The following is a 72089-nucleotide window of genomic DNA, read 5'->3' as shown; positions in this document are numbered from 1 at the left end:
TTTCTCTATAGGCGCATCTATGTTCATTTTTTTTATAGTAAATAAAATAAATAAAAATAAATAAACCTTAATAAAATAAAATAAATAAATAAACCTTAATAAAATAAAATAAACTAAACTATAGTAAATAAAATAAATAAACCTTAATAAAATAAATAAGAATAGCAGCAGTAAAATAAATAAAAATAGCAGCAGTAAAATAAAATAAATAAAGTAAAATACATAAGTAATTAGAAACAAAATGGAATAAAATAAATAAGTTTTTTGTTGTAAGTAGAAACAAAACAAAATAAATAAAGCAAAAGAGAAAACAAAAAACAGGGAAAAATTATGCCACCTACTGGGCCACCACGGCCTGAATACGACTTGAAACCCATCCATGGGCCAGGATTCAGGCCCGCAGAAGGCCCAGTAGGCCCCACAGGCAAAGAGAACGGTTAGTCCCGAAAGCCTGCAGTTGAGAGGAGCTCGAGAGGGTGGGCGCAGCAGCGCTTATAAACCACTCTCGAGCTCTCTCAACTAGCAAGGTGGGACTAAACTTTTGACGCGGGGCAGCACAAGGCCTTTTGTCCCGGTTGGTGCCACCAACCGGGACTAAAGGGGGGCATGCGTACCGGTTCGTGGCACCAACCGGGACCAACATGTCCTTTGGTTTTAGTACAATTGTGGGAGAAGACCACAACATGCATGATTGACAAATCAATATCTTCATCTCACATTCGCAGTTAGTCCCATAAATAGCTTTGCATCCTTCTATGATGAGTGTCTAGCTTGTAATAATATATTCGATACTTCAGAAGAAAAAAAATAGTTATGTCGTGATGATGGGTATTTAGCATTCTACACCAACATATAAATGCTATCTTGTTGAACTATATGTATCATATTTGACCACAATGTAACTCTTAATTGTCCATCCAAAAAGGAAAAGGTATGCACTGCCACACTTCTATGGGGAGAAAGGTCTGATTGCACCCCGGGTGCCCCTACACCCTCATGAACAGTAAATTAAAAAAAAACTAAAACTTTGGGACATCAAACATGATCAAACATTTGATATTCTTGCAAAGCTTCAGCCACAAATAACATTCGAGGAGCCCTCACCAAAAAAAATCACCGCTCAAAGGTTATGTGCACTTTTCAGTAGTCCTTGATGGATTCAACCACTAAGGCGAGATGATGGGTTTTCACACCGAAGAGCAAGTCCAAGCAATACTTGCAACAAAAGAACCTAATACTTTGGACAAAGTTATGTCTGTGTGCATCACAATGATGCAGAGGCCCGGGGTCAAGCCTCCTTTTCGGAAGAAAACAAAAACTTTGAGCACACTTCCTTAGTTTTTCCTGGAATATGGATTTTAAGTCATGGTTTGCTTAGGTGAACGAGACAACGCGAGCATACTCAATAGGTAGAAAAACTTATCAATAGGTGAGGTTCCTGGCCGACCCACCATGTGAAAGGTACGCCGTACAGTGAGTGTGCCCTTGATGTTCGCATTGTATCACGACACGAGGATCGACAAAATCCGCCCCAGGGTCGAAAAGGAAGGCTGTCTCGGCCTTCCGAGTCCGAGTAGTCCAGGTCCAAACCCGGCCAGCGGCCCAGATGCCTCCATATACAAAAGCCCACTTCCGCTTCGTACGTCTTACCCGAAACAACCCCAACCCCAATCCCCGTGAGCGAGAGCGAGAGCGAGACACGGGCAGCGCGCGGCGATGGGAAGCACAAACACCCCGGCCACGCGCCACGCCGCGAACACGGTGGGGGTGCAGCAAGGCCAAGGCTCTCACGTGTTCGAGATCGCAGGGTACAGCCTGCACCGGTCGCTACTACACGGCGGCTGCGCAATGTCCGCCGCGTTCTCCGTCGGAGGCTACGACTGGCAATTTCGGGTCTACCCCTGGGGTGTGTGCGACCTCGATTATTACAGAGACTACGTGGGGGTGTTCCTCGATTTATGCAGCGACCACAAGGACGCCAGGGTGAGGGCGTCCTTCAGGTTCAGTCTGGTGGACGTCACCGGATCTTCGCCGCCGCACACAATGACAAAGACTCGCGAATTTGGTTCCGGCGGCACCAGCTGCTCCGGCGACTGGGTGTTCAAGAAAAGGAGCGAGCTGGAGGGGTCGCCTTACCTCCGCGACGATCGCCTCACCGTTGAGTGCGTCGTCACAATTGTCGAGGATGAGAACTCGTTTGTCGAGGAGGTCCCGCCGTCGGACATCACGGATCATCTTGGGAAGCTGCTGCAGGGGAAAGAGGGGACCGACGTGATTTTCGAGGTCCAAGGAGAAGCCTTTCCCGCCCACAAGCTGGTGCTCGCGATGCGATCGCCGGTGTTCAAAGCGGAGCTGTATGGCGCGATGAGAGAGAAGGACATGAGTCGTATTACCATCAACGACATGCAGCCCGCTGTGTTCGAGGCCCTGCTTCACTTTATATACACCGATTCACTGCCTGCCATGGATGATATTGGACGTGATGACTATAAAGATATTGTCAGCCATTTGCTTGTCGCGGCGGATCGGTATGCCATGGAGAGGTTGAAGCTTATATGTGAAAGCATCCTCTATAAGAACATCGATGTGAAGACGGTGGTGAGTATGCTGGCTTTCGCTGACTGGCATCATTGCAGCAGGTTGAACGATGCATGCATTCGGTTTATTGCCACTTTGGATACACGGGGAATGGATGACATGATGACAAGCCAAGGGTATGTTAAGCTCAAAGAAACATGTCCTTTGGCCTTAGTTGAACTGTTGGAGAAGACAAGTAGGCTCGCCAAATCGAAGTCATCTATTCATATTGGTAGTTTAGTGTATGCATAGTAACTTGCCAGTGAGTGTCTAGCTCACAAAAATATACGAGGGTGTCAATTAGATTTACTAGTAGCTAGGCTCAGCAAATCAAAGTATTTGATTTCATATTGATAGTTTAGTCTCACTAGCAAAACAGGCCGCGTGTTGTAACGCGGGAAAAAAAATCTTCAATTGCCATGATCACATTTTGTTCTATCACCGATATACACTATCACTCATTTTCATGAAATCGTGAAATATTTTTAAAAATCCTGAACATTTTAAAACTCATGAACCTCTCTGAAATCGTGAACATTTTTATGGATTTTCGAACATTCTCTAAAATCATAAATACTTTTGCATTCATGAACATTTTATACTATTTGCAAACATTTTTTAATTGTGAAAAAAAATTAAATATTTTTCTTGAATATGTGAACATTTCTAGAATCAACGAACATATTTTTTGGATATTGTTTGGTGGAACATTTTTTGAAATTCATGAATATATTTTTGATTTAACTAACATTTTCTAAATGCATGATCATTTTTTGAATCAGTGAACATTTTATGCCCTGTTCAAGAATTCATCCGATTAACCAGTTAACTTGCCGATTAATCCCTACTCGTAGGGTCACCGAGTAGCCGATTAACTGATTAATCACCCGAGTAATTGATTAAATGGCCGATTAACTTGCCGATTAGCCTATTAATCCCCTACTCGCCAGCCAACCGAGCAGCTATCAGTTAACGATTTCCTCAACAATGATTTTATGAATCAATAAACCATTTTGTAAGTCATGAATAGTTTTTAATTTTTTGGATATTCTTTTATTCATAAAAAATTGAGTTGCTGAAATTTTGTTCAATTTCATTAACATTTTTAATACACGAAATTTTAAATAATCATGAACATGTTTTGATTTCCCGAACATTTCTTTTCAAAATTGTGAATATTTTTTGAATATGCAAACATTTTTAAAAATCACAAACATTTTATAAATCCACAAATATTTATGAATTATTAAACATTTTATATAAAATTCTCATTTTCTGTTTTCGAATTTTTTAAGTCCCAAATTATTTAAAGTAGATAAAAATAAAAGATGGAAAAGGAAAACAAAATTTAAAAACAGACCGCCAGGACATGGGCCAGCCCAAACAGGCGCGCTGTGTCTTCTCCCAGCGCACAGAGTGCAGTATAAAAGGTTCCTACTGTATGGGTCGGCCTAGGCAGGGAATCCTCTATGTGAAACGTTTTTTATCGCTTATAGGTGGCCTGGGGGAGCTCCTAAGTGGCGCCCTAAGCGCCACTGAGAGCAACTGGCGCCCAAGCGCGCCCCCTTAATCGGTCGGCCCATCGTGGCTTCGCTCCCTCGCCCCGGCTTCCCTTCGTTCGTTCGCTCGCTCGATCAACTAGGGTTGCTTGCTTTTTTTTGGCTAAGCTTCTGTTTCCGGGCTCATAAATATGAAAAAAATATGACACACAAAAATCGCAAATTATGAAAAAAGTTCATCGATTTCGAAAAATGTTCATTGAATTTGATAAAATGTTCATTGAATTTGAAAAAAGCTCATTGAATTTTAAAAAAAGATCATCAAATTGAAAAAAAAAAGTTCATAGTTTTTGAAAACAATTCATCGAATTTGAAAAAGTTCATCGATTTTGAAAAAATCATCGAATTTGGAAAATCTATTTTGAAAAAAGTTCATCGAATTTGAACAAAATTTCATTGAATTTGGTGAAAGTTCATGATATTTGAAAAAAGTTCATGAATTAAAACCACGAATTTGAACCAAGTTCGTGCATTTAAAAAACAAAAAAAGGAAAAGGGAACAAGAGAAAAAACGAATAAGAACCGCGACCTGGAGAAAGAATGAAAGAAAATAAGATGTATTTACGCACACGTGAGGCCCGAGCACACCTTTTTTGCTTCAGTTTGAACAGAAAATAAAGGGAAAATGGGCCGGCCCAGCACAACGGGGGGTTGTGCGCCCGTTTGAAAAAATTGAAGAAACAGGCGCATAAGGCGTCGTTTAGGATTTGTCGTAGCATGGGGGCTAATATTTTTCAACTTTGGGGGCAATTTCGATGACGTACCGCGAGAAGCAATAGCCCCTTTATTATTAGGTTTAAATAAAAGTAACGCGCTATACCTTTGTAACGAGTGTCTTACTCAAAAAAATATGTCTACTGCGTCGGGAAGAGAAGTAGTTTTGTTGTGTGAACGATTTCCTTTTGTCAAGTTGCCGGTCAGCATTTTGAATGACACGCTGCCTTGTATCTTATTATAAGCCGAGTGTCAAAACACAGGTTCTCAGCTTATGTCCACCTAAGCCGACTAGTGACTGGAAAATACATGACAAAAAAAGGTACTTGGCTTCTATACAAGCCAAGTGAGTTTCACAAAAAGCTCCCGGCGTATGACCGATACTTGGCATACAGGCGGAAAGGCACTCGACTTACAGACAGTGCTCGGCAAAGGCTGACCACAACTATAATATTTGTAATTTTCATTCCAAAATAAATAGTAATTGTGCTTGTTATTTGATGTAATGCCGAAATGCCTTATAGTTTCAGTGAATCAGCAACAGACCAGTAACACAGCAAGGGTAGACCATCAGTGTGATTATATAATTCGAAGTGAAGCTTTTGACCTAGCATGCAACCAAATATTATGGTAGTTGTGAATGCAATGGCACATTTTCTTACAATTTTTGTTTGAGATGACATTTTCTTATAGTTGTTGTGTAGTTTCATTATGTCCTTTTGTGATTCACATTGTGATGGTTTTATATGTTCCAAATAGAGATTTAATATTTCTAATGTAAGGAAAACTTAGCACGACCAGGAATGTAAATTTGGAGCAGGAGAATGCATCACATATATTTTTCGACATTGTGTATTTGAGAAGAGAGGGTGCAACCAAACAGAAAATGTTAGGAGAGTGCTCAACTGTTATATCTTTTCGGCAAAAGGTAATGTATTAATTGCAAATTGATACTTAGTACAACCGGATTAAGCAACAATTCAATGTCAAAAGCTAGGGGAGACATCAAGAATGCACACAAATAAATTATTAAAATAAAACAAAAAGAGAAGATGATGACAGCATACCCAACTGAAGCCCTAGAAGTCATGCCCAACTGATCAATGAGATGCACCATGAAAACATCAACATCAACCAATATGGTTGGCAACACCCAGAAGAAAGTTCTCCTCAAGCGAAGCATCTACAAAGGGAACGAAGCACAAGCACAACCATTGTTTGATCCAACCACTAAAGTCAGATCATGGTTTTAGCTCCAGACAGCAAGTCTAAGCAATATCCAAGTGATGGTTTTTAAACAAGGAACGACACATAAAAATTGCCATTGCCAGGTAGAATCAATAAAGATCAAAACTAGAGGTGTCATCCTCTGAGCTTGAGATCTACTACTCATAGAGCACCACCATATCGACACTAAAACATAGTCCTCCGGCTCCAGTTTGTACCGACGAAGGTTGGTCATCATCGACCTCGTTGGAAGTGTGTGAGAGTTGTGTTCCCGTCTTGGACTGGCCTAGGGCGTTATGCAGCCCTCTCTGGTGTTTTGTTCTCGGCATCTTCTAATCTACATCGAAAGTTTATCAGTCGCTGCTTATACATGCTCCCCAGTTTAAACCAGTTTTCTCTGTTGAAACGGTGGTGGCTCAGAGGCAGGAGGAACACAACTTTGGCACCCTCAAGGATTTATATGTCTATCTGATTTTTGTAAGGGTTTGTCGTACTTTAAAAAGACACGAAACTAACCGAACATCAAAAGCCTTCTTATTCACCTTACCTTACTCGGAAAACGAGAAGGCCACTGACCACATGCGGAAATTCCCAATAGGTCTCGGGTCCCATTGCACCTGATTTGAAAATAATAATTTATAAATTGCACAAAAAAAGTGAAACCTTTTGAAAATAGGAATTGTATTTTTTTGCGGGGGTAAAGGGAGTTTTATTGCAAATTCATAGAGTTACAGTTGAGAGGCCACAAGTCGTCGATACATGGTGGAGCCGCGCGAAGCCAAACAGCGGTGGCACGCTCTGTACGGCTATACTTCGCCAAACAATCGACAACTCTATTCTGAGAACGACAAAGTTTCTGAGGTAAAAACTCCCTAGTACCAGCTAAGTGTAGAATCTCCAAGACTAAATGGCCATATGCAGATCGCCGCAATGCACCCGAGGTCAAGCACGACAACGCTTGAGAGGAGTCAGACTGTACCACCACAGGGCAGTTCGAATGTTGGATGGAAAGGCCCATACCTTGCATCATTGCATGAAGTTCAGCCTCCAGCGGATCGTTACACTGAAAGATATAGCGATAAGCCGCAAACAAGATCACCCCTTCGCTGTTCCTTAAGACCATTCCAACCGCCGCTGTCCCATCCTCCGGGTGGTACGAGCCGTCAATAGACAAGGCCACCGTGCCATGCGCCGGAGCCGGCCAAGGCAGCATAGGAACTGGATCCTTAAGACATGATGCTTCAATGGAGATCGTTGGCATTTTCCCCTTGATAATATCATCAGTTGAAAACTTGCCAGCAAGGTTGATTGATTTGTAGTAACTGTCCAAAAACTCCACCGGGGCCAGCATGGGTGGTGCCTCCTTGCCATGGTAAACTTCATTACGAATGTGACAAATGCGCCAAATCAGCATGATTACCATATCTCAGACTGCATCCGAGCACGAGCTAAGCAGGAGCATTAGCCACTCCATGCCGTTGTCGACTAGAAGATCATCGCTTGGGAGCGGCCAGCGTCTACGCATGTTCACCCACAGGGTTCTCGCATGAGTGCAAGCTATCAATGCATGAAAGGTACTCTCCACCTCCACCCCACAGAGCGGACACTGGGAACGCGTGGCCAAGTGTCGAAAGTTCTTGCATTGTTGCGTAGCTAGTGTTCCGGTCACCACCCTCCAGGCGGTAATCTTCATTTTCTGAGGCACTTTAGCCGACCAGACCAGGTTCCACAATGATCGAGTCCCTTCTGGGTTGGCGCTAGAAGAACCACTGGAGAAATTCACATTGTGATCGCATGTAGCCAGCTTATAAGCACTCTTTACCGAGAAAACACCGCTCTTCTCCGGGAACCAAGACAGAAAGTCACCACGTTGTCGGGGCAAGGTTCTGATTTTTAGAATGTAGTCCACATCCATAGGCCAAAAAAACTCTCTTAGACGATCAGCTCACCATGCACCATTGTCATCAATAAAATCAACAACACGGTTTAGTCTGCAGTTACCTTTTGGTGTGATAGGACGGAATGACGAAGGTCTGGGGATCCAAGGATCCCTCCAAGTGCGGATGTCAGTCCCGTTCCCCACCCTTCAAATCACTCCTTTCTTGAGCAGAACAAGGCCATGCAAAATTCCTTTCCACACTGAAGATCCATTGCCAGAAAATACCGTATCCAACAAGTGGCCAGAGGGATAGCATTTGGCCTTTAACAGCCAAGCACACAAACTCTCTAGCGTATCCAACAGCCGCCAAGCTTGTTTTGCAAGCAATGCTTGGTTAAAGGATAGCATATCCCTAAACCCCATGCCGCCCATAGATTTAGGCAGTCTCAATTTGTCCCAACTCATCCAGGCCATCTTTTTGTTCCCGTTCTCCATGCCCCACCAGTACTGGCGTATCATATGTGTCAACTCGTCACATACCGAGGCTGGTAGTTTGAAGACACTCATAACATAGGCTGGGATGGCTTGGGCTACGGCTTTTATTAGAATCTCCTTATTACCTGATGATACATACTACTCACTCCAATCTATGAGCTTCTTCCACAGCCTCTCCTGGATAGTTTCAAAATTTCCTTTATGAATTCGTCCCTCTGGGACCGGAATCCCCAAATACTTGGCCTCGAAGACTTCTTGTGTAATCTCCAACACATTTTTTACCTCCTGAGACACACTTGGTTCGCAGTTCTCCGAGAAAAGGATGGAACATTTCGACGGGTTGATCAATTGTCTAGTCGCCGTCGAATACGTGTTCAACACACCTTTAACCAACAGAGCCTGCTGCTCCGAAGCATGGCAAAATAGGAGGGAATCGTCCGTGAACAGAAGATGTGAGATGACAGGAGCACCTCTACAGATCTTGACCCCTTGCAGTCCATCTTCCCCCATAGCCTTATTGATGAGAGCAGAGAGAGCATCAACTACAAAAAGGAAGAGGAAGGGGGATAACGGGTCACCTTGGCGGAGGCCTCTTGAGGGCGAGAAGGCCTCCAACAGCTTGCCATTAAATTTGACGGCGTACTTCACTGAGGTTACGCACGCCATGACTCGTGAGATCCATTGTTCGGAAAATCCCCACTTGGACAGTGCCTTCTCCAAGAAAACCCAATCCACACGGTCATAGGCCTTTGATAAATTGAGTTTATAAGCACATAGAGCATTTAACGGATCCCTGACAGACTGAATGTGATGGATACACTCGAATGCAATAATAGAATTGTCAGATATGAGCCTACCAGGGATGAACGCACTCTGATTTTCAGATATAAGCTCCGTGAGAAGAGGGCGGAGCCTATTCACCATGCACTTCGACACGATCTTATAAACCACGTTACACAAGCTGATGGGCCGAAAGTCCTTTAGTTCCTTAGGATGAGGAACTTTAGGGATCAACACAATCATTGTGTCGTTAACCCCCTCAGGCATAATCTCGGAGATGAAAAAATCCTGAACTGCAGCCACGATTTCCTTCTTAAGAACAGCCCAGTTTTGTTGATAAAACCTGGCCGGGAATCCATCACTACCCAGCACCTTCAACGGCCCGATCTGGAATAATGCATAGGATATTTCCTCCTCCGTATATGTTTTACATAGTGCTTCATTCATCTCTTCGGTAACCTTTGGTGCAATACTATCCAACACCACATTCGGGTCCAGGGTAGGATCCCTAGTGAATATCTCCTTAAAATAGGAGTTTGCCATCCTCTCCATATCGGACGGCGCGTTGCACCATGAACCGTCGGCCTTCAACAGTCTCTGGATATGGTTGCGTCGAGCGCGCCAAATTGCACGGCGGTGAAGGTATTTGGTATTGCGCTCCCCTTCTTTCAGCCATTCAATCCGAGACCGTTGGAGCCAAAGCATCTCCTCTTTGTAGAGAAGCTCATCAAGTTGGTTTAGCTTAGCCTGAACCAGTGTATGATCCGCACACGTGAGTTGCAGCTCCTCTAGCTGACTACGCAATGTTTCAATCTCCTTTAGAACATTACCAAAATTTGCCAAACTCCACTGCCGCAGCTCCTTCATTACCTCTTTCAAAGAGAGCGTGACAGAGCCCAGATTACCTGCTGGCCGGTGCTTAGCCCAGGCATCGTTGATAACAGTGGGGAATTTGATGTCCCGCTCCCACATGATCTCATATCTAGGGATTGACGCTCGGCTCCTCGGTTCCTGCACCCCTTCCAAGTTAATCAGCAGGGGGGAATGATCCGAGCAGGAGGTGACAAGATGGCACACCCGAGCCGAAAAGATATCACGTAGGGCTTCGTCCACGACAGCACGATCAAGGCGAACTTGAATGTTGCGATACCCAGCATGGCCGTTATTGTATGTAAAAGGTAACCCAGAGAACCCGAGGTCCCCCAACTCGCAAGTCTGTAAACAATCTCTTAATGCAGTCATTTGTGCCTCTACGTGCGTGGTTCTTGAGAGGTGCTCGTGCTGCCAGAGTGCTTCATTGAAGTCCCCACAGACAACCCATGCTCTCGCGAAACTGAACGCAGCCGGCATAGATGTTCCCACATACTTTGTCGATTTTCTACCCGAGGCTCCCCATATACAAATGTGCCTCTTCAAAGAACACCAGAGCCACCATCCTGCACACGAACATCGATGAACCTGTTACAGGATTCGAGCACCGTAACCGAAAGAGACTCATCCCAAAACAGAGCCAGACCACCACTCCGTCCATCACTGTTAACACCATGGTATCCTTTTAAACCGAGCTGCCACTATAACTTCTCCACTTTAGCTGACTCCTGCCTAGTCTCACATAGAAAGACTAGCTTGGGGTTATTGGCTTTTGAGAGGGCCAAAACCTCACGAACTGTCCGGCGGTCCCCCTCCCCCCCCCCCCCCCCGGCAGTTCCAAGACAAGATATTCATTGCGTCCAGCGGTCCTCCTCCAGGGAGGCCGCCGATATCTCATTATTGTCATTTTCTTTCAAAATTTTCAGTCGTTTGTTGCTTGAATCACTGCTCGCTGGCGAGTTGTTTTCATGAGCATCCCCTCCACTTCCGTCCGTAAGAGCTAGCAGAGCTTTAGGAGCTCCCCGGGCACTATTGAACCCCGCCTCAACAGCGTCCATATTCAGCCGTTTTCTTGCATCCTTGTCCACCTCCATTCTGGTAACAACCTATTTCAGAGGGCTTGTCGCCGTGTCTAGGGTTTCCGGGTCGGTCCTCACTTCCCTTGGGGCAGAAGCAGACGGACTCCCAGCCTTACCAGGGGAACGGGGGCCGGACCGCCTGTTCACGGCAGCGCCTTGTCCTGGCCTAGACGGCCCCTCCGCGTACAGCCAATCCCCGAACTTCATATCCTTCTTATCATGTATGCCCATACCACACTCCTTATGATCATGGCCAATCAGCCCACACACCTTGCAAAAACGAGCAAGTTTTTCATATCTAACCAGTTACACTTGGCGTTCTTTTGCTCGCACAATACTGACGAACTTAGTAAGGGGGTGTTTAATGTTGTGATTCACCCTAATCCTCACATAATCACCTCTCGTGTTCCCATTGAGCCGCATCTCCAAGATCTCCCCTGCACCCTTCAACAGCTTCTCAACAATGTGTTCCTTGCAATACGGGTCCGGGAGTTTGTGAATCTGAAGCCATATTGGCATGTGATCAAACACCACGTCTTCAGCCCGGCTGAATCCATCATACACGCATAGTAGCACCGCCATGTTGCATGATCCGCTCCCGGTCCCCCAAGCATGATGCCTGGACAATGAATCTGTTAGGCCCGACCGGCCGGAATCTAACACCTTGCGCAGGGTTCCAAGTCGCCCTCATCTCCCTGTAGAAGGCCGACGGGGAGAAGGTTTTGTCGGTATGAACCCTAGCAAGGGCTAACCAACGGACGCTTTCCTTGATCTCCGGGTCCTCTTCATCGATCTCCACGTCATCAAATTCTTCCTCGTTGAGATCCAGTTGGTCGAAGAAATTTTCCAGATCAGGATCTGCAGTTGCTCCGCCGCCGCCGCCGAAACCGCTTCCACCCCGCCGCCGTTGGTCGCTGAGTTTGCATCCGAGGAGGACGCCATCGCGAGCGAGCCGCAGGAACCCAGGGAGCACCCCTGCGATGCTTGCCGCGATCGGGTATAGGAATCTGAGAGGACGAGTTGCCTCAGAAGAGAGAAACCCTAGCCGCGGGAGCTAGGGGAAAAAAACTTTTTTAGAGGCTTCTAGTAAACGCCAGGAATTGTATATTGTTATGCTCATATAAAAGTTCGGCAAAGGAGTGACTTGAGTGGACTCTAGGATAAATGCGAGTACAAAAAGTGTGAATAGTAATATTTATATTGTGTCGATTTTTTCATATATTTTTTGGCCTAGAATACCAAGGAAGTCATTCCTTCGCGGAACTTTTAACATGAGTATAACACTATATCATTTTCGTTTTCGGAAGTTTCAGGATTTCTTTACTAAGTTTGTGAAAGAAAATAAAAATCCAATTCGGATGCATTGGTACTGAGACCCAAAGATCCGCGGCCCACATGCGACATGCCGGCTATTTGTTTTCTGTTGGGCTAGCTAGCCTGGACAGCTGATGCCTGATAGCGCTTTTGTTCATCCCGCCCGAGAGCATGCAACCTATTTCTATCAAAGATGATGACGGCATGCTGATTCAGAGTTTGGACTATGGAGGCTGGAATCACCCGGAAGCAATGGCGGGAAAGTACACCATGTCTGCGGCCAGCACATTTGTGTAGTTGGAGGTCAGCAGCGAAATGCAGCTTTAGTGCCCGGAGAAGAGGAAGATGTGTTGTAGTATATAAATAGGGGGCATCTATCCATCAGGTACCTGAAAATACATTTTGCTCATCGATGTTGTTGTCAGTCCTTTGATAGAAATAGGATGTCAACGGGATAGAGGCAAGAGCACTAGAGACCCACAAACTTGCGTTGGATGTGATGGTTTAGTACACAAACTTGCAAAAGGTGACCAACTCATTCACAAACTTGCAAAGCATAGTGTGAGTTAGTCCACAGCCAATTAGAGGCGGACAATTGGCGCCTTGCTGGCAGCTTCGTGGCAGAACGGCTTGGGCTGGTGTTTTTTTGAAAACCCCCTCAACGTTTATGGAAATCACGCCCGCAGTCCTTGTCTGGGCCGGCCTTGGTTATTTGTCCCAAGATTCTCATCCCATGTCATCTTTTCCCACATTTGATCACCGGTACCATATTCTATATACTGCTAAAATATCCTATGCAAGAACATGGAAGATCAACTATAGTAGAGGAAATTCAGTAATATGTGTCTAAAAATAAGCGGCAGGAACATTTAAGTTTGTTTCCTTGATGCGGTGAAATCTTCCGTCGGCATACATATAACAACTTCTGATTTGTAGTCATATAATAAATACATATTTGAAGTTTATTTGTAGGTTTCTAGTTATATGTGAGTGGGTTGCAACGGTCAACAATGCTGATAAATAAATTGAATAGATGATAGAAATACAACCTTCAAAACATATATCTATTGTTTGATAATCATGTTTAAGCAATTCCATTGACCAGGTGGTGAATAACTATTTGACATCATAATTTTGTCGATCAATCAGTGATTCAAAAACGAACTTTACACACAAAAAGCATATTGTATAACAATCGCATTTAAGCAATTTCATCGACTATTTAATACATAACTATTTGATATCACAATTGGTTCAATTTCTTTCTGTAACATACAATTACCAAGCAGTAAGCTAAACACACACATGACTCCCCACAGTGAAGGTGGCCTGCACAAAATAAATCTCTGGTAATTTGAACCGAAGTACGTAATTTTTTAACTAGTTCAATTCAAAACTAACTAAAGTCTAAAGTTTATCTAGTATGCATGCCATGTCAGTAAATAAAGCAAGCGACTGCACCCGGGCGGTTGATCCATGCATCCATGCTCGTAATTTCCTAGTAGTTACCTAGAAAGAGATATTATGCATATCAGATTAGGATCAACCTGGCCGGGTAGCATGCATGGATGCATGATGCTTGTCTTGTCTCTTCTTTCTTTGCTTAGCATGGCAAATTGGTAATTGGCGACGAGGATGGTGGCATCATTACATAAGTGCAATACGTGAAACTCAAAACATGGTAGACTCACCTCCCCATCGACAGTTTTACCTCCTCACCGTCGTCTGTGGCCGACATGCAGCGGCGGCGACCTGCGAGGTGCTGCGCATTCTGAAGGTTCCCCTCCTCACTGTCGTGTGCGGACGATCTGCAGCAGCGGCGACCAGCGAGGTCATCCTCTACGTTTTGTACGTGATTAGTTATACTTTTTGGAATAGTTTATGACTCCGATCATATGTATTTGCTATAGATGTAGATATGATTAAAGTGTGTTAGAAATCTGAAGAAAGTTACGACTACAACCTGAGCTCAGCCAACAAGTTAATCCCCTCCATATTGAAACTGCTTCCTGTATTATGGAACACCACACAGAGTAAATTCTAATCCAAGAAAAGCTATCAGCAAGCGACGGCATCATGGATTTTCGCAAAATAACAAAGGCCGGCCCAGACAAGGACTGCGAGCGTGATTTCCATAAACGTTGAGGGGGTTTTCACAAGAATGCTGGTCTGCCACGAAGCTGCCGGCAAGGTGCCAATTGTCCGCCTCTGATTGGCTGTGGACTAAATCATCCCATGCATTTCAAGTTTGTGGGTGAGTTGATCACCTTTTGCAAGTTTGTGAACTAAACCATCACATCGAACGCAAGTTTGTGGGTCTCTAGTGCTCTTACCTCAAAAGGATAAGTTAGATGAGCTTCGTCTTCCTCCTGAGGGTCACTGTTTATCTTCTTTTTTCCGCACGCGATTTGTTTCTCCTCGCGCCGCCCACCTACCCCGCCCCAACCTCCTGCCTTTCCCCACGCACTGTCATTGCGTGTCGTCATCACGGCCATCCCTCTATATATTTGGATGGAGGAAGTAGACTTGCCTTGTTTGTTTCAGCTTCAACTTCTGCAAATTCAGCTGTGGATTTGCTTCACACGCAAAGCTGGTTCGTGGGACGTGCTTTAGGAAAATACACTGAAAACGACCTGAATCAGATTCTGGATTATTAAACTCATTTGAAATAGTTGTTCGTTTCAGATTGAGATAAATACACCACTGGTGCTAGAACTTGCCACAAATGTTCAGTGTAGTGCCTGAACTTGAAAAATACACCGAACTGGTTCTAAAACTTGGCACGGATGTGCAAATACGGTGCTAATCTCATTCATATACGTAAATTGCGCCAATGTGGCACCATATATACCTCACGTGGCATGGGGCCCACTAAAACTGGATTACTAGAATAATATATATCTATGACTATGGCTTGCAATCAGTGCGGCCCATTTAGCACCTGTTATTTTCCCTCCAAAAAATAAATAAAGTCTGTAAATCATAATGACAGTAATACAAATAAAGTTCAACAATTCATGTGTTACACATGCTCTGCATAAAACTAAAATAACCAACTTAAAAAATGTTCATGTACTTTTAAAAATATTCACGTATTATTTTTAAAACAGTCATATAATTGGAATAATATATATTGATTATAACCATGTTTGCATAATATAAAATAATAAACATATTTTAAAATTAAAGTTATAAATATTATTTTAATTATTCAAACATTTGAATAATTATACGCATATTTTTATAATTCATAATTTTATTTTTATAGGAAATGTTTGTATAATTAAATAATATTTGTAATTTAAAATGTTTATATGGATATAAGCCACGAGGGAAATTATACACCAATGAATATTCATAATATTTAGTAAAATAGTATTTTATAAATAGGAGGTGAATATTAAAAAAATACAGGAACATTTTTAGTAAGATATTTTATTGCAAACTTCTATATATTTATTTTGTGTGCAGACGAATATTCGCGTACCATGAGGTCATTATTTATGTACCACAAGTTTTCATAACCGACAACGTGGAATGGAGCCTTGCTTATGTTTCTTTTCAATAATATGTGCACACGGATATTTGTTGACCACGAGGTAATTATTAATAACATGTGAATATTCGAATCTAGCTTTTAATATTATGATTATTAGTGACATATTTTTTTTCCTTTTGAAGATAAATAATGTGTGCTAAATGGGCCGCACTGAGTGCCCGGGCAGCCCATTTAAGTACCACAACCATTTTCAATACACTATATTAAGCCTCGGGCGCAAGGCCAAGCAATGGCTCTTCACACTCATCGAGTCCTTATCTCATGAACAATTCGTGCTACTAGCTGTCACACTTTGGGCCATTTGGACAGCTCGACGCAAAGCTATTCACGAGCAGATCTTCCAAACCCCGCAAGCAACTCATTTATTTGTAAGAAACTTCATACAAGAGCTTAACGTGTTGACAGATAGCCGAGCTAGAAGAATTTCAGAACGAGCTGCTGGTGACCAGGACGCCCGGCAGCCCTTCTGCCAGAAGGCCCCGCCAGAAGGCTGCGCGAAGATCCATGTGGATGCTGGGGTCAGAGCAAGAAGAGGCGGCTCAGCGGCGGCGGTTTGCCGTGATCAAAATGGTAACTACCTTGGAAGTTTAGCCTTGGTTATTGCCGGACTAAAGGATCCTTTAATCTTGGAAACTATTGCATGTAGAGAGACACTTGCTCTAGCAGAGGATCTCAACTTACACAATGTGGCAATTGCTTCTGATTCCAAACAGGCAATATCAGACATTAACAAAACCAGTTTGGGAAAGAATGGCTTAGTAGTGAAGGAGATTGTATCTCGATCGGCTCATTTTCTTTGTAGTTTTTCTTTTGAAGGATGTGCGTCCAATATGGAAGCACATAAGTTAGCTATGTTTTCTCTTAGTAGAGGGCCAGAGCGCCACATTTGGCTAGGCCAACCCCATGATTCTAGATGTATCCCACTTTTTGTGGAATTTGATGAATAAAGTTGTTTTACCCCCTCAAAAAAAATTAAGCCTTGGGAGCTACACTTTACAAAAAGGATCATGTCCGTGTGGTGATCTGCACACTCTGCCAGTTAGCTTTAGTTCTTGGCTCAGATCAAGTCTTCACCATTTTTTATTTTAATTCCCCTGACAGGTGGGGCCCACTAGTCATAGGGACATATAGTATCCAAATAATCTTCTTTCCTTGCTACAAGTGGGCCCATGCCATGTCAGTGCCACATCAGCAATATACGGTGCCACGTCGAAGCACTTTACGTATACGAAAGGGATTAGCAACGTGTTTACACGTTCATGCCAAGTTTTAGAACTAGTGAACATCCATGGCAAGTTCAAACACTACTGATGTATTTACCTCTTTTAGATTCAACAAACAAGGTCAAAATCTGGGCAAAAGGAATCACGACAAGAGGATTGACGTCCCGCTTACCTTCTTCTCTCCTACAACAAAGGGAAGAGCCCGTCCTGGTCCAAACCGAGGCAGAGGCCCCGTTTACCTTTTTCTCTCCTACAAAAGGGCATCGATCGCGCGCTCTTCCGCCCGCTTGTACGTCTTCCCCGTGCTCTCCTAAAGCCCGCCCAACCCCCTAAGCGCGGCGATGGGATGCACAGCGTCCACCACGCGCCACGCCAAGAAAGCGGGGCAGGCCTCCCACCTCTCGACCAAGACGGCGCAGGGCTCGCCCGTGGCCGCGAACACGGTGCAGCTGCGGCGGGGCTGGGGCTCTCACGTGTTCGAGATCTCAGGGTACAGCCAGCACCGCGACCGAGTCGGAGACCTTAACGCCGTAGCGTCGGCCGTGTTCGCCGTCGGAGGATACGACTGGCAGATTGTGTTCTGCCCCGTAGGGATCCTGGATCGTGTGAAAGACTATGTGCAGGTGTTCCTACTTCTACGCAGCAAGGACAAGGACGCCAGGGTGAGGGCGTCCTTTCAGCTCAGCCTGGTGGACGTGGCCGGATGCTCGCCGCCGCATACCATGACCGGGACACAGGGTTACGATTCCGGCAGTAAGTTCTTCTCCGGCTTCCTCGAGTTCATGGAGAGGAGCGAGCTGGAGGCGTCGCTTTACCTCCGCGACGACCGCCTCACCATTGAGTGCGTCATCACCATTGCCGAGGACGCCAAGCCGTTTAAGGTGCCGCCGTCCGACATCACGGAGCATCTCGGGAAGCTGTTGCGCGGGAAAGAGGGCGCCGACGTGGTTTTCGAGGTCCAAGGGGAAGCTTTTCCTGCCCACAAGGTGGTGCTTGCGATGCGGTCGCCGGTCTTCAAAGCGGAGCTGTATGGCGCGAGGAGAGAAAAGAACACGAGCCATATTACCATTGCTGACATGCAGCCCGCTGTCTTCGAGGGCCTGCTCCATTTTATATACACTGATTCACTGCCCGCCATGGATGATCTTAGCCAAGATGACTACCAGGAGACTATCAGGCATTTGCTTGTCGCGGCGGATCGGTATGCCATGGAGAGGCTCAAGATTATATGTGAAAGCATCCTCTGTGAAAACATTGATGCCAAGACCGTGGTGACTACATTCGCTTGGGCTTATCAGCATCACTGTGACAGGTTGAATGATGCCTGCATTCAGTTTATTGCCTCTTTCAGTACAATGGAAACCATTGACATGATGGCAAGCCAAGGGTATGCTGAGCTCAAAGCAAAATGTCCTTTGGCTTTAGTTGAACTGTTGCAGAAGACATCTAGGCTCGTCGAATCAAAGTCTTCAGCTCATTTTGGTGGTCTAGTCACATAAATAGTACACCTGCGCTTGTTACTAGGAGTACTTCTCTACTGTGTTTTTTGTTCGTCACAAAATTCTATCATCAGGATGTAAACAAACTACTGCGCCAACGATTTCCTTTTGTCGAGATGCTTTATAATTAGCCTTTTGACACAAGCGTATAAGGCCATGTACCAATAGTGTATGGTAGGTGCGTCTTTTGGTCAGCCGACGGGGGTTGCTGGCAAACAGAGGATACATTGTCCAAAGGAATCTGTTAACATCTCACTACTGCACTAGAACAATCAAACGCAGAAAGCGTTAGAAGATCGTTTCCAGGTTTAAGACTGCAGCTAAATCATCTCAGCCAAATCATAATGTTTAGGCCGCCAGAAATACCTCCTGTGTGAACAAAAAGGAATATGCAACGCACTCCCCATCCTCCATATCCCAAAATGAACAGAAAGCGCCTGGATTCAAAACGGCACCAAATGATAAAACTAGCAGCTAAGAGCATCTTCTGTCAGCTTGTGTCGGACGACCTTTGTACACCAAGCTATACTCACTGGTCTTTCACTTGATTAATCGGAATGAGAATGGTCCCAGGATTGGCCTCATCTTCGGTCCACTCGACTGATTTCTTCTCCAGAAACTTCTCAACCTGGAGTCATTCAAGTTTATTAATAAATTATATAAGACATACACATGCAAAATCAGCTATTCAAATGTAACCTGCTATTTGCAAATTGTTTGACATGACCCACCAGAATGAATTATCTTCAGATTTTACAAATCTCATTCATAACAAAAACAAATAACGTATTCACAAGCATTGGCCAAACAAACGTTCCAATAAAGCAGGCATGGAAAGTGAATCATGGAGAGTGCACACACAAACTTCAGGCACACTTCCATTCAATCTCGTTGAAGGCACCACAAAGGATAAGACAGAATATCGCAACCCAGGGGGAAAAAGAAACAAGGATAAGAATTAAGCAGGGTTCCTTAAATCACAAGCATACACCAGCATGGTTCTGAGAATTTTCTACTATTCAATAATAACTAATGTACAACATCTGCACATTAACTGAATACAAATAATATTTCAAGTTCCCCCGTGTTAAACTCGGATTATCTTTATAACTTTATATGACATAATTTTGCAAAATCTGGTCATTGGCTTGATTAATGAGCTTGCAACGAAACACAACTGGAGAAATTTGGAAAAACAATATGGCCCCAAAATGAAATTAAGCAATCATCTGAAGCATTGTACATTAGAGTAAAACACCTAGATGTTAGTATTTTTTACTATCAGTACTTTGGATAAAACAGAAGTAGTTCATTGCAGGGATTTATTTCTGGATCATACATGCAGCTAGTGCAAATTCAGAATTAAAACTCAGTTAGCCGGTTATTTTGAACATCACACCTTCCTTCTTCTTTGTCCCATCTTGAAAGTGCCATCGTCAACACCAATAATAACTCTCAAATTATCAAAAGCTGCAAAATTGGGTAAATCAAATTATTCCTATCAAAAGAATTCAGAAACTCGAAGGGTCATGTACCGATTTCATTACATGGGATGTTAGCCAACTGCCTAAGATGAAGTCTCAGAAGATTTGCTACGTTTGCTGCATCCTGTGAGCGCAGATCAAGACATAACTCATTTTTGGACTCTTGTCTGCAGCAAGACCAAAAGGTTGATTCTGTCAATTCGGACTCGCATATTTCATCATCACAAATTCATATTACACAAATATAATCCAATAACTTTCAGCCCATATGAGAAAAGAAGTGCACTTACTTGGACTTGGTGATCTCAGCAGCCGATTTTTCATCAGATAATCGAGCCATCCTATAATAGTTCTTTCCCTAGAAAGCCCACAGAAAAGTGATTTAGTACTAAAAGCTTGAAACACTTTCATCAAATTTTGTTAATCCCTCCAGTAGCTCAGCAATAATTATCCCTTGCCCAAAAAGACAGGTAACACTTACTTCTGTCATAAGATACTCGGCTTCTTTCTTGTTACCCTCCCTAAAAGCATCAACAGCCTGTAATTTTCAGAATAATATCTTCAGTATAGATGAAAAACCAACAACAACTATATGCACAAAATAAATAAAAAATAAGTAAATCATCATCATGGAGACACCCCTGACCTTCCCATAGTACTGCTTCATCATATCCCAGTGCTGCTTTGCAGCCTTACGATAGTTCTGGTAATCATCCTCATCACGCACAACTGGTTCTACATGTATCCAAAATACATAAATGATAGTGATGAACATCATAATGGTTCATAGCATGAAACAAGAATCAGAGACCAGCTGACTTAGAGAGGCTTCATGTTCACAGTTTTTAACAATTACTCCCTCTGTAAAGAAATATAAGAGCGTTTAGATCACTACTTTAGTGATCTAAACACTCTTATATTTGTTTACTGAAGGAGTACTTTCAAAATGTGTTCATGAAGCATACAGCACAAACAAAACCATTTGCTGATTATGTATGTCTGACCATATTTCAGCCCGAAAAAGCCATATGACATCAGTATAGAATAAGTATGTTAACTGGTTATGTACTTTAATTATGTCAAATCGAATACATCTGGTAACATCAGTATCAAGCTGCAAAGGTTTTGTAACATAACAGTAACTGGTTCCTTGGAATCATTGTAATATGTTACTGAAGTATAGAATAAGCAAAAAAATTCATATGCACATGTCATTCCGAAGTCCAAGAATATATCAACTATTTCAAGAACAGGTAGCAAGGAGTAATTGTAGCTTTCCCATCATGCACTGCCGAAGGAGTACGTGTGACCAAAATCCTAATACATGTGAATGAAAGATGTGAATGAAAGTAGCATTTTCTTATTCGGGATCTTGCTTTTCATGGTTCTCATCTCTGCAACTCGGGATTTTCGCGAGAGAACCAAATCCAAGTTGGTGAAGATCATGATTTGGGCTGGCATTATGGCCAAGAGCTCAGCATTACTGATGGCTTTAATTTATGCATAGGATAGAGAGAAAATAATATTTTATTACTTTTACATTGCTGAACAGAGCTCTTTACCATAGTGAGCTGAACTTTTAATGCATGATAGTTGGTTTATCTGTCAGCTTGGGAGATCTAGAGCTTTGCGTCAACAGTAAATATTCTTACATGATTAACTAACAATGTTGATGCAACTTTCTGCCAAGTCTTTTCCTCAAAAAGTACATAGTTTAACAAAAAAGTTCAAAAAAAAGGAAGGCCAAGCATAAACAATATACCTTTGCTGCCTAGGATAATTTTCACCGGAAGATCCGTAGAGGGTGGTGAAATGTCCTCAAGAGGTTTTACGACTGGTTTCTGATCTGGAACTCTCCTTCGATTTGCGCCCAATTCATACCGCCTTACTTTTGGTTCCTCCTCAGATCTTTCAGGTGCAGTGAATATTGATTCTAGTAACTCTCCAGGGGTAATCTGTGGTCTTGGGTTAAGTCACCATCCACGCAAAGAGAAATGACGGATGAAGCAAAAAGTCACATTCATGATGGAACAAAAAGGAATAAACCAGTAACAAAGAGAGGAAAGGACAAACCTAGATGTGGATTGTGATCCTAGGCAGCTCCCCGTGGAAAAAGAGGATTCTACCGCCGTGTCCTGCAAAAGAAATATATTTGGGCTAAATATCAATCAAATCCTTATAACATGTTTAACAAATGAAAGTGCATCCTTGTTCCTAAATATAAGCCTTTTTAGAGATTCCAATACAAACTACATACGTAGCAAAATGAGTGAATCTACACTCTAAAGTACGTCTATATACATCCGTGTGTAGTCCGTATTGAAATCTCCTAAAGGCTTATATTTACGAACGGAGGGAGTGCAACATAATTATTTGTCAAAATATCCAGCCTACAGAAGGAACCTTCGCATGCACTAGCATTGGAATGGACCACAAAGTGATAGTATCCAGGGTACTCAACTCGACTACGAACTTCAATCTTACAACTCAACAAAAATGCATCAACACAAGAAAATGATCAAATGATACTGTAAAAGGGAACAACTAAAGCCAGTTTTCAAAATTTCAGTAGGTAATGGCGCAGCAATTCATAACAAACAAGCAGTCCGTCAGAAGATTTCAGCTTAACAGCACAGAGAATTAACAAGCACTATAGAAAGAAAGCTCAATACAAAAACTATGAAGTTCAAACAAAACCATATGGGAGATGCCAAATCAGTAAGAAGGGGAAGGGGGCGAACAAGCTTACTTGTACTGCAATATGCTCATTCTCTGGCCTTTTGCCCAGATCTTTTGTAGAAAATGACATTAATTCCTCCATGCTCTGCATAAAATAGCACAGTCAATACCATGCCAAAAAACATACGGTATATGAAGCTGCCTACCATAAAGCCAGAAATCTAAACCCTTCTGCCGCATTAATGACAATCAGGACCAAACAGAAATTGCATAATCTTGACAGCAACGATCTATCATTACCTTCTTCATGTCGTACCCACAGCTGCCTGCAAAAACAATTCAGCAGTTAGCACATTAAAAATGTGGCTTCAAATAACACTTTAACACTTTTTGGATAAAATGACTTTGCATTGCACGAAAAGTTTACCTAGAACATCACGGATCACTTCCATGTTGAGCTTAAATCCTTCTCCAAGCATAGAAAATAGGAATTCCTCAACATCTCTGTTATTCAAAGTCTCTCTCTTTGGTGCAGAATCAGATTCATCTGTTTTCAAATCATCTCGCATGTACTCTGGCAGTTCAACCTTTATAGGTTTTCCTTTTCCTGGTGCTGTATTGGCAGGAGCTGTAGTAGCTCGGGCAGATCCTTTTCCTAACATGCTGGATACAGTGCCAAATGAAGCACTAGACTTCTGTGACTTCTCACGTGTTCTTGTTTGGCTTGAATTCTCCACAGAGCTTTCTTCAGCTGCTTTCCCGACACAGGAAAGATTCCTTGTTTGGTTTGAGTTGTCCAGAGAATTTTCCTCAACTGCCTTACCAAACTGGGGAAGATTGGTCTCAACGCTCGAGTCAACTTCATCACTCTGGGGCATCGAAAGTTGAAGGTCAGTCAAGAAATCCCCAGCTTTGTTGACATCGCCATTTGCTCTGCAGTATGCATTGGCTATATCTTCAAGTGAAAAGGCACAACTGAAAGCATCAAGCAATGCATTAAGTGCCCTTGTCTCTTCATCACTGGTTGAAGCCAGTGAACTGGAAAGATCCATGGCAAGGACCCTCCTGAAAGAAGAACCAAGTAAAATATATTTGAGCCTGCTCAACAGAAGAATATGAAGAGTGTATTTCAAATGAACAGGAGAAACACGAACTCCAGTGCACATATCTATCGATACACAAAACTGTAGAAGTTCAAAAAAATGGTAAAACTTCAAAAGTACATTACACAGTGCCAATTCAAATGCACTGCGTGATTCATCTTAGATACTACTTACAAACCATGCAACAGAACATAACAATGGTCAGTTGAGTCTGAGACGCTGTGTTATTTTCGTACTTGGTTATCTCTGTAACCAATGAAGTAATGATCGTCCTTATGGCAGGTAATAGCAAAGTTAATTATATCAAATAGAATGAACCACTAACTGTAACATGTTTGGTGCATAATCATGATTTTGGTACAAAACGTGTGCAACATACTGAAATAGAATAAACTTTATGGTCCTTGAAGAATCTCAGTCTCGGCATTTGAGGTTACAATGTTTTTTCAGAAACCGAATATTCTTCGCGCGCTTATAATGGAAATCATAATCCACAGGGATATATCCTACCCAAAAGGGTAACAGAGAGAAGCATTACCACCTGGACTCCTGTAGCCAGCAACAGAAACAACCGGCAGAAATCAAAACAAATCCAAGCAACAAACTAAAACCACCATTGTTACTGAGCGATGCCACTCCTTACAACTATAGACGACAGATCAAAGCCAGAACAACAACAACAACAACAACAACAACAACAACAACAAAGCCTTTAGTCCCAAACAAGTTGGGGTAGGCTAGAGGTGAAATCCGGATAAAACAACAAACAGCTTGCAAGCACAAACCACAAACCCGTTGCAGATTATATACAGAAACGGGGCGAACAAACTTACTAGCATCTCAACAAAAGAATATCAAGAGTGCATTTCAAATGAACAGGAGAAATATGAACTGTAGTGCGCATATTTATCAATACAAGAAACATTAGAAGTTTCAAAACAAATGGTAAAACTTCAAAAATACATTACATAGTGCCAATTCAAATGCACTGTGTGATTCATCTTAGATGCTACTTACAAAAACATGCAATAGAACATAACAATGGTCAGTTGAGTCTGAGATGCTGTGTTGTTTTCTTGCTAGGTTATCTCTGTAAATAATGAAGTACAGATCGTCCTTACGGCAGGTAATACTAATAGTAAAGTTAATGATATCAAATAGAATGAACCACTAACCGTAATATGTTTGGTGCATAATCATGATATCGGTACAAACTGTGTGTGATAGACTGAAAGAGAATGAACTGTATGGTCCTATAAGAATCTCATAATCTCAGCACAGAAACAACATGAAGGGTCACAACAATAACATGATGACACGCATTTGATGTTACAATATTATTCAGAAACCGAACATTCTTCAGGCGCTTAACGGAAATCATAATCCACATGGATATATCCTACCGGAAGGGAACAGGGAGAAGCGTTGCCACCCGTACTCCTGGAGGTAGCAACAGAAACAACCAGCACAAATCAAAACGAATCCAAGCAACAAACTAAAGCCACCATTGCTACCGCGCGATGCCAGTCCTCATAACCATAGACGACGGGTCAAAACCACAATAAAACCCACGAAAACAAATGGAGAATCAGGGTTGCCTGGACAAACCAACAAACAGCTTGCAAGCGCAAAACACAACCCTGTCGCAGATTTGCAGAAATGGGCAGAACAAACTTCCACAGATTGTGAATGACAGTTGTGGAATCGACAATCAGGCGCACACGAGGGCAAGAGAACATCCCGCACGAGAGAGCCGAACTAATCAATCGTCTCGAAACGAGGCGGAGAGATCGAATCGGACAACCTATTCCCCACAATTCCCCCCCCCCCACACCCCCCCCCCACCCCCCCCCCCCCCCCCCCCCCCAAAAAAAGAAACGAAGCAAACGAGAGCCAGGAGGACCAAATCGAAGCAGAAACCAACGGCATTGCGGAAAATCGGCCTAGGTCTCGAGGAACATGCTCCGAGAATCTCGCAGAGACGGAAATTTCTACAAGGACACCTGCCCCGCATCCATTCGTCGAGAAAAAAACCACACCAAACACCCGAAATGACGGACCTAACCGCCGCGGGCGAGCACAGGAAAGGGAACCGAGCGCACAATCGAACTGAAATCGAAGATCGCACGACGCGGCGCGCACCGTCGCGAGCAACTAAACGAACCCTAACTCGATCGGGAACGGAAGCACCAACCCTACCGAACAGGCGAACGGCCCCCGAGGGGAAGGCGAAGCACCGGATGCAGGGACGAGCGCGGAAGCAAGGGCGCGTCAGGGCGGGCGCACGTTCTAGAAGGTTCTGGAGGGAGGGAGGGGGGCGCTTACGGGTTTGGGAAGACGGCCGCGCCGCTCTCCGTCTGCCTGCCGGCCCGCTGCCCCTCTCTCGCCAGTCGCCTCCCCCTTTGGTTTGGTTGGCGTCCGCTGTACGCCGTCCCCTGGGGTTTAAAGGAGGGAGAGAGAGAGAGGGTGGGCGTCGCTCCGGTTGGGTATGACGAGTGGGCCCACTCCCGATGCTTCCATTGAAGAGGGGACTCCCCGTGTTACTGGTCCCACGTGCTGTACCTGCCCACCCCATCCCGAGCGCAAGATTTTTTATGCTTTGATTTGAATCGGGCCGTGTGAATTTTCTGCTGTGGTTGAATGTTCGGTATGTAAAGAGTAAACTATTCTAACATTTGGGACGTGTTTAGTTGACGTATTAAGTTGTCGCACATTGTCAGTTTGTCACAAGTCAGAGAGTTTGATTGAGATTATCTTCTTGCCACACTTGTGGCGATATTTCTTTTATGTCACATCACAAGTTAGACCACACATGTCAATGATCGAGAAAAATGTGGCAAAATCATCTCAAGTGCGACAAAGTATAACATCAATTTTGAACGTCTAACCTTAGAGCATCTCCGCCCGTCCCAGGAAGGCCCCGGGAGCACTTTTTCACCGCTGGCGGACAAAAAAAGTCCCACCCGTCCCATGCCTGCGCCCCAGATGATGTCGGGGCGGACACCATTGCTGCTCCGGCGGTAGGGACTGAGCTCAAAGAGGTCGCCGACGAGGCCCGAGCAGCCCGGGCCGCCCTACAGCCAGAGGAGCAGCGACGTGTTGGCCGGCGTCACCTCCTTCCCCGTTGGCTCAGGGGACCGGGCACGGGGCGAGGGAGCGGGTCACGGGGCGGCTCGACGTAGGCCTCCGGCTGCTGGACTCATCGCCTCCTTCCCCGTCGACGCTCGCGCTCCTCCGCTGGGCGCGGGCCGAGGAGGTCGTTGACGCCGCCGCGGGCAAGATGCTCGACAAAATGCCGCTGCCTCCGTGGGGCCCCACACTACTCGTGGGGGCGCAACGAGTGGAAATTTTTGGCCCCCCAGGCCAAATTTTTCGCCGGCAGGCCCCCAAGCGGCGAAAAAAATGCCTCCTGAGGGGCAAACGAGTGGAGATGCTCTTAGGCATATGCGGCAAAAAAATGTCTGGTGAATGATGACAACCATAGAGCATCTACAGTCGGACTTACCAAATTTGGTCCCCTAAACGCCCACGAACGCCCCCGGCCAGTGACCATGCGTGTCTGTTTTGAGACCCTATTTGTCCGTATATCCAGCCACACTCCTCATTTTCTTGCTCATATGTCCGCTCACTTACATGTGATTGGTGGAGATAGAGATGGAAAAGAAAGAAAACAGGTGGTCCAGAGTGGGGCGCATCCTACGTGGCGGATTGACCAGGCGCGTCCGCTAGCGCTCATATCCTCCCTACATTTGTCCTCGATATGAGGGTTTGCGGACAGCTCGGACGTAGATGGATGACATGAGAGATCCGGTTGGGTCAATTTTTTCCTTCTCTTTCCTGTCTGGTCACTGACCGGCCGCGTTCACAGACGTTTGAGGAGGATTTGAGAATGTCAATTGTAGATGCTCTTAGTATATACAATATGAACCAAACAAGTCTTTCATCTTGCTACGTTGATTGTTGTACCTCGGGGCAGTAGCGGAGCTTGGCCCATAAAGCTGGGCGGGCCGAATGTAGGAAACAGTTATTGGGACTGTGTTTCATGGCTCATAACGAAGTATACACCATAGAAAATCGCATGGGTTGGGCGGGCCACGACCAATTCGGCCTTGCCGTAGCTTCGCCACTGCCTCGGGGCAACGACGTTCACCTCCTTGGTGGCGGTGGGGAAGAGATCCGACACATCAAGCCCTCCCTTTCCTTTTCAAGGGTGTTTTTTTGTTCTATGGAGATGTGACGTTTTGCTTATTTAATATATTAAAAAAAACAAGACGGGACTTCTCTTTTGGATGATATTATTTCACCCACACAAAATCGTGTTTATCCCTAGAAGGATGATTGGGGATAATGCTCAAAGTGCCTTTGAATGCATCCACCACATTAAACAAGCGAAAGATTCAAATAAGAGTGTTTGTGCTTATAAGTTTGATCTCTCAAAGGCATATGATAGGGTGGACTGGAGCTACCTTAAGCAGGCGGTGCAAAAGTTTGGTTTCGCTCACAGATGGATTGACTGAGTAATGATGTTTGTCACCGATGTGAGATATTCCGTGCAGTTTAATGCATGGAACCTACTCGGATCCATTTGCAGCATCACGTGGGCGCGGCAAGGTGATCCATTGTCCCGAAATGCATGATGATGTGGGTTGTACCTCGCAAGGCGATAAGGAGGTGCAAAAGAAATGCAAGTCGAGAATGGCATCGACCGGGGGTGGCTGACCACCGTAAACCCTAGTCACCTTTGGTCGGTTTGTGCTCGTTCAAGCGTATGAGAAAGAATAGATGAGGTCTAGGGATTGACTTCTCGAAGAATAGGTCCAAACAGGCAACGAAACATAGTCCGACAACTGGGACACTAAACGCCCCCTAAAGCCCCAAGGCACCAGATGCATTTTGGATGACAACACAAGCTTCCTCCGGGATGTTGGAGATGGTCGGTTCGAGGTTGTGGTGGTGGGAGTCCAGAGACGGGGAAAGCCCTGGTCGATTTCACGTCAACATCGACAGTGGCGTTCTTGCCCCATTCTCCCTTATGAGGGGGCATTCGAAATCCCTCCTCCCTCCCCAATTCCTTGGGTGAAAACCTTGGCCATGTTAGGCCGAGTGTCATGGGCCTTCTAGAAGGCGTCCTAGGAGTGGGTGGGGATTGGTGGCGTGCTTTGTGCTTTTGCTAGTGATTTTGTATTGCTAAAATTATGTTAAAAGGGAATTCTAATAATTTCTTAATAGCTGACCATTGGCCATTGAGTATTACTCCAAATCATCTAAAGTTCTAGCTCTGTCCTAAGACAAATTTGACCAAGTTTATAAAAAAAATTGTATCAAATTTACGTGCTGCGTATATTTGATGTTGTAGATATTAGTACTCGCTCTGATCCAAATTAATTGTCACGGTTCTAGTACAACTGTTCCATAGACTTGGTCAAATGTTGAGAAATTTGACTTAAGGCAAAGATATGACTACAAATAATTTGAAAAGGGGTGAAAAGAGAATAGTATTCAAGATGCACGTATTAGGATTTTGTAATACTTCCGACTCAAAATCGGTAAATTGACCGTCAGACCCCAATGATTCACCATTTTGAAATGGCTTGGTGAGAACGAAAGCAGCTTTCTTCCATAGAACTAAATTCATCATTGAAAACGGTAATTCGACGAGATTCTGGGAGGGTGCGTGGTTAGGGGAGACGCCTTTGGCCACACAATATTCATCTCTCTATAACATTGTACAGCGTAAGGAGCTTATGTTGCTAGTGTTACAGTCCAACCCTCTAAATATTCAATTCCGAAGTTCTTTGGTAGGCGACCGATGGGAAGCATGGCTGCACCTCGTCAGAAGGTTGATGGATGTGAACCTCTCTGATGAGTCTGATACTTTTCACTGCAAATTAACTACGAACGACACTTTTTTCAGTGAAATATATGTATTTGGACCTAATTGATTCTGGTCCCATTCCGAAATCACTAAATATTTGGAAGATCAAGGTCCCGTTAAGAATCAAAGTCTTCATGTGGTTTGTTCACAAGGAAGTGGTTCTGACTAAGGATAACTTGGCAAAACGTAATTGGGAGGGTAGTCAAAGATGTAGCTTTTGTGATCAAGATAAAACAATCAAACACCTCTTTCTCGATCGTCCACTGGCCAAACTTTTATGGCGCTCAGTTCATATAGCATTTAATATCACTTATCCAAATAGCATTCACACGTTATTTGGGACGTGGCTAAATGGAGTAAAGACAAATATTGCGAGGCATATTCGGATAGGAGTATGTGGATTATTTTGGGCTATATGGAACTGTAGAAATGATATGGTTTTTAACAGACAAACTCGTATAAATTTTTTGCAGGTTATCAATAAAGCCGCCGCTTGGATCCATATGTGGTCGTTACTCACTCCTGTGGAAGCCAATGAGCCTTTCGTTACTAGTCTGCCCGATGGGAAATGGTAGCTCGGGATATCTACAACCGGTTTGGATGGCAGTCCAGTAATAGAATAGGTGTTTAGTCATCTAGTTCTATTTCCGCCGGTTGTGGCATTTCATTTTATTTCTTGTTTTGCTTTGTGTGAGTTTGTTCTGGATCACAGACTCTTCGAGGACTTGACTTAATAAAGGGGTTGCATGCATCACTCTGATGCAGAGGCCGGGGTTAATCCTCCTTTTCTAAAAAAAATTCGGTAAATTGGCAAGTACTGCTATGGCATACCTAAAATAGATGTATCTAGATGGTTTCATGAATAAATCGTTTAATAAATTTGTTGTTATTGGTGCTCTTTCTATCCTCAAGATTTAATGTTTTAGAGGAGAATTTGCACGAAGGAAATGCCAGAAATATCCACCCTGATGTGCTTTGGGTCTAAGTTGTGTTAGACTTCAACTTCATCAACTGTAAAGCTTTAGCAATTAGCTGTATTTCCAAGGAAAGAATAGATGTAGAGAATGAGCACTGTTTGGCGGAGCAGCAAAAATTCACGTGGTCAGGTAATAAATCCATTGGTAACAGCCTGTCGAAAGAACATCTAAACAGGTGTCAGATTGTTGGCCGAAATTGTCATGTTTCCCTATGAACAGCATCAAGTGCCTTCCTGAAAGGCGGTGCGCAGTCTCAAGTGTATGGGAAGAGCTTCTTCATGGTCCTAATCAGCAATGGTGGTGGCGCTGGATATGGCACATCAAATGAGATCACAGAGGGCCGGTTGCTTTCGAACGGGCCTCAAGCGACCGCGCAGCAATGATCAGTGACCAATTTTAATGTTGTGGCCGATGATTAGGAATTTGGCAAAACATACACAAGTAAGTAATTTCCTGCTCTAGAGGATTAGTGACAGCGACTTACAATTTCTCAATAAGAGAAAAGGGAATCATCCTGTTTATCCTTATCAGGCACAAGGCCATTAGGAAAAGAACATAATCTCTACAAATACATTCCTCTGAGGAATGAGATGATTATTAGGAAGAAAAACTATGCTTAGTGCAGACTGCAGAGCATCAGATATTTGTTCTGCATTCTACAGACTTATAAGTGTCGCATGGCTTGATTCAGAAATATTTACAGGACTACAACATCTTTAGATCCTGAACCCCGATCCTTGTGCACTACCTTACAATACTGCAGAAAAGAAACAGGATTCATTCCCACTGAACCCAAATTAAACGTGGCAACTGTAGTACTGTAGGTAACTGAGCGGAAGCACTCGTCCAGATTGCAATGCGTGACAAAAGACTGATCAGATTGCAACTGTGTGAAATTCTAGCTGCACAGGCACAGCTATACAATCTAAAGAAAAAATGAACGGATCAAATCAGTATGTCTTATAAAAACGATTTCATCACTGAAGCATTTCGTCAGAACTCAGGATCGGAGTATTTTCATTGAACGCATAATGATATTACAGACTACTGAACACAAACGCACGACAGGGAGTACATCCCATCCACCACGGCACATATCACACAGAGAAACACGACAGCCACCAGCACAGCACACCACGCATCTAGCCTCCGAAGCCGTAGAGGGTGCGGCCCTGGCGCTTGAGGGCGTAGACGACGTCCATGGCGGTGACGGTCTTGCGGCGGGCGTGCTCGGTGTAGGTGACGGCGTCGCGGATGACGTTCTCGAGGAAGATCTTGAGGACGCCGCGGGTCTCCTCGTAGATGAGGCCGGAGATGCGCTTCACGCCGCCCCTCCTCGCCAGCCTCCGGATCGCCGGCTTGGTGATGCCCTGGATGTTGTCGCGGAGGACTGCCGCTTGGCGCCGCCCTTTCCCAGCCCCTTGCCGCCCTTGCCGCGCCCAGACATGGCCGCTCCTCTCCGAGATAGTGTGATTAGGAAGAAGAGGAGCTGCTGCCTGCTTTGGAGGAGTCTGATGCTTGCGATGGGATTGGGGATCTGAGGGCGGGGGGTTGGTTTATATGGGGAGGATTTAGGAGGGAACTGCAAGATTTGGGGGACTTTGGGGGCGGGGGGAGAGTATCCAGTGCTCCCGACGCTTAAATGTTACCGTGATACGGACATCTGGGCTGTCGGATTCTTAGATCGGACAGCATCCGGGAGATGTTGGATCTGCTGGACTTATGCATAATTTTTGAACTTCAGGGAGGCTTTTTTGCAAGTGTGGCAAAGTTATTGAGAGCCGCCTGATCTGAAAATCCGACGGTCCAAAAGCCCGTATCATGGTAGCATCTAAGGCTTGGTAGCACTAGATATTTTCCCTGGGGGCGGGAGCCGGGAGGTGCTTTGTTGGGTCGATCCGCGAGACGGTGGAGATGCGACGTTGGGATTGAGATCAGAAGGGTGGGATGAGGTGGGAGGGTGCTGGCCCGGATTGATGACGTGGCGCCGTTTGTGGGATTTTGGGCGTTTGTTTCATGGTTTCTGTTTTAGTCAGAGTTTTTCTATTTTTACAGTCTGTTTCACTCATATTTGGTTACATTCATATGTTTGGTTGGGGCAAATTGGGTAAATACAATGGTTGTAAGTTAGTGCTTGGCTGGAGAAATAGAATGGAAAATAGATTTGATCCATCTCTCGTCTTATGTGGAAGTGGTGAGATTACCTCTCATATGCACATAAACAATAAGAATATTTGTGATTTTTTTTTAGTTTTCGCAGTATGTTATTAGAATTCTGAATGACATATCAATTGTGTTTGCAGGATCAACAATTTATAAGTGCGCTTACAAGTATAACAAATACTCCCTCCGTCCTATAATGTAAGATGTTTTTTGACACTACATAGTATATGATATCATACAAATAATTCACATCGTTTCCTAATCTCCATGTTAACCACACTAAGCACACCATGGATTCGCCTTTTCTTTTTCATCAATGCTCTAAATTATCTCTAACAGAACAGTTAGAAGAACTATAAAAGGGTGGTCCATGATATTACACAAGAAAAAATCATTCATTAGAAAGGGAGAAACAAGGAGGAAACTTTGACAAGCCAAGAACTCCGGTCAACTCCAACGCGTCGACCCATTTCGTCCGTCCGGATCTATTTGGATCCGCGGGCACAAAAAACATGGCCCAACGCGCCGACAAAAACAGATAAATGTCGGTTTTCTCGTCCGCTTGGACCCATTTTCAGCCCAAATTGTGTCAGGTTTGCGTCTGCATGGACACACAGCGGACGCCGGCGACGTCCTCCCCAGGCTCGCTCATCTGTGGCACACCATCTCCATTCCCATCATTTCTCCCCAAAATCCTCCTGCCCTCCCGCCATGGCCGACACGTCCAACCCCGTCGCCGCCCCCTTCCCCGCCGCTTCCAGGTCGATGACGTGGCGCCGGATTTAATAAGTGGGCGTTTGTCTCGAGTTGGAGACGGGAATAAGAGGTGCGCCCAACGCATGGGGAAGATGGGGACCTTGGTTCTATTCATATGTTTGGCTGGGACAAATTAGATTAAACAAATGATTAGTATCACCTCCGTTTCCTTTGACTTATAAGACGTTTTGGATATTTCAATATGGAGTACATACGGACGAAAATTAGTGAACAAACACACTAAAATGTGTCTATATATATCCGATTCAAAATAAAAGTTAGAACATCTTATAATTTGAAACGAAAGAAGTACAAGTTAGTATTTGGTTGGAGAGATGGAATATACTAATATATTCGGTCCATCTCTTGTCTTATGTATAAGTATTGGGATTTACCTCTCATATGCACAGATATAATATGAACAAATGATATTCTCTTTTTTTGCAATATGTTATTCAAATTCTCACGGAAATTTCAAATATATTTGCAGCATCAACAATAACTACATAAACCAAACCGCATAGGTTTGGTAATTTCTCCGATTTTGGGGGTGTTCACTACTACTAGAGGATACCCCACGCGCTCTGTGGAATTTTTTGCCTACTACAAGTAGCTTCAAGGAAATGTGTGATTTAATGAAAAATGAAGATGGCAATTAAAGATCCAATGGAATACTTATATTTGCGTTGAACGGATATAATTTGGTGCAAACTTACAAAAGACTTAGCACCATGATGGCATTAATGTCCTCAATATCCAATTAAGCTTTGTAAAACCATTGTAACAATTCTATTATACTAGTTGGCTTGTAGTGACTTCAAAAGAGACATGTATTTGCCTGTACTCAAATGTAGAAATTCGTGTACCACTGACAAAAATAAAATACGGAGATATGGCCATATGATGTGAGGTAAAGCGTACCAAGTGATAAGTGAGCACCCAACTGATATCTTATTTATTTGCAATATGAAGGGTTTCTTACAGTTTACGGTGAGTTAAATAAGTCCAACGCTCCATGTACCATAACAATGTATGCTTCATTGTTCTGACATAGAATATCTCATAGCACGGCTTGACAGCGGTCCAAAAGACCAACAAATAAAAATGCATTGTGAGATGGATAATGCTCCAGAATGAACAGTAAAAACAAGTAAATACTAAACCAATTTGAAAAAATTACACATCTAAGATGAAAGACTCTTTTAGGTGCTTGCAAATTTTTATGCTGACATGGCACACGAGAATCTCGCTACAAAGAAAAGGCAAAATTGGAGCTTGAATTTTTTTGCAGCTTTGGACATTTATGGAGCTTAAAAAAAATTGAATTGAGTTCCACGGATGTCGTCTCAACGCCAAAATTTGCAAACACCTAGAAAAATCTCTTATCTTTCATGTGTATAAACTTCAGACTTTTTAAAGTTTGGTTGATTTTTTTTAATTTACTGTACACGCAGGTGCAGATGCACCCAAGCTTCGTAACGCTACTCTCGATAACGAAAACCCAGAGATAATCCATTGCATGACATGTTTTATTGCCTTCTCTAGGTGACATGAAATACATACATAAAAAAGTTTATCACCTACTGCATTTGTGTAGCTTGATCAGTGAAGATCTAAGGAACCGAGTCACACAATTCCTGCTCTATAGAATGACCAATATCGCTACAAAGTTTCTCAAAAAGAACATAGAAACAACCTATGACTTGGTTGCACTGTATATCACAGTGAGGAACAAGATTTTGAAGAGAAGAATATAAAAATCTCTACTGCTCATTCCTCGAAGGAACAGTACAATTAGGACAAAGAAATATGTTTAGTGAAGAGCCTCAGTACCATATCAACGCTGACAGTAGCTCCAGAGGATTGATGTAGCGTTCAGGAACAGAAGCCATATTTATGAGTATTCATACCACTGAAAGCAACAGAAATATTCGAAGTTCATTCCATAGTGATGCCAAACCAAAACACTGGACCTGAGCGGACGAATTCCATCTCTTCTACAGATTGCAACGAGTGTCAGATAGAAGGATGATTCAGTACAGATATGGGATCTAAACTGAGAAGCAACTAGCGCCAAATACTTGAACAAATGAAAGCCAGATTCAGTAGAGCAGTACAATCTAATCTGGGAAGAAACGAGTGTTAAGAAATAAAAGACTGATTCACTGCAGCTGTACTGTCCAAGCAGATCAAATCAGTCGGTCTCAGAGAAAACAAATCACAATTCAACAGTGAAGCATTTCGTCAGGATTCAGAATCGAACTGATTGCATTGAACAGGTATTACACAGCCTACTGAACCCAAGACAGAACACAACGACGCACGCCAAAGCAGTAAATCCCATCTAGCACGATACATGTCACACAGAGCAAACGAGGAAGTTGCTCCACTAGACGAATCTAGCCTCCGAAGCCGTAGAGGGTGCGGCCCTGGCGCTTGAGCGCGTAGACGACGTCCATGGCGGTGACGGTCTTGCGGCGGGCGTGCTCGGTGTAGGTGACGGCGTCGCGGATGACGTTCTCGAGGAAGATCTTGAGGACGCCACGGGTCTCCTCGTAGATGAGGCCGGAGATGCGCTTCACGCCGCCCCTCCTGGCCAGCCTCCGGATCGCCGGCTTGGTGATACCCTGGATGTTGTCGCGGAGGACCTTCCGGTGGCGCTTGGCGCCGCCCTTTCCCAGCCCCTTGCCGCCCTTGCCGCGCCCGGACATCGTCGATGGATCTGGGAGAAGAAGGGAGTGGTGTGGATGTTGAAGCTTGGGATGGATTGGGGAATCGGAGTTGACGGGTTTATATGGGGCGGAGTTGGGAGGGAAGCCCCGAAATTTTGGGGGGTTGGAGGCGGGAGGTGTCTGCTCTCTGCTGGGTCGATCCGTGTGACGGTAGAGTTGGGCTGTTGGATTGCGATCAGAAGGTTGGATGCGGCGGGAGGCTGGTGGTGCGGATCGGTGACGTGGCGGAGATGTTGGCATAGTAGGTTTTTTTAGAGAGAAATGTGGGCTGCTTGTGTTACAGTGATTTGGGCCAGGAGTGATTGGAGGTCGATCTGCCGGTCCCCTCAGCGTTCAGAGAAAAGAACACTCGCTTCTAAAAAAACCAGGTACTCGTAGTACAGTTTTTTTATCACAGTACAATTAAAGTCCCTCACATACACGGCCATCCCACATACACAAGCATCGTGAGTCGTATCGTTTTTCAAATGGCATAGCCGGTTCTCCCTGGCTGCAAACCGTGAGTCGTATCGTTGTATTTCCTTTCGTTTTTTACTTCGCATATTAGAATTGTGTTAAGTCATATTTTTCAAAGTTTGACTACATTTATGTAAAAACAGCAACTAATCATTTGAAAATATATATATATATATATATATAATCATTACAATGAGCTGACTCCTTGAAACTACATTGTGCAAATGAAAAACATGCAAGGAAGAAGGAAAAAAGCTAGCACGTTCACATCCTTCGGCACCCCTCTTTTCTTTTTTGACGGGGTAAAATAAAATCCTTTGGCACCCCTCTTTTCTTTTTTGACGGGGTAAAATAAATTGTCGAGCCTACCAACTGGGACGGTCATTTTGGATGTAGCGAATAGAAACCCAAAAGTCATCTTCTGCTCCCGGGCTCATTTGAGCTCAGGATGAACAGTAAACTAAAAAAATGAAAACAAATTCAAAGAAATCTATTTTTTTTCCAAACATTGACAAAAGTTTGACGTGCTCGCAAAATTTCATCTTGAAAAGCCATTTGTGTAAGTCGTAAAAAACAAAACCAGCACTCCAAAATGCTTTCGAAAAATACCATTTTTGGAGCATCAAATATTTTTTCCCACGGCTTTCAAAAATATAATTTAAAGATGATTTTTTGACATAAAGATTCAGGCAATGTCCGTACCAAAGAAATCTGTAATTTTTTATAAAAAATAAATCAATTTTTCCGGATTTTACTTTTCACCGAGCTCATTTTAGCTAGGGCTCAGAAACTCCACGTCCATAGAAACTGGCACATTAGCGAATGAAAGGCACTGTGGCTGACCGGTTCACTGTAGCACCCGATACACCATAGTGGACCGACACAGTAGGGATGCAGCACTGTAGCATCTGGTTCATTGTAGCTCCCTTTTTTTTGTCAGCTTTTATTTTGAACATTTTTGTAATATATGTTGAACAATTTTTTTAATATACGGCGAAAAAAATTGTACACGCATTTTTATTGTGATATATGTAAACTTTTCTTTAAATACAGTGAACTTCTTTGCAATATATGCTGAACAATTTTTTAATACACGCTGAACATGTTTCTAATATAAGTTGAACGTTTTCTTAATATAAGATGAACATTTAATGCAAGATGACTTTTTTATAATATATGGTGAGCATTTCAAATATATGATGAACATTTTTGTAATACACTCTGAATTTTTTTATAATACACAAAAATAGAAGAAAAATAAATGAAAAAAGAAAATAAACCCAATAAATAAAACAAAAAATAAGTTCAGAGACCTCCTAGAATGTTTACAAAACCGGTAAGAAACCTCTAAGAGCAACTCTAGCAGACCCCGCATCCCGCCCCAACCCGTAAAATAACCGCCAAAATGCGGGTCGGGGCGGAAAAACTAGCCCGATCAGACCCCGCATCCCGCCCCGGCCCGCAAAAAATTTTAGGGGGCGCGGCAAAATCCCGACCTCAACCCGGGAAAACGTGGGTTTCCCCCTCGCGGCTGCGGTGCCCTGCATATAAGCGGAAGCGGTTGGTGGGGGGACATTTCATCCCGCGCTTTCCCCACCAACCACCTCTCCTCTCCCCCCTCGCGCCGCCGCTGGCCGCCGCCCAAGATTCCGGCGAAAGCAGCCGGCAGGAGCACGCCAGAAGGCCGCCACGCGCACGAGGCCTCCCCTCCCTTCCCCCCTGCGTCGGCGGGCCACCGGATTTGCAGATTTGCGGCACTTCATCGCGGGCCACCGGATTTGGCTTTTTCCGGCCGCCGGTTGCTACCCCAAGCGATGGAGTGATCGGGGAGCCTCTCCCGCAGCCCAGGCAAGGGCGCATCGCCGCATGCAGGTACGGGTTCGTCTGCCCGCCGCCGCCGAAGGTTTGCGGGCATGGATTCGTCCGGCCATCCACCGGGCTCGGCGCTCGCGCAGCGTCTTTGTGGCTTGCCGATGCCGCTCATAGAGTGCGACGACTGCACGCAGAAAGTGCTGTGGCTCACTTCGGGCACGCTGAAGCACCCCGGATGGGTGTTCTTCAAATGCGAAAACGACAGGGTACGTGCACTTGCGGTAGCTCATTTCATAGCTCATTCTTTAGTTCAATTGCGGTAGCTCACTTCGAGCTTGCTCATTCTTTTGTGTAGGACGATGGATGCTCATTTGGGTTTTGGGAACGCCAATACATTGATTTGTTGATAGGAAGAAACTTAATAGATGTTAGTGCACTCCTTAGTACAATCAAAGGCAATGATGCGGCTGCATGTGCAACTAGAGGGGAAGCAAGATCTACTTCTTTCGAACCAAAGATGAAGAAAGAAGAATGCAAAATCAAGAATCCGCAGATCAACAATGAATGCATGGAGAAGATATTAGTCCAACTTGTGGGAGCAGTTATGGAAGTTGGAAATCTTCTGAAATGCATACTTGTGGTTCTTGTTTTCTTTGGTTTTGCTATTCTAGCAAAGATTTGGTGATGTCTTTTGTATCTAATGTTGTTGCAAAAGCAAAGAAATGCATTATGCTAGATCAATTTAAGTTGCAAATCTAAGTTTTGCGGGCCGGGAGGAGCTGCGCCAGATCAGACGCCGCAAAGCCGACCCGTAAAAAAGATATTCCGCAAAGGCGTTTTTGCGTGAACTGCAAACACGTTTTGCGGGCCGGGAGGATGCGGGGTCTGCTAGAGTCGCTCTAATAGGTTCCCGAACCAAGACCCCCAAGTGAAGAAATAGTGAAGCCTAAAAATGGGTCAACCCAACTAGAAGAGTCGGTAGGCTTGCTCTCAACGAAGCCACTACTATTTGTTGGCATATAGGATCCACCACATGAGAGCGGCGATTCTGCATCCAGGATCATCTACACCCGGTGGTGAACAATAAATTCAAAAATAGTAAAAAAAAGTCATAAATAATGAAAATTTTAGGCATTGAGGATGCTCGTGTGCGCTAGGTACTTGCAAAATTTTGTGGTATTTGGACATTTGAGCAGCTCGGTGTACGAGAATCTATGAAAAGGAACAGTATTCAGAGCGGATTTTATTTTATTTTTGTTACGCACTCCTCAGATGTTCAAACGCCACAAAAATTTGCACGCATCTTGCACACATGAAGCATCCTCGATGCCTAAAATTTTCAAGTTTTTAAAATTTTGTTTAATTATTTATTTTTGAAATTACTGTTCACTATGTGTAAACGAGCTTGTGCACTATTTTGAATTATAGCCACCACCTAGCTGCCATAGTTGTGCTCCCCAAACTGACCGGGTAGACGGCCTGGTCAATGCTCGGTCGTAAAAACTTGATCATGGTACAACTTTGACCTTAATAATTAAAACTTGCTTAACCCTGTAGTGCCTTGTGGGTTCTTCCTCGTGGGGATGCGAGGGGAAGACTAAGGTAGTGTTATGTTCGCCTAGGTGGGTGCATAGAGTAGACGATGCTCGTTTTCTTTGTTGTTATGTGCTCCCTCTTCTTCTCTACAAACGCAAGTTGCAGCGTGTCTCTGTAGAATGCTTAGGTGCTTGCACCGCTTAACCGATATCCTTTTCCTTCGAAGCATGTTGCATCAGTAGTATAAATCCATGTGAGCCTTTCTGAGTATGTCATCTATTCACCCTTGCCATAACCACAAAATGCAGAGGATTACTGCTACGATGACACTTTCGGTGTATACTACGTGGATTACTACGATGACGAGTAGATAGGAGATCCTGAGGAGCAGACCAAGACCTCTGGAATGGGGAACGGTTTGCTTTTACGTTCTAGCCTCTCTAGGCATTCGAGTTGTTGCATGTACTCAGACTCGCCATGTTTCCGCTATGTAATGGATGTACTGTAATGTGACTTGGATGTATTTTGGATCTTGTCTCAAGTGAGACCTATTTACCATGTATTGCTTTTTCATTAATTGTTTTATGTGACGATACTGGTAATGTTTCACGCTCATCCGTATAGCCATGTGCGTATGTGATGAACCTATTCGAAATGGGCAGGTGTGATGTATCAGATGCACCTCTATTATAAATTCGGCAGGAACACACTAGCCTGAACAGTTTCACATCCGATGCCTTACGAAAAAAAGTCAAAGTATATTCAAGCAATGTCTTCGACAAGGTAACGACGCAAGAACATTGCCACTGCCACGTATAACCAACTCGGATCAGACCTATGATTTTCACCCCGGAGCTCGAGACCGGGTACTCGAGGAGCACCACCAAATTGGAGTCAATCATGTGTTGTCTTGTTGCCATCACTTTTTCATGATCATAGCAGCTACATGCGTTTGGCTAGAAATCCCACAACCGCCGATACACAACCATACCCTCTGCATCAAGCCGTCGTCCATAGATTGCATCTCATGGCCGAAGGCAACTTGGCTGGAATGATAGCCGCCCAAACCCACTAAGAACTCTTCCGTCTACACCATGCAATGTGACACGTCTCTGTTATATCCATAATTTTTTATTGTTTCATTGCCATTATCCTACTACTTCCACATACCTTTAGCAGCAATTTATATGATTTTCTTGGACTAACATATTAATCTAGTGCCTAATGTCAGTTCCTGTTTGTTGCATATTTTTTTGCGGAAAATCCATATCAAATGTAGTCCAAACGCGATAAAATTATACGGAGATCTTTTATGGAATGTCTGCGAATTTCTGGCGCAAGATTCTGTTGGGGAACGTAGTATTTCAAAAAAAAAATCTACGATCACGCAAGATCTATCTAGGAGAAGCATAGCAACGAGCGGGGAGAGTGTGTCCACGTACCCTCGTAGACCGAAAGCGGAAGCGTTTAGTAACGCGGTTGATGTAGTCGAACGTCTTCACGATCCAACCGATCCAAGCACCGAAGTACGGCACCTCCGTGTTCAGCACACGTTCAGCTCAATGACGTCCCTCGTACTCTTGATCCAGTTGAGGCCGAGGGAGAGTTTCGTCAGCACGATGGCATTGCGACGGTGATGATGAAGATACCGGCGCAGGGCTTCGCCTAAGCACTACGACGGTATGACCGAGATGTGTATCTGTGGAGGGGGGCACCGCACACGGCTAAGAGAAGACTTGGTGTGCCTTTGGGGTGCCCCCCTCCCACGTATATAAAGGGGGAGGAGAGGAGGCCGGCCCAAGGGGGGCGCGCCAAGGGGGGGTGTCCTACTTGGACTCCCGGTCCAACTAGGATTCAACCCCCCTTCCCTATTCCAACAATGGGGAGATGGAAGGGGGAGGAGGGGAGAAGGAAAGAGGGGGGCGCCGCCCCCTCCTAGTGTTGGAAATATGCCCTAGAGGCAATAATAAAATGGTTATTATTATATTTCCTTGGTCATGATAATTGTCTATTGTTCATGCTTTAATTGTGTTATCCGGAAATCGTAATACATGTGTGAATACATAGACCATAACATGTCCCTAGTGAGCCTCTAGTTGACTAGCTCGTTGATCAATAGATGGTTACGGTTTCCTGACCATGGACATTGGATGTCATTGATAACGGGATCACATCATTAGGATAACGGGATCACATCGTGTAGTTCGTTTGCTAAAGCTTTTCTAATGTCAAGTATCATTTCCTTAGACCATGAGATCGTGCAACTCCCGGATACCGTAGGAATGCTTTGGGTGTACCAAACATCACAACGTAACTGGGTGGCTATAAAGGTGCACTACAGGTATCTCCGAAAGTGTCTGTTGGGTTGGCTCGGATCGAGACTGGGAATTGTCACTCCGTATGACGGAGAGGTATCTCTGGGCCCACTCGGTATTGCATCATCATAATGAGCTCAATGTGACTAAGTAGTTAGTCACGGGATCATGCATTACGGAACAAGTAAAGTGACTTGCCGGTAACGAGATTGAACGAGGTATTGGGATACCGACGATCGAATCTCGGGCAAGTAAAGTACCGATTGACAAAGGGAATTGTATACGGGATTGCTTGAATCCCCGACATCGTGGTTCATCCGATGAGATCATCGTGGAACATGTGGGAGCCAACATGGGTATCCAGATCCCGCTGTTGGTTATTGGCTAGAGAGGTGTCTCGGTCATGTCTGCATGATTCCCGAACCCGTAGGGTCTACACACTTAAGGTTCGATGACGCTAGGGTTATAAGGAAGGTTTGTATGTGATTACCGAATGTTGTTCGGAGTCCCGGATGAGATCCCGGACGTCACGAGGAGTTCCGGAATGGTCCGGAGGTAAAGATTTATATATGGGAAGTCACCATACGGTCACCGGAAATATTCGGGGGTATACCGGTATTGTACCGGGACCACCGGAGGGGTTCCGGGGGTCCACCAGGAGGGTCCACCTGCCCCAGAGGGCCTTATGGGCTGTAGGTGGAAGGGAACCAGCCCTTAGTGGGCTAGGCGCCAACCCCCCTAGGGCTCATGCGCCTAGGGTTTGGGGGAAACCCTAAAGGGGGGGCGCCCCCCTTGCTTGGGGGGCAAGCTCCCTCCCCCCTTGGCCGCCGCCCCCCTCTAGATCTCATCTAGAGGGGCCGGCCCCCTTTCCCCTTCTCCCTATAAATAGAGGGGTGAGGGGAGGGCTGCAGCACCACATCCAAGGCGCAGCCCCTCCCCTCCCCAACACCTCTCCTCCTCCGCGTGTGCTTGGCGAAGCCCTGCCGGAGAATTGTCACTCCTCCACCACCACGCCGTCGTGCTGCTGTTGGAGCCTTATTCCTCAACCTCTCCCTCCTCCTTGCTGGATCAAGGCGTGGGAGACATCACCGCTCCGTACGTGTGTTGAACGCGGAGGTGCCGTCCGTTCGGCGCTTGGATCATCGGTGATTTGGATCACGACGAGTACGACTCCATCAACCCCGTTCTCTTGAACGCTTCCGCTCGCGATCTACAAGGGTATGTAGATGCACTCCTCCCCTCTCATTGCTAGTAAACTCCATAGATTGATCTTGGTGATGCGTTGAAAATTTTAATTTCTGCTACGATCCCCAACAGTGGTATCAGAGCTAGGTCTATGCGTAGTTTCTATGCACGAGTAGAACACAAGTTGTTGTGGGCGTCGATTTTGTCAATTTACTTGCCGTTACTAGTCTTATCTTGATTCGGCGGCATCATGGGATGAAGCGGCCCGGGCCGACCTTACACGTACGCTTACGTGAGACAGGTTCCACCGACTGACATGCACTAGTTGCATAAGGTGGCTAGCGGGTGTCTGTCTCTCCCACTTTAGTCGGATCGGATTCGATGAAAAGGGTCCTTATGAAGGGTAAATAGAAATTGGCATATCACGTTGTGGTTTTGGTGTAGGTAAGAATCGTTCTTGCTAGAAACCTATAGCAGCCACGTAAAAGTTTGCAACAACAATTAGAGGACGTCTAACTTGTTTTTGCAGCAAGTGTCATGTGATGTGATATGGCCAGAAGGATGTGATGAATGATATATGTGATGTATGAGATTGATCATGTTCTTGTAATAGGAATCACGACTTGCATGTCGATGAGTATGACAACCGGCAGGAGCCATAGGAGTTGTCTTAATTTATTTATGACCTGCGTGTCAACTGGAACGTCATGTAATTACTTTACTTTATTGCTAACCGTTAGCCATAGTAGTAGAAGTAATGGTTGGCGAGACAACTTCATGAAGACACGATGATGGTGATCATGATGATAGAGATCATGGTGTCATGCCGGTGACGATGATGAACATGGCGCCCCGAATATGGAGATCAAAAGGAGCAAAATGATATTGGCCATATCATGTCACTATTTGATTGCATGTGATGTTTATCATGTTTTACATCTTATTTGCTTAGAACGACAGTAGCATAAATAAGATGATCCCTCGCTAAAATTTCAAGAAAGTGTTCCCCCTAACTGTGCACCGTTGCGAAGGTTCGTTGTTCCGAAGCACCACGTGATGATCGGGTGTGATAGGTTCTAACATTCGCATACAACGGGTGTAAGCCAGATTTACACACGCAATACACTTAGGTTGACTTGACGAGCCTAGCATGTACAGACATGGCCTCGGAACACAAGAGACCGAAAGGTCGAACATGAGTCGTATAGCAGATACGATCAACATGAAGATGTTCACCGATGATGACTAGTCCGTCTCACGTGATGATCGGGCACGGCCTAGTTGACTCGGATCATGTATCACTTAGATGACTAGAGGGATGTCTGTCTGAGTGGGAGTTCGTTAATAATTTGATTAGATGAACTTAATTATCATGAACTTAGTCTAAAAAACCTTTACAATATGTCTTGTAGATAAAATGGCCCACGCTAATGTTGCCCTCAACTTCAACGCGTTCCTAGAGAAAACCAAGCTGAAAGACGATGGTAGCAACTACACGGACTGGGTCCGTAACCTGAGGATTATCCTCATAGCTGCCAAGAAAGCATATGTCCTTGAAGCACCTCTAGGTGATGCACCTGTTTTCCCAGCAACTCAAGACGTTCTGAACGCCTGGCAGTCACATAGTGATGATTACTGCCTGGTTCAGTGCGGCATGCTTTACAGCTTAGAACCGGGGCTCCAAAAGCGTTTTGAGCAGCACGGAGCATATGAGATGTTCCAAGAGCTGAAAATGGTTTTCCAAGCTCATGCCCGGGTCGAGAGATATGAAGTCTCCGACAAGTTCTACAGTTGTAAGATGGAGGAGAATAGTTCCGTCAGCGAACACATACTCAAAATGTCTCGGTTGCACAACCGCTTGTCTCAGCTGGGAGTTAATCTCCCGGATGACGCGGTCGTTGACAGAATCCTTCAGTCGCTCCCACCTAGCTACAAGAGCTTTGTGATGAACTTCAATATGCAGGGGATGGAAAAGACCATTCCTGAGGTATATTCAATGCTGAAATCAGCGGAGGTGGAGATCAAAAAGGAACATCAAGTGTTGATGGTGAATAAAACCACTAAGTTCAAGAAAGGCAAGGGTAAGAAGAACTTCAAGAAAGAGGCAAGGGAGTTGCCGCGCCCGGTAAGCAAGCTGCCGGGAAGAAGACAAAGAATGAACCCAAGCCTGAGACTGAGTGCTTTTATTGCAAGGGAAACGGTCACTGGAAGCGGAACTGCCCCAAGTACTTAGCGGATAAGAAGGCCGGCAATACCAAAGGTATATGTGATATACATGTTATAGATGTGTACCTAACCAGCGCTCGTAGTAGCTCCTGGGTATTTGATACCGGTGCGGTTGCTCATATTTGTAACTCAAAGCAGGAGCTGCGGAATAAGCGGAGACTGGCGAAGGACGAGGTGACGATGCGCGTCGAGAATGGTTCCAAGGTCGATGTGATCGCCGTCGGCACGCTACCTCTACATTTACCTATGGGACTAGTTTTAAACCTCAATAATTGTTATTTAGTGCCAGCTTTGAGCATGAACATTGTATCTGGATCTCGTTTAATGCGAGATGGCTACTCATTTAAATCCGAGAATAATGGTTGTTCTATTTATACGAGAGATATGTTTTATGGTCATGCCCCGCTGGTCAATGGTTTATTCTTAATGAATCTCGAACGTGATGTTACACATATTCATAGTGTGAATGCCAAGAAATGTAAGGTTGATAATGATAGTCCCACATACTTGTGGCACTGCCGCCTTGGTCACATTGGTGTCAAACGCATGAAGAAACTCCATGCAGATGGACTTTTGGAGTCTCTTGATTATGAATCATTTGACACGTGCGAACCATGCCTCATGGGCAAAATGACCAAGACTCCGTTCTCCGGAACAGTGGAGCGAGCAACCAACTTATTGGAAATCATACATACTGATGTGTGCGGTCCAATGAGCGTTGAGGCTCGCGGTGGCTATCGTTATGTTGTCACCCTCACTGATGACTTGAGTAGATATGGGTATGTCTACTTAATGAAACACAAGTCTGAGACCTTTGAAAAGTTCAAGGAATTTCAGAGTGAGGTTGAGAATCAACGTGACAGGAAAATAAAGTTCTTACGATCAGATCATGGAGGGGAATATTTGAGTCACGAATTTGGCACACACTTAAGGAAATGTGGAATTGTTTCACAACTCACGCCGCCTGGAACACCTCAGCGTAATGGTGTGTCCGAACGTCGTAATCGCACTCTATTGGATATGGTGCGATCTATGATGTCTCTTACCGATCTACCGCTATCATTCTGGGGTTATGCTTTAGAGACTGCCGCATTCACTTTAAATAGGGCTCCGTCGAAATCCGTTGAGACGACACCGTATGAATTATGGTTTGGAAAGAAACCTAAGCTGACGTTTCTTAAAGTTTGGGGATGCGATGCTTATGTCAAGAAACTTCAACCTGAAAAGCTTGAACCCAAGTCAGAAAAATGCGTCTTCATAGGATACCCTAAGGAAACCATTGGGTATACCTTCTACCTCAGATCCAAAGTCAAGATCTTCGTTGCCAAGAACGGGTCCTTTCTGGAGAAAGAGTTTCTCTCGAAAGAAGTAAGTGGGAGGAAAGTGGAACATGATGAGATGACCCCTCTCGAACCAGAAAGTAGCGCAGCACAAGAAAATGTTTCTGTGGTGCCTGCACCGACTAGAGAGGAAGTTAATGATGACGATCATGATCAAGTTACCACTGAACTTCATAGGTCCACAAGGACATGTTCCGCACCAGAGTGGTACGGCAACCCTGTCCTGGAAATCATGTTGTTGGACAACGGTGAACCTTCGAACTATGAAGAAGCAATGGCGGGTCCAGATCCCAACAAATGGCTTGAAGCCATGCAATCCGAGATAGGATCCATGTATGAAAACAAAGTATGGACTTTGACAGTCTTGCCCGATGATCGGCGAGCGATAGAAAATAAATGGATCTTTAAGAAGAAGATAGACGCGGATGGAAATGTTACCATCTATAAAGCTCGACTTGTCGCTAAGGGTTATCGACAAGTTCAAGGAGTTGACTACGATGAGACCTTCTCACCCGTAGCGAAGCTGAAGTCCGTCCGAATCATGTTAGCAATTGCCGCATTCTACGATTATGAAATATGGCAAATGGACGTCAAAACGGCATTCCTTAACGGCTTCCTTAAGGAAGAATTGTATATGATGCAGCCGGAAGGTTTTGTCGATCCTAAGAATGCTGACAACGTATGCAAGCTCCAACGCTCAATCTATTGGCTGGTGCAGGCATCTCGGAGTTGGAACATTCGCTTTGATGAGATGATCAAAGCGTTTGGGTTTACGCAGACTTATGGAGAAGCCTGTGTTTACAAGAAAGTGAGTGGGAGCTCTGTAGCATTTCTCTTATTATATGTGGATGACATACTATTGATGGGAAATGATATAGAATTCTTGGAAAGTATAAAGGCCTACTTGAATAAGTGTTTTTCAATGAAGGACCTTGGAGAAGCTGCTTACATATTAGGCATCAAGATCTATAGAGATAGATCGAGACGCCTCATAGGTCTTTCACAAAGCACATACCTTGACAAGATATTGAAGAAGTTCAATATGGATAAGTCCAAGAAGGGGTTCTTGCCTGTATTGCAAGGTGTGAGATTGAGCACGGCTCAATGCCCGACCACGGCAGAAGATAGAGAAAAGATGAGTGTCGTCCCCTATGCCTCGTCCATAGGGTCTATTATGTATGCCATGCTGTGTACCAGACCTGATGTAAACCTTGCCGTAAGTTTGGTAGGAAGGTATCAAAGTAATCACGGCATGGAACACTGGACAGCGGTCAAGAACATCCTGAAGTACCTGAAAAGAACTAAGGATATGTTTCTCGTTTATGGAGGTGACAAAGAGCTCGTTGTAAAGAGTTACGTCGATGCTAGCTTCGACACAGATCTGGATGACTCTAAGTCACAAACCGGATACGTGTATATTTTGAATGGTGGGGCAGTCAGCTGGTGCAGTTGCAAGCAAAGCGTCGTGGCCGGATCTACATGTGAAGCAGAGTACATGGCAGCCTCGGAGGCAGCACATGAAGCAATCTGGATGAAGGAGTTCATTGCCGACCGAGGAGTTATTCCCAATGCATCGGGGCCGATGACTCTCTTCTGTGACAACACTGGAGCTATTGCCCTTGCCAAGGAGCCCAGGTTTCACAAGAAGACCAGGCACATCAAGCGTCACTTCAACTCCATTCGTGAAAATGTTCAAAATGGAGACATAGATATTTGTAAAGTGCATACGGATTTGAATGTCGCAGATCCGTTGACTAAACCTCTTCCACGAGCGAAACATGATCAACACCAGAACTCTATGGGTGTACGATTCATCACAATGTAACTAGATTATTGACTCTAGTGCAAGTGGGAGACTGTTGGAAATATGCCCTAGAGGCAATAATAAAATGGTTATTATTATATTTCCTTGTTCATGATAATTGTCTATTGTTCATGCTTTAATTGTGTTATTCGGAAATCGTAATACATGTGTGAATACATAGACCATAACATGTCCCTAGTGAGCCTCTAGTTGACTAGCTCGTTGATCAATAGATGGTTACGGTTTCCTGACCATGGACATTGGATGTCATTGATAACGGGATCACATCATTAGGAGAATGATGTGATGGACAAGGCCCAATCCTAAGCATAGCACTAGATCGTGTAGTTTGTTTGCTAAAGCTTTTCTAATGTCAAGTATCATTTCCTTAGACCATGAGATCGTGCAACTCCCAGATACCGTAGGAATGCTTTGGGTGTACCAAACGTCACAACGTAACTGGGTGGCTATAAAGGTGCACTACAGGTATCTCCGAAAGTGTCTGTTGGGTTGGCTCGGATCGAGACTGGGATTTGTCACTCCGTATGACGGAGAGGTATCTCTGGGCCCACTCGGTATTGCATCATCATAATGAGCTCAATGTGACTAAGTAGTTAGTCACGGGATCATGCATTACGGAACGAGTAAAGTGACTTGCCGGTAACGAGATTGAATGAGGTATTGGGATACCGACGATCGAATCTCGGGCAAGTAAAGTACCGATTGACAAAGGGAATTGTATACGGGATTGCTTCCCCGACATCGTGGTTCATCCGATGAGATCATCGTGGAACATGTGGGAGCCAACATGGGTATCCAGATCCCGCTGTTGGTTATTGGCTAGAGAGGTGTCTCGGTCATGTCTGCATGATTCCCGAACTCGTAGGGTCTACACACTTAAGGTTCGATGACGCTAGGGTTATAAGGAAGGTTTGTATGTGATTACCGAATGTTGTTCGGAGTCCCGGATGAGATCCCGGACGTCACGAGGAGTTCCGGAATGGTCCGGAGGTAAAGATTTATATATGGGAAGTCACCATACGGTCACCGGAAATATTCGGGGGTATACCGGTATTGTACCGGGACCACCGGAGGGGTTCCGGGGGTCCACCGGGAGGGTCCACCTGCCCCGGAGGGCCTTATGGGCTGTAGGTGGAAGGGAACCAGCCCTTAGTGGGCTGGGCGCCAACCCCCCTAGGGCTCATGCGCCTAGGGTTTGGGGGGAACCCTAAAGGGGGGGCGCCCCCCTTGCTTGGGGGGCAAGCTCCCTCCCCCCTTGGCCGCCGCCCCCCTCTAGATCTCATCTAGAGGGGCCGGCCCCCTTTCCCCTTCTCCCTATAAATAGAGGGGTGAGGGGAGGGCTGCAGCACCACATCCAAGGCGCAGCCCCTCCCCTCCCCAACACCTCTCCTCCTCCGCGTGTGCTTGGCGAAGCCCTGCCGGAGAACTGTCACTCCACCACCACCACGCCGTCGTGCTGCTGTTGGAGCCTTCTTCCTCAACCTCTCCCTCCTCCTTGCTGGATCAAGGCGTGGGAGACGTCACCGCTCCGTACGTGTGTTGAACGCGGAGGTGCCGTCCGTTCGGCGCTTGGATCATCGGTGATTTGGATCACGACGAGTACGACTCCATCAACCCCGTTCTCTTGAACGCTTCCGCTCGCGATCTACAAGGGTATGTAGATGCACTCCTCCCCTCTCGTTGCTAGTAAACTCCATAGATTGATCTTGGTGATGCGTAGAAAATTTTAATTTCTGCTACGATCCCCAACACCTAGTCCAATTCGGACCTGCCCATGGGGGGCGCGTTGCCTCCCCTTGTGGCCCTTCTCTCCTTTCCACTAAGGCCCAATAAGGCCCATTACTTCCCCGGGGGGTTCCGGTAACCTCCCGGTACTCCGAAACTTATCCGATACTTCCCGAAACCATTCTGGTGTCCAAATATAACCTTCCAATATATGAATCTTTACCTCTTGAACATTTCGAGACTCCTCGTCATGTCCGTGATCTCATCCGGGACTCCGAACAAACTTCGGTCATCAAATCACATAACTCATAATACAAATCGTCATCGAATGTTACGCGTGCGGACCCTACGGGTTCGAGAACTATGTAGACATGACCGAGACATATCTCCAGTCAATAAGCAATAGTGGAACCTGGATGCTCATATTGGCTCCTACATATTCTACGAAGATCTTTATCGGTCAAACCGCACAACAACATACGTTGTTCCCTTTGTCATCGGTATGTTACTTGCCCAAGATTCGATCGTTGGTATCATCATACCTAGTTCAATCTCGTTACCGACAGGTCTCTTTACTTGTTCCGTAATGCATCATCCCGTAACTAACTCATTAGTCACATTGCTTGCAAGGCTCATAGTGATGTGCATTACCGAGAGGGCCTAGAGATATCTCTTCGATACTCGGAGTGAAAAATCCTAATCTCGATCTATGCCAACTCAACAAACACCATCGGAGACACCTGTAGAGCATCTTTATAATCACCCAGTTACGTTGTGACGTTTGATAGCACACTAAGTGTTCCTCCGGTATTCGGGAGTTGCATAATCACATAGTCATAGGAACATGTATAAGTGATGATGAAAGCAATAGCAATAAACTAAATGATCATAGTGCTAAGCTAACAGATGGGTCTTGTCCATCACATCATTCTCTAATGATGTGATCCCGTTCATCAAATGACAACACATGTCTATGGCTAGGAAACTTAACCATCTTTGATTAACGAGCTAGTCAAGTATAGGCATACTAGGGACTCTCTGTTTGTCTATGTATTCACACATGTACTAAGTTTCCGGTTAATACAATTCTAGCATGAATAATAAACATTTATCATGATATAAGGAAATATAAATAACAACTTTATTATTGCCTCTAGGGCATATTTCCTTCAGTCTCCCACTTGCACTAGAGTCAATAATCTAGATTACATATTCTAACACCCATGGAGTCTTGGTGCTGATCATGTTTTGCTCGTGAGAGAGGTTTAGTCATGTGGCGACCAGACCTCAAATAGTCTGATCTACCGCGCACCAGTGTCATCCCTGGATCAGTCATGCTGACACGCACAGTACTTGGAGGATTTATAACAGAGTAGCAATCACACACTTATTACATCGAGTATCTCAAGAGAGAAATAAGTATGACAAATATGTCTTAAGGCCATCTAAAAATGATAACAGCGGAAGACTTGGAAGATAAGTGAGTCCATCAACTCCAACGGCATCACTAAGTATAAGACCACGACCTAAGGCACCTTACTCGTCGTCTGAAAAGTCTGCAACATGAAACGTTGCAGCCCGAAAACGGGTCAGCACATGGAATATGCTGGCAATGTAACACATAGAGAGTAATGAACATAATAATGCTATACTACATGCATATATGGCTGGTAGAAGGCTCTATGGTTATAGTTTTGCGAAAAGCCAATTTTTCCCTACTGCAAAGGAATAAATTTTATTTAACTATCATGGTGGTTGTCAAACATTGAGAATGGTTGACAGCATTCTCAATCCCAATTAAGTATCATCATCAAACCCAACAAAATTAATTAAAGTAACATGATGAGATTCACATGATAATCCAAGTACTAGATACTCAAGATGTCCATAACCGGGGACACGGCTAACCATGATTAGTTTATACACTCTGCAGAGGTTTGTACACTTTTCCCCACAAGACTCGATCGCCTCCGCTTGATTCTCGCACTACATGATGTTTGAGAAACGGATGACCGAGACACAGTCTTTCAGAAACAATAACTCTTTACTCCGGGTGGACAGTTACACCTACTTTCCCCTACATCTGCTAGCCCACCTCTTCAAGAGATCATGTAACCTACTCAACTATGCTAGAGCCCATAATAGCTTGTGGCTGCACACGGAAGTTTCTAACATGAATAATCTCATGATCCCTTTGAACCTTGGTGGCGGTCCAAAAGAAAAACAGGCAATCCTGGAATACCCAGGTACCTCAATCCACCCAGATGTGAGTTTTAGTTGCCACCTTAAGGTTAATCATTGATTAACAATCTCACATCTGTCATGGTAACACTCAAACCCAATCCACGTCTACTAGCATAGCATAGCAATATGAGCAAACGTAGAAGTAACTCCCAAAGGTTTGATAATAAACAGGTAATAGGTACTACCTCAACTACTTCACAATACCCACAATTTCATTAGATCCTAATCATGCAATGTTTGAGGATTGGTCTAATGCAATAAAACTGGGTAGTAAAAGAAGTATGATCAAAGTGTTACTTGCCTTGCTGATGATCCATGAAACCTAGAGATTCGAAGTAGCAAGCGGCGCACTCCGAGTACTCGATCGCAAACAAACAAGCAAACAAACAATAAGCACTCCTCTAATGCACAAGCAAAACTCAAATAAAAGATCTAACCAGAAAGTTCAACTTAAGAACTCCGGTTTGCAAAAAGAATCAAATCAAATGAAGCAACGAAAGTCAAACGGCGAAAGAAACAGGCTTCGTTTACTAATCTGGATCTAAGTCAAATTTTACAGTAGCAAAAACTTGTTTGAGTTGGTCAAATGGAAAGAGAATTTCGAGACGAAACTCTAGGCGCTTGAATCGCCTGATTCCGATAAACGAGCGAAAAGATAAACTAAAACGAAAAACAGATCGGAAATCGCGATCTGGAATAATCGCGGAAAATCCGAGAAAAGAAAACTGACGAACAGCTAATCGAACGGACGTTCGTTAACTGCGGCTAAATGGTGAACGCGTCCGTTAAAACGAACGGACCGGCGAACGTTCACTAACTAACTAAACCGAATAAAAAATAAACCGATCTATAAAAAAAACAAACCTAGGGTTTCAAAATAAACCAAATCGTTTTTTTTAACCGGACTCGGGGTGGCGGCTCGGTATACCTCGGCGAGGTAACTCCGGCGGGGCGGGACGGGGCTCCGGCGGGCTCGGGAGAGGGTGCCGAGGTGCGGGGAGGCGACGGGAGGCGGCGGAACGGCGGCGGCGTTCGGCGTCGGCGGTCTCGCGGCGTCGGCTCGGGCGGCTCCGGCGGGCTCCTTCGGCGGCGGCGTTCGGGACGGGGTGAGGGAAGCGGCGGGGTCGGCGGGTACTTATAGAAGGGGAGGGGGCTGCCGTGGGGGAGGGGGCAAGGCGGCGGGGGTGGCGGCCTCGAGCTGGACTCGGGCGGCGGCGCGTGCTCGATCCGGTCTCCAGGAGGGAGACGGAGGCGCGGGGAGATGGGCCGGCCTGGCTCGGCTGGTCCTCGGCCCAGTCGGGCGCGGGATTTTTTTATATATAATTCCGCCGAAACTAAAAAAAATCCTAGAAAAATAAATAAAAATCTAAAAATGCCAAAATAAACTTTCACCATCTAATTAAAATAATTAGAACGAGATGAACATTTTCTTGGCCCAAAAATGCAGTTTTGAAAACGTGCAATTTTTGTTATGCAATTAAAATTGCAAATAAAATCCGAATAAAATCAAATATTTGATTTTAATATTTTTCCTCTAATATTTCAATTATTTTGGAGAAGTCATATTTTCTCCTCTCATTTATTTTAATACGAAATATTTTTTGGAGAGAAAAATAATTAAAACCAAAAATCCTCGTTTCATTATTTGATAAAAATCAAATATGAAAACCGCGAAAAATCCCCAACTCTCTCCGAGGGTCCTTGAGTTGCTTAGGATTTTCGAGGATTTTGCCAAAATGCAATAAAATATGCTATGCAATGATGATCTAATGTATAACATTCCAAATTGAAAATTTGGGATGTTACAAACCTACCCCCTTAAGAGGAATCTCGCCCTCGAGATTCGGGTTGGCTAGGAAATAGGTGAGAGTGGTTCTTCCGTAGATCTTCCTCTCACTCCCAGGTGGCTTCGTCCTCGGTATGGTGACTCCACTGAACTTTGCAAAACTTGATAACCTTGCTGCGGGTGACTCGGCTGGCATACTCAAGAATCTTAACTGGTTTCTCCTCATAGGTCAAGTCACTATCCAGCTGAATCGCTTCCAGTGGCACCGTATCTCTCAGTGGTATCTCAGCCATCCCTGCGTGGCACTTCTTCAACTGGGAAACGTGAAATACATCATGAACTCCTGACAATCCTTCAGGCAATTCCAGCTTGTAAGCAACTTCTCCCATACGCTCCAAAACTTTGTATGGTCCTACAAAACGTGGCGCTAACTTTCCTTTAACTCCAAAGCGCTTAACTCCTCGAAGTGGTGATACTCGTAGGTAAACTCTGTCTTCGACTTCGTGAACTGTCTCCTTGCGTTTAGAATCCGCATAACTCTTCTGCCTGGACTGGGCTACCTTGAGCCTATCGCGAATCAACTTCACTTTCCGTTCAGACTCTTTAATCAAATCTGGTCCAAACAACTGGCGGTCTCCAACTTCGTCCCATAACAATGGTGTTCTACACCTCCTTCCGTATAAAGCTTCGAAAGGGGCCCTCTTCAAACTGGTTTGATAACTGTTGTTGTAAGAAAACTCTGCATACGGCAAATTGTCGTCCCAACTAGATCCATAATCTAGCGCACAAGCTCTCAGCATATCTTCCAAAATCTGATTGACTCTCTCGGTCTGTCCGTCTGTCTGTGGATGAAAGGCTGTACTGAACTCTAGCCTGGTACCCAAAGTTTCATGTAACTGATTCCAAAACTTTGAGGTAAACTGGGTTCCTCTATCTGATACAATGGTCCTCGGAACTCCATGCAGACATACGATCCTAGTCATGTATATCTTTGCCAACTTAGCACTGGTGTAAGTGGTCTTCACTGGGATGAAATGAGCTACCTTCGTCAAACGATCAACTACAACCCATATTGAGTCATAGCCTGAACGAGTCCTGGGAAATCCCGTGATAAAATCCATGCCTAGTTTATCCCATTTCCATTCGGGTATCGGCAATGGCTGTAGCAATCCTGCTGGCTTCTGATGCTCTGCCTTCACTCTCTGACATACATCACAAACTGCTACATACTCCGCAATATCCTTCTTCATTCCGGTCCACCAGAAAGTATCCTTGAAATCCAAATACATCTTGGTATTTCCTGGGTGAATCGAATACGGCGAATCATGGGCCTCTTGCAAGATCAACTTCCTGATCTTCGGATCATTGGGCACATAAACGCGGTCCTCAAACCATAAGGTATCGTGCTCATCCTCGTGGAATCCTTTGGCTTTTCCTTTGCTCATCCTTTCCTTTATTTCTGCAATCTCCTTGTCTGTCTTCTAGGCTTCTCTGATCTTTTCCATCAAGGTAGATTGAATCTCCAAATTTGCTAAATAGCCTCTTGGAACTATCTCCAAACATAGCTCGCGAAGATCCTCGGCTAATAATTTCGGTAACTCTCCGGTCATGAGTGTGTTAACATGGCTCTTGCGGCTCAACGCATCTGCTACTACGTTAGCCTTCCCGGGGTGATAATGCAATCTCATATCATAATCCTTAATGAGTTCCAACCATCTCCTTTGCCTGAGATTCAACTCCTTTTGCGTGAAAATGTACTTCAAACTCTTGTGATCCGTGTACACCTCACAGTGATTTCCGATGAGAAAATGTCTCCATGTCTTCAACGCATGTACTATGGCTGCTAACTCCAAATCATGGGTGGCATAATTCTTCTCATGGGGTTTAAGTTCTCGTGAAGCATATGAAACAACTCTTCCCTCCTGCATTAGCACTGCTCCAAGTCCTCGACGTGAAGCGTCGCAATATACTTCATAATCCTTGCGTTGATCTAGCAGAATCAGCACTGGTGATGTAACCAAACGTGTCTTCAACTCTTGGAAACTAGCTTCGCATTCCTCAGTCCAATTGAATTTGGTGTCCTTCTTTAACAGCTCTGTCATGGGCTTAGCAATCCTCGAGAAATTCTCAATGAATCTCCGGTAGTATCCTGCGAGTCCAAGAAAACTCTGGATTTCTCCAACTGACGTGGGTGATTCCCAGCTTGTCATAGTGTCGACTTTGGTGGGGTCTACTGGTATTCCTTCTCCGGATGTAACATGTTCGAGGAATCCAACTTCCTTCAGCCAAAACTCACATTTGCTGAACTTGGCGTATAGCTGATGTTCTCTGAGCTTCTCAAGTACCAAACGCAAATGCTCCTTATGCTCCTCTTCGTTCTTGGAGTAGACTAAAATGTCATCAATGAACACTACGACGAACTTATCCAAAAACTCCATAAACACTTTGTTCATCAGGTTCATGAAATAGGCAGGTGCGTTAGTCAGACCAAATGACATAACGGTATACTCGTATAGCCCATACCTGGTGGTAAAAGCCGTCTTAGGTATATCCTGCTCTCGAATCTTCAACTGATGGTATCCTGATCGTAGATCGATCTTGGAAAATACCTTAGCTCCTTGTAATCGGTCAAACAAATCATTGATCATCGGCAGTGGGTACTTATTTTTGATGGTCACTTCATTCAATCCACGGTAATCAACAACCATCCTCAACGATCCATCTTACTTTTCCACTAGAAGTACGGGTGATCCCCAAGGTGAAGAACTTGGGCGAATATAGCCTTTATCCAGTAACTCCTTAATCTGCTTCTTAATTTCTTCCAAATCCTTAGCGGGCATCCTGTACGGTCTCTTAGATATTGGCCCTGTGCCTGGCAAAAGTTCAATCAAAAACTCGATGTCTCTATCTGGTGGCATGCCTGGCAACTCTTCTGAAAATACATCCGGGTAATCCTTCACCACTGGTACTTCTTCCTGTACAACTACTGATAAGGAATTTACTTGAGTCCTCTTCGGCACATGCTGGGATACATACTTAATCCTTCTTCCTTCTGGGGTGGTAAGCAAAATCGTCTTACTGGCGCAATCGATGTTTCCCCCATACATCGATAACCAATCCATGCCTAATATCACATCCAATCCTTGCGACTCCAAAACTATTAGGTCTGAGGGGAAAACATGCCTACCTATGGCCAATGGCATATGAAAACATCCTTGGCTTGCCATATACTCTGCTCCTGGCGAGGTTACTAACATAGGTGTTCTGAGAACTTTGGTGGGCAACTTAAACTTATCCACAAATCCCCTTGATATGTATGAATGCGATGCACCAGTATCAAAAAGAAGGATTGCAGTAAATGACTTAACCAAAAACTTACCCATTACTGCATCTGGATGAGCTTCAACCTCCTCCACGCTAACGTGGTTCACATGTCCTTTGTTGAAAGGGTTCAGCTTCTTCCCAGAGCTTCCATTGCCATTTCCATTCTGGGCTTCAGGACATTCATTGGCATAATGTCCAGTCTTCTGGCACTTAAAGCAAGTGACTTGGCTCAGGTCTCTCTTAGCTGGGGTTGAAGGGTTGGTACGGTTCTGGCCGTTGCTTCCTCCATTCCCATTACCATTCTTGGGGCCATTATGGTTGTGCGAACTACCTCCTCCATGGGTATGCTGAAACTGTCCTCCCGATTTCGGGGTAAAACGTGGCTTCTGCTGAGCTCCAGAATTGTACTTCCCTTGTCCATACTTCCTCTTACGGTTTTCAATCTGCTGCTGCTTCCCTTCAATCATTAAAGCTCTATCTACCAACTCCTGGTAGTTGTTGAAGGTTGCTACCATTAACTGCATGCTCAGCTCATCATTCAGTCCTTCCAGAAACTTCTCCTGCTTGGCTGCATCTGTAGCAACGTCATTTGGAGCATAACATGCTAACTTGCTAAAGTCCTCCACATATTGGCCTACGGTGCGTCCTCCTTGGCGTAGGTTGCGAAACTCACGCTTCTTCATAGCCATAGCTCCTGCTGAAACATGGGCAATACGGAAAGCTTGCTGAAACTGGTCCCATGTGATAGTGTCAATAGGGTGTGTGGCTGTGTAATTCTCCCACCATGATGCTGCGGGTCCATCAAGCTGATGTGCGGAAAAAACGCACTCTCTCCGCATCTGTGCATCCTGCAGTGGTCAACTCCCTTCCAACTTTGCGGAGCCAATCATCTGCAACAATCGGCTCGGTGCTGCTGGAAAACACCGGCGAATTTAGCCTCAAGAAACGGGCTACATGATCAACAGGTGGTGGTGGGTTGTTGTTGTTGTTGTTGTTGTTGTTGCCTTGGTTCTGTACTAACACTTGCATCAGGGCATTCTGCTGCTGAATCAACTGAGTGATCTCCGGTGGGAAAACAAATCCGGTGTCGCGTCTCGGAGGCATCTGATAGGTTTAGAAAAGATGAGAATTTAGAATAGAATGAGGTCTAGAGGGAAAAACACTACCCATATGCTCATGAGACAAACACAATCAATATCACTCAATCAATTCAATCAAGGCATACAATCGATCTAACTATCGTTACAAAGTGCTCGGGCTATACTATATACATGGGGGAATACTACTACTGATTATGGGGGTCTACTAGAAATTTTGATCGGTCGAAGACTCCATGATATCTGCTCCAGCTTCATCAACAAAGTCATCTTCACTGGGGTCCGAGTCGGTGTCGTCGATGATGATGTAGTTATCCGGGCAAGTAGAATCGTCATCTTCTCCTCCGGGTGCTGGGTCTCCCATGAATACTCCGATCTTCTTTATCAGGTCATCATTCTTCCTCACTAGTGCGACGATTTCCTCCATATAATCCTTGCGTGTAGCCTTGAGTTCTTCCTCCAACTCCGTGATCTTGGTCAATGCCTTCTTCAGATCTATCATGTCTGCGCGCATCTGGTTCTCCTGGCGACGAATGTGTTGATTTTGCTCCTGGATGAAAGCTGCAATTGATCTATCCTTCCTGGTGCTGATCATCTCCCATTGCTCATCTCGGTGTCCACAAATCTGGTAGATAGTATCCTTAAGCTCTTTGTGGTACACTTCTCCAATGCGTCCCATGGTGATGTGGGCTGCTATGCTCTTTCCTAGACTCCAGGTTGGTGCATCAAAAGAAAACTCTATAGGCTCAGTGACTGGCATGAACGTCCTTCCTGGAACTTGAACTTGAATCATCCAGTGCTCTTCTTCTGGTAGTGTGGCGTTGTAGGTTCCGGTGAAGCTGGGTATTCAGATTTTCAGGTATCTAGTGACTTCCTTCAAGTGGCGTCAGAAAGGTGTATCTTCATCTGGTTGCATGAACTTGTTCCTTGCATCCGCCATCCTAAAAGAGTAGAAAGTGGAGAGGAGTCAGAAATGAGAAGAGAGTAGTGTTCTAGGGTTTAAGCTTAGTGGTCGTGTCCTACAGTCAGCGTGTGCTCTAATACCACCTTTGTAGCGACCAGACCTCAAATAGTCTGATCTACCGCGCACCAGTGTCATCCCTGGATCACTAATGCTGACACGCACAGTACTTGGAGGATTTATAATAGAGTAGCAATCACACACTTATTACATCGAGTATCTCAAGAGAGAAATAAGTATGACAAATATGGCTTAAGGCCATCTAAAAACGATAACAGCGGAAGACTTGGAAGATAAGTGAGTCCATCAACTCCAACGGCATCACTGAGTATAAGACCACGACCTAAGGCACCTTACTCGTCGTCTGAAAAGTCTGCAACATGAAACGTTGCAGCCCGAAAACGGGTCAGCACATGGAATATGCTGGCAACGTAACACATAGAGAGTAATGAACATAATAATGCTATACTACATGCATATATGGCTGGTAGAAGGCTCTATGGTTATAGTTTTGCGAAAAGCCAATTTTTCCCTACTGCAAAGGAATAAATTTTATTTAACTATCATGGTGGTTGTTAAACATTGAGAATGGTTGACAGCATTCTCAATCCCAATTAAGTATCATCATCAAACCCAACAAAATTAATTAAAGTAACATGATGAGATTCACATGATAATCCAAGTACTAGATACTCAAGATGTCCATAACCGGGGACACAGCTAACCATGATTAGTTTATACACTCTGCAGAGGTTTGTACACTTTTCCCCACAAGACTCGATCGCCTCCGCTTGATTCTCGCACTACATGATGTTTGAGAAACGGATGACCGAGACACAGTCTTTCAGAAACAATAACTCTTTACTCCGGGTGGACAGTTACACCTACTTTCCCCTACATCTGCTAGCCCACCTCTTCAAGAGATCATGTAACCTACTCAACTATGCTAGAGCCCATAATAGCTTGTGGCTGCACACGGAAGTTTCTAGCATGAATAATCTCATGATCCCTTTGAACCTGGGTGGCAGTCCAAAAGAAAAACATGCAATCCTGGAACACCCAGGTACCTCAATCTACCCAGATGTGAGTTTTAGTTGCCACCTTAAGGTTAACCATTGATTAACAATCTCACATCTGTCATGGTAACACTCAAACCCAATCCACGTCTACTAGCATAGCATAGCAATATGAGCAAACGTAGAAGTAACTCCCAAAGGTTTGATAATAAACAGATAATAGGTACTACCTCAACTACTTCCCAATACCCACAATTTAATTAGATCCTAATCATGCAATGTTTGAGGATTGGTCTAATGCAATAAAACTGGGTAGTAAAAGAAGTATGATCAAAGTGTTACTTGCCTTGCTGATGATCCGTGAAACCTAGAGATTCGAAGTAGTAAGCGGCGCACTCCGAGTACTCTATCGCAAACAAACAAGCAAACAAACAATAAGCACTCCTCTAATGCACAAGCAAAACTCAAATAAAAGATCTAACCAGAAAGTTCAACTTAAGAACTCCGGTTTGCAAAAAGAATCAAATCAAACGAAGCAACGAAAGTCAAACGGCGAAAGAAACAGGCTTTGTTTACTAATCTGGATCTAAGTCAAATTTTACAGTATCAAAAACTTGTTTGAGTTGGTCAAACGGAAAGAGAATTTCGAGACGAAACTCTAGGCGCTTGAATCGCCTGATTCCGATAAACGAGCGAAAAGATAAACTAAAACGAAAAACAGATCGGAAATCGCGATCTGGAATAATCGTGGAAAATCCGAGAAAAAGAAAACTGACGAACAGCTAATCGAACGGATGTTCGTTAACTGCGGCTAAACGGTGAACGCGTCCGTTAAAACGAACGGACCGGCGAACGTTCACTAACTAACTAAACCGAATAAAAAAACCGATCTATAAAAAAAAAATAAACCCAGGGTTTCAAAATAAACCGAATCGGTTTTTAAAGAAAAACCGGACTCGGGGCGGCGGCTCGGTATACCTCGGCTCGGTATCTCCGGCGGGGCGGGACGGGGCTCCGGCGGGCTCGGGAGAGGGCGGCGAGGTGCGGGGAGGTGACGGGAGGCGGCGGGGTCGACGAGGGGGCGGCGGAACGGCGGCGGCGTTCGGCGTCGGCTCGGGCGGCTCCGGCGGGCTCCTTCGGCGGCGGCATTCGGGACGGGGTGAGGGAAGCGGCGGGGTCGGCGGGTACTTATAGAAGGGGAGGGGGGGCTGCCGTGGGGGAGGGGGCAAGGCGGCGGGGTGGCGGCCTCGAGCCGGACTCGGGCGGTGGCGCGTGCTCGATCCGGTCTCCAGGAGGGAGACGGAGGCGCGGGGAGATGGGCCGGCCTGGCTCGGCTGGTCCTCGGCCCAGTCGGGCGCGGGATTTTTTTTATATATAATTCCGCCGAAACTAAAAAAAAATCCTAGAAAAATAAATAAAAATCTAAAAATGCCAAAATAAACTTTCACCGTCTAATTAAAATAATTAGAACGAGATGAACATTTTCTTGGCCCAAAAATGCAGTTTTGAAAACATGCAATTTTTCTAATGCAATTAAAATTGCAAATAAAATCCGAATAAAATCAAATATTTGATTTTAATATTTTTCCTCCAATATTTCAATTATTTTGGAGAAGTCATATTTTCTCCTCTCATTTATTTTAATACGAAATATTTTTCGGAGAGAAAAATAATTAAAACCAAAAATCCTCGTTTCATTATTTGATAAAAATCAAATATGAAAACCGCGAAAAATACCCAACTCTCTCCGAGGGTCCTTGAGTTGCTTAGGATTTTCGAGGATTTTGCCAAAATGCAATAAAATATGCTATGCAATGATGATCTAATGTATAACCTTCCAAATTGAAAATTTGGGATGTTACAAGTCAACGGGTCTGCAACATTCAGATCCATATGTATTTTGCAAATCTATGTCCCCTTCCTTGACTTGATCACGGATGGAATTGAAGCGTCTCTTGATGTGTTTGGTCCTCTTGTGAAATCTGGATTCCTTCGCCAAGGCTATTTCTCCAGTATTGTCACAAGAGATTTTCATTGGACCCGATGCACTAGGTATGACACCTAGATCGGATATGAACTCCTTCATCCAGACTCCTTCATTTGTTGCTTCCGAAGCAGCTATTACTCCGCTTCACACGTAGATCCCGCCACGACGCTTTGCTTGGAACTGCACCAACTGACAGCTCCACCATTCAATATAAATACGTATCCGATTTGTGACTTAGAGTCATCCGGATCAGTGTCAAAGCTTGCGTCGACGTAACCATTTACGACGAGCTCTTTGTCACCTCCATAAACGAGAAACATATCCTTAGTCCTTTTCAGGTATTTCAGGATGTTTTTGACCGCTGTCCAGTGATCCACTCCTGGATTTCTTTGGTACCTCCCTGCTAAACTAATAGCAAGGCACACATCAGGTCTGGTACACAACATTGCATACATGATAGAACCTATGGCTGAAGCATAGGGAATGAGTTTCATTTTCTCTCTATCTTCTGCAGTGGTCAGGCATTGAGTCTGACTCAACTTCACACCCTATAACACAGGCAAGAACCCTTTCTTTGCTTGATCCATTTTGAACTTCTTCAAAACTTTATCAAGGTATGTGCTTTGTGAAAGTCCAATTAAGTGTCTTGATCTATCTCTATAGATCTTGATGCCCAATATATAAGCAGCTTCACCGAGGTCTTTCATTGAAAAATTCTTATTCAAGTGTCCTTTTATGCTATCCAAAAATTCTGTATAATTTCCGATCAACAATATGTCATCCACATATAATATCAGAAATGCTACAGAGCTCCCACTCACTTTCTTGTAAATACAGGCTTCTCCAAAAGTGTGTATAAAACCATATGCTTTGATCACACTATCAAAGCGTATATTCCAACTCCGAGAGGCTTGCACCAGTCCATAAATGGATCGCTGGAGCTTGCACACTTTGTTAGCACCTTTTGGATCGACAAAACCTTCTGGTTGTATCATATACAACTCTTCTTTAAGATATCCATTAAGGAATGCAGTCTTGACGTCCATTTGCCAAATTTCATAATCATAAAATGCAGCAATTGCTAACATGATTCGGACAGACTTAAGCATCGCTACGGGTGAGAAGGTCTCATCGTAGTCAACTCCTTGAACTTGTCGAAAACCTTTCGCAACAAGTCGAACTTTGTAGACAGTAACATTACCGTCAGCGTCAGTCTTCTTCTTGAAGATCCATTTATTCTCTATGTCTTGCCGATCATCGGGCAAGTCAACCAAAGTCCACACTTTGTTCTCATACATGGATCCCATCTCAGATTTCATGGCCTCAAGCCATTTCGCGGAATCTGGGCTCATCATCGCTTCCTCGTAGTTCATAGGTTCGTCATGGTCAAGTAACATGACCTCCAGAACAGGATTTCTGTACCACTCTAGTGCGGACCATACTCTGGTTGACCTACGAGGTTCGGTAGTAACTTGATCTGAAGTTTCATGATCATCATCATTAGCTTCTTCACTAATTGGTGTAGGAATCACTGGAACTGATTTATGTGATGAACTACTTTCCAATTCGGGAGCAGGTACAATTACCTCATCAAGTTCGACTTTCCTCCCACTCACTTCTTTCGAGAGAAACTCCTTTTCTAGAAAGGATCCATTCTTAGCAACAAATATCTTGCCTTCGAATCTGTGATAGAAGGTGTAGCCAATAGTCTCCTTTGGGTATCCTATGAAGAAACATTTCTCCAATTTGGGTTCGAGCTTACCAGGTTGAAGCTTTTTCACATAAGCATCGCAACCCCAAACTTTAAGAAACGACAGCTTAGGTTTCTCTCCAAACCACATTTCATATGGTGTCGTCTCAATGGATTTAGATGGTGCCCTATTTAACGTGAATGCAGCCGTCTCTAAAGCATAACCCCAAAACGATAGTGGTAAATCGGTAAGAGACATAGTAGATCGTACCATATCTAATAAAGTATGGTTACGACGTTCGGACACACCATTACGCTGTGGTGTTCCAGGTGGTGTGAATTGCGAAACTATTCCACATTGTTTCAAATGAAGACCAAACTCATAACTCAAATATTCACCTCCACGATCAGATCGTAGAAACTTTATTTTCTTGTTACGATGATTTTCCACTTCACTCTGAAATTCTTTGAACTTTTCAAATGTTTCAAACTTATGTTTCATCAAGTAGATATACCCATATCTGCTCAAATCATCTGTGAAGGTCAGAAAATAATGATACCCGCCGCGAGCCTCAACACTCATCGGACCGCATACATCAGTATGTATTATTTCCAACAAGTCTGTTGCTCGCTCCATTATTCCGGAGAACGGAGTCTTGGTCATCTTGCCCATGAGGCATGGTTCGAAAGCATCAAGTGATTCATAATCAAGTGATTCCAAAAGCCCATCAGCATGGAGTTTCTTCATGCGCTTTACACCAATATGACATAAACGGCAGTGCCACAAATAAGTTGCACTATCATTATTAACCTTGCATCTTTTGGCTTCAATATTATGAATATGTGTATCACTACAATCGAGATTCAATAAAAATAGACCACTCATCAAGGGTGCATGACCATAAAAGATATTACTCATATAAATAGAACAACCATTATTCTCTAATTTAAATGAATAACCGTCTCGCATCACACAAGATCCAAATATAATGTTCATGCCTAACACTGGCACCAAATAACAATTATTCAGGTCTAAAGCTAATCCCGACGGTAGATGTAGAGGTAGCGTGCCGACGGTGATCACATCGACTTTGGAACCATTTCCCACGCGCATCGTCAGCTCGTCCTTAGCCAATCTTCGTTTAATCCGTAGCCCCTGTTTTGAGTTGCAAATATGAGCAACAGAACCAGTATCAAATACCCAGGAGCTACTACGAGCATTAGTAAGGTACACATCAATAACATGTATATGAAATATACCTTTCACTTTGCCATCCTTCTTATCCGCCAAATACTTGGGGCAGTTCCGCTTCCAATGACCAGTCCCTTTGCAGTAGAAGCACTCAGTCTCAGCCTTAGGTCCAGACTTGGGCTTCTTCACTTGAGCAGCAGCTTGCTTGCCGTTCTTCTTGAAGTTCCCCTTCTTCCCTTTGCCCTTTTTCTTGAAACTAGTGGTCTTGTTAACCATCAACACTTGATGCTCCTTCTTGATTTCTACCTTCGTAGCCTTTAGCATCCCGAAGAGCTCGGGAATTGTCTTATCCATTGAGGGAGTCCTGGATTAAGGGGTCCTCGGGCGTCCGGCCTGTTGGACATGGGCCGGACTGATGGGCTATGAAGATACAAGACCGAAGACTCTTACCCGTGTCCGGATGGGACTCTCCTTGGCGTGGATGGCAAGCTTGTCGTTCGGATATGAAGATTCCTTTCTTTGTAACCGACTTTGTACAACCCTAGTCCCCTCCGATGTCTATATAAACCGGAGGGTTTAGTCCATAGGGACAATCATAATCATACAGGCTAGACTTCTAGGGTTTAGCCATTATGATCTCGTGGTAGATCAACTCTTATAATACTCATATTCATCAAGATCAATCAAGCAGGAAGTAGGGCATTACCTCCATAGAGAGGGCCCGAACCTGGGTAAACATCGTGTCCCCTGTCTCCTGTTACCATCGACCTTAGACGCACAGTTCGGGACCCCCTACCCGACATCCGCCGGTTTTGACACCGACATCCATCCCTTGCATATTATAGTTCATCAAGAAGCTTTTGTAGCTTGGTGGCAGTGATTGAAGAACTCTGTCAATGACACTATCATTAGGAAGATTAACTCCCAGTTGAGTCAAGTGGTTGTGGTACCCAAACATTCTGAGTATATGTTCACTGACAGAACTATTCTCCTCCATCTTGCAGCTGTAGAACTTATTGGAGACTTCATATCTCTCAATTCAAGCATTTGCTTGAAATATTAACTTCAACTCCTGGAACATCTCATATGCTCCATGACGTTCAAAACGTCGTTGAAGTCCCGATTCTAAGCCGTAAAACATGGCACACTGAACTATTGAGTAGTCATCAGCTTTGCTCTGCCAGACGTTCATAACGTCCGGTGTTGCTCCTGCAGCGGGTCTTGCACCTAGTGGTGCTTCCAGGACGTAATTCTACTGTGCAGCAATGAGGATAATCCTCAAGTTACAGACCCAATCCATGTAGTTGCTACCATCATCTTTCAACTTAGCTTTCTCTATGAATGCATTAAAATTCAAAGGAACAGTAGCACGGGCCATTGATCAACAACAACATAGACATGCAAATATGGAGGTTCGAGTCCTCTTCAAGGCATAATATGGAGAATGCTCATTCAATGAGCTCCTTTTTTTCCTTTTTAAAGAGTGGCATTCTATGTCCAATATCTCGATCGAAGTACGGAGGTCAGAATAAATAGAATAAAGAAGAAAAAAAGATTCAAAATAAAGTAAAGGTAGGCGGGGAATAACCTTCCCAAGGACTTGCCATGGTAAGAGGGAGAAGGGGGAAGAAGCACAACCCCCAGTGGGTAGTGAAATAGAACGTGAAACCATGCTGAGCTCCCAAGCAGTTGATGTTGCACCCACGAAGTATGGAAAGTGCCAAACATTGGGAACTACCCTCAGGTACTAAGTTCATGATAAATTAAAGTTCAATTAATCATATTACTTAAGAACCCCCACTTAGATAGACATCCTCTAGTCATCTAAATGATCACGTGATCCATATCAACTAAACCATGTCCGATCATCACATGAGATGGAGTAGTTTTCAATGGTGAACATCACTATGTTGATCATATCTACTATATGATTCATGTTCGATCTTTCGATCTCAGTGTTCCGAGGCCATATCTGCATTTGCTAGGCTCATCAAGTTTAACCTGAGTATTCTGCGTGTGCAAAACTGGCTTGCACCCATTGTATGTGAACGTAGAGCTTATCACACCCGATCATCACGTGGTGTCTCAGCACGACGAACTGGAGCAACGGTGCATTGATACGTATCCAACGTATCTATAATTTATGAAGTATTCATGCTGTTATTTTATTATTCTTGGATGTTTAACAACCATTTTATAACAACTTTATATCATTTTTTGGGACTAACCTATTGACCCAGTGCCCAGTGTCAGTTGCTGTTTTTGCTTGTTTTTTACATCGCAGGAAATCAATATCAAACGGAGTCCAAACAACGCGAAACTTTTTGGAGAAATTTTTGGGCTAGAAGACATCCATTGGGCCAGAGCTGCACCTGGGGGGTGCCCCGAGGGGGGCACAACCCACCAGGGCGCGCCCAGGTGGGTTGTGCCCACCTCGGTGGCCTCCCTGTAAGTGCATCTAGTGCCACCCCTAGTTGGTTTTGGAGTATTGACGACAAAATTGGTTGAGGGACTAATGTGTTTGTGAGAATTGCAGGATAACATAGGTAGTAGTCCCTTATTGATTCGGTTTACCTACCAGAGATGACCCCTAAAAATGTGTGAAGACATTGAAGACAATGGTGGTCTGTGAAGATATTCACAGTGAAGATTATGACATAAGAAGACATTCACATGAAGACTATGGAGTGCGAAGACATAGTTGCTTCGTAGTTTCCTTTTCTTATTTGTTGAGTCATAGGAGGGGTCCAAGTGAACAAAGTCAGAGTGACTGATGTGATGCTCAACCAAATCCTATGTCTTCGGGCGAAGACAATGAGAGCAAATCTTATCTAGAGCTGGACGAGTCAGCTTTACTTGTAGCCCAAGTCAGGCTGCCGCGTGTGTTTGAAATCTGACCGTTGGACACATGTCAGTTCCTTGGTGACCCAGGGTCATTTTGGACAAATCCGGTCGGGTTGCCTCCTGGCTATAAATAGCCCACCCCTGATACGTCTCCAATGTATCTATAATTTATGAAGTATTCATGCTGTTATTTTATCATTCTTGGATGTTTCACAATCATTTTACAGCAACTTTATATCATTTTTTGGGACTAATCTATTGACCCAGTGACCAGTGCCAGTTGCTGTTTTTTGCTTGTTTTTTAGATCACAGGAAATCAATATCAAACGGAGTCCAAACAACGCGGAACTTTTTGGAGATTTTTTTGGGGCCAGAAGACATCCATTGGGCCAGAGCTGCACCTGGGGGGTGCCCCGAGGGGGGCACAACGCACTAGGGCGCCCCCCTGGCGCGCCCAGGTGGGTTGTGCCCACCTCGGTGGCCTCCCGCACCTCCTCTTTGCACTATAAAATTCCCAAATATTCCGAAACGCATCGGGGTTACCATAGATCAGAAGTTACGCCGCTGCAGGGCTCCGTACCACCGAAAACCAATCTAGACCCGTTCCGGCACCTTGCCGGAGGGGGGAATCATCTTCGGTGGCCATCTACATCATCCCAGCGGCCACCACGATGAGGAGGCAGTAGTCCACCCTCAGGCTCGAGGGTTTGTACCAGTAGCTATGTGTTTAATCTCTCTCTCTCTCTCTCGTGATCTATATCATGGGCTTTGTTAATATAGTCGGATCATATGATGTTTCTTGCTAACTCTTGAGCATGCATTGGTTTTCCCTTGAAAAGGAAAGGGTGATGCAGCAAAGTAGCATAAGTATTTCCCTCAGTTTTTGAGAACCAAGGTATCAATCCAGTAGGAGATTACACGCAAGTCACCTAGTACCTGCACAAACAATCAAGAACCTTGCAACCAACGCGATAAAGGGGTTGTCAATCCCTTCACGGTCACTCGCAAAAGTGAGATCTAATAAAGATAGTAAAGTAAATATTTTTGGTATCTTTTTTGTATAGATTGGAAAGTAAAGATTGCAAAATAAAATAAATAGGAAACTAGAATCATAGATCGAAAACTTATATAATGTAAAATAGACCCGGGGGCCATAGGTTTCACTAGTGGCTTCTCTCATGATAGCATATATTACAGTGGGTGAACAAATTACTGCCGAGCAATTGATAGAAAAGCGCATAGTTATGAGAATATCTAGGCAATGATCATGAATATAGGCATCACGTCCGTGTCAAGTAGACCGAAACGATTCTGCATCTACTACTATTACTCCACACATCGACCGCTACCCATCATGCATCTAGAGTATTAAGTTCATAAGAACATAGTAACACATTAAGCAAGATGACATGATGTAGAGGGATAAACTCAAACAATATGATATAAACCCCATCTTTTTATCCTCGATGGCAACAATACAATACATGCCTTGCTGCCCCTACTGTCACTAGGAAAGGACACCGCAAGATTGAACCCAAATCTAAGCACTTCTCCCATTGCAAGAAAGATCAATCTAGTAGGCCAAACTAAACCGATAATTCGAAGAGACTTGCAAAGATATCAAATCATGCATATAAGAATTCAGAGAAGAACCAAATATTATTCATAGATAATCTTGATCATAAATCCACAATTCATCGGATCTTGGCAAACACACCGCAAAAGTATTACATCGAATAGATCTCCAAGAACATCGAGGAGAACTTTGTATTGAGAATCAAAGAGAGAGAAGAAGCCATCTAGCTAATAACTATGGACCCGAAGGTCTATGGTAAACTACTCACGCTTCATCGAAGAGGCTATGGTGTTGATGTAGAAGCCCTCCTTGATCGATTCCCCCTCCGACAGATCGCCGGAAAAGGCCCCAAGATGGGATCTCATGGGTACAGAAAGTTGCGGCGGTGGAAAAGTGGTTTCGTGGCTCCCCCTGATGTTTTTAGGGTATAAGATTATATATAGGTGAAAGAAGTACGTCGGTGGAGCTCCGTGGGGCCCACGAGGGTGGGGGGCGTGCCTACCCCACTGGGCGCGCCCTCCTGCCTCGTGGCCGCCTCGCGGAGTTCCAGACTTCAAATCCAAGTCTTCTGGATTGCGTTTGTTCCAAGAAAGATCCTCGCGAAGGTTTCATTCCGTTTGGATTCCGTTTGGTATTCCTTTTCTGCAAAACACTGAAATAGGCAAAAAACAGAAACTGGCACCGGGCCTTCAGTTAATAGGTTAGTCCCAAAAATAATATAAAAGAGCATATTAAAGCCCATTAAACATCCAAAACAGATAATATAATAGCATGGAACAATACAAAATTATAGATACGTTGGATACGTATCAAGCATCCCCAAGCTTAATTCCTGCTCGTCCTCGAGTAGGTAAATGATAAAAATAGAATTTTTGATGTGAAATGCTACCTAACATAATTTTCAATGTAATTCTCTTTATTGTGGCATGAATGTTCAGATCCATAAGATTCAAAATAAAAGTTTAATATTGACATAAAAACAATAATACTTCAAGCATACTAATAAAGCAATCATGTCTTCTCAAAATAACATGGCCAAAGAAAGTTATCCCTGCAAAATCATATAGTCTGGCTATGCTCTATCTTCGTCACACAAAGTATTTAATCATGCACAACCCCGATGGCAAGCCAAGAAATTGTTTCATACTTTTTTTCGGTGATAACGACACCTATGGGATCACTGGAATCCCTTCTACGGTCGGCGGGCGCGGGATTGTGAGGAGAGCAGGTCTAACAAAAAGCACAGGGATCGTTTACCCAGGTTTGGGCCGCGAGGATGCGAAAAACCCTAGTCCTGCTTTGGTGGATGTATTGAGTGTTCTTGGGCTTCTAAACTAGCTACGGTGGCTATGCAGTTCCAAAAAGCCGAATCCCTCTCCAGTATGCCATGGGCCTCCTTTTATAGTCG

General features: G+C 44.3%; 5 protein-coding genes across 6 annotated transcripts; 2 read left to right on the top strand and 3 right to left on the bottom strand.

Moving 5' to 3' along the window:
- Nucleotides 1-1716: 1716 nt before the first annotated feature.
- On the top strand, nt 1717-2829 carry LOC109758342 (BTB/POZ and MATH domain-containing protein 2-like). Its single transcript, XM_020317196.2, has one exon. It carries the CDS (start codon nt 1717-1719, stop codon nt 2827-2829), a length of 1113 nt encoding a protein of 370 aa, XP_020172785.2.
- A 13364-nt stretch (nt 2830-16193) lies between these two features.
- On the top strand, nt 16194-18865 carry LOC109758343 (BTB/POZ and MATH domain-containing protein 2-like). Its single transcript, XM_020317197.3, has 2 exons — nt 16194-16826; nt 17726-18865. Exons 1-2 carry the CDS (start codon nt 16194-16196, stop codon nt 18773-18775), a joined length of 1683 nt encoding a protein of 560 aa, XP_020172786.2. The 3' UTR covers nt 18776-18865.
- Nucleotides 18866-18980: 115 nt separating this feature from the next.
- On the bottom strand, nt 18981-26472 carry LOC109758346 (putative nuclear RNA export factor SDE5). 2 transcript variants are annotated; one of them, XM_020317199.4, is made up of 12 exons: nt 26367-26472; nt 23366-24003; nt 23239-23264; nt 23009-23083; nt 22333-22394; nt 22022-22221; nt 20906-20994; nt 20741-20797; nt 20550-20617; nt 20323-20426; nt 20175-20245; nt 18981-19403 (listed from the first exon to the last, which is right to left on the bottom strand). In XM_020317199.4, the coding sequence occupies exons 2-12, from the start codon at nt 23988-23990 to the stop codon at nt 19305-19307; spliced, it is 1476 nt and encodes a 491-aa protein (XP_020172788.1). In that variant the 5' UTR covers nt 23991-24003; nt 26367-26472; the 3' UTR covers nt 18981-19304. The 2 variants fall into 2 exon arrangements, with proteins under 2 accessions (XP_020172788.1, XP_073365050.1); XM_073508949.1 differs by having other exon boundaries at nt 26241-26445.
- A 5563-nt stretch (nt 26473-32035) lies between these two features.
- On the bottom strand, nt 32036-33708 carry LOC109758348 (histone H4). Its single transcript, XM_073507323.1, has 2 exons — nt 33672-33708; nt 32036-32430 (listed from the first exon to the last, which is right to left on the bottom strand). The coding sequence occupies exons 1-2, from the start codon at nt 33706-33708 to the stop codon at nt 32036-32038; spliced, it is 432 nt and encodes a 143-aa protein (XP_073363424.1).
- Nucleotides 33709-36036: 2328 nt separating this feature from the next.
- Nucleotides 36037-36591, bottom strand: LOC141041753 (histone H4). Its single transcript, XM_073508948.1, has one exon. It carries the CDS (start codon nt 36521-36523, stop codon nt 36212-36214), a length of 312 nt encoding a protein of 103 aa, XP_073365049.1. The 5' UTR covers nt 36524-36591; the 3' UTR covers nt 36037-36211.
- Nucleotides 36592-72089: the final 35498 nt, after the last annotated feature.

Source organism: Aegilops tauschii, chromosome 2 (genome assembly GCF_002575655.3).
Source record: "Aegilops tauschii subsp. strangulata cultivar AL8/78 chromosome 2, Aet v6.0, whole genome shotgun sequence".
Lineage (NCBI taxonomy): Eukaryota > Viridiplantae > Streptophyta > Magnoliopsida > Poales > Poaceae > Aegilops > Aegilops tauschii.
Note: the sequence above shows the minus strand (reverse complement) of the source record. Positions and strands in the feature narration are given on the sequence as shown.

What these genes read in the sequence shown, in the direction of transcription:
- LOC109758342 (XM_020317196.2), top strand. Translation starts at nt 1,717, where the DNA reads ATGGGAAGCACAAACACCCCGGCCACGCGCCACGCCGCGAACACGGTG.
- LOC109758343 (XM_020317197.3), top strand. Translation starts at nt 16,194, where the DNA reads ATGGGCCGCACTGAGTGCCCGGGCAGCCCATTTAAGTACCACAACCAT. An exon ending in GCTTAGTAGTGAAGGAGATT is followed by an intron (nt 16,827 to 17,725) that starts GTATCTCGATCG and finishes AACACGGTGCAG; the next exon opens with CTGCGGCGGGGCTGGGGCTC.
- LOC109758346 (XM_020317199.4), bottom strand. Translation starts at nt 23,990, where the DNA reads ATGGATCTTTCCAGTTCACTGGCTTCAACCAGTGATGAAGAGACAAGG. An exon ending in GCAGTTGGCTAACATCCCAT is followed by an intron (nt 20,246 to 20,322) that starts GTAATGAAATCG and finishes CCAATTTTGCAG; the next exon opens with CTTTTGATAATTTGAGAGTT. An exon ending in TGGGACAAAGAAGAAGGAAG is followed by an intron (nt 19,404 to 20,174) that starts GTGTGATGTTCA and finishes GAATGACTCCAG; the next exon opens with GTTGAGAAGTTTCTGGAGAA.
- LOC141041753 (XM_073508948.1), bottom strand. Translation starts at nt 36,523, where the DNA reads ATGTCCGGGCGCGGCAAGGGCGGCAAGGGGCTGGGAAAGGGCGGCGCC.
- LOC109758348 (XM_073507323.1), bottom strand. Translation starts at nt 33,708, where the DNA reads ATGAGCGAGCCTGGGGAGGACGTCGCCGGCGTCCGCT. An exon ending in GGACGTCGCCGGCGTCCGCT is followed by an intron (nt 32,431 to 33,671) that starts GTGTGTCCATGC and finishes CCCCGCCCTCAG; the next exon opens with ATCCCCAATCCCATCGCAAG.